The sequence below is a fragment of the Peromyscus leucopus genome, chromosome 5 (genome assembly GCF_004664715.2).
Source record: "Peromyscus leucopus breed LL Stock chromosome 5, UCI_PerLeu_2.1, whole genome shotgun sequence".
NCBI classification, from domain to species: Eukaryota; Metazoa; Chordata; class Mammalia; order Rodentia; family Cricetidae; genus Peromyscus; species Peromyscus leucopus.
In genome coordinates, this window is record NC_051067.1 from 9,873,277 (window position 1) to 9,944,689 (window position 71,413).

General features: G+C 48.7%; 1 protein-coding gene across 3 annotated transcripts; it reads right to left on the reverse strand.

Annotated features, from left to right (window-relative positions):
- Positions 1 to 8,223: 8,223 nt before the first annotated feature.
- On the reverse strand, positions 8,224 to 59,490 carry Hrh2 (histamine receptor H2). Of its 3 annotated transcripts, XR_005091552.1 has the most exons (4): positions 59,391 to 59,490; positions 34,537 to 36,054; positions 20,740 to 20,884; positions 10,498 to 10,579 (listed from the first exon to the last, which is right to left on the reverse strand). XR_005091552.1 is itself a non-coding variant. In XM_028863782.2 (3 exons), exons 2-3 carry the CDS (start codon positions 35,607 to 35,609, stop codon positions 10,387 to 10,389), a joined length of 1,266 nt encoding a protein of 421 aa, XP_028719615.1. In that variant the 5' UTR covers positions 35,610 to 36,054; positions 59,391 to 59,490; the 3' UTR covers positions 8,224 to 10,386. The 3 variants fall into 3 exon arrangements, 2 of the variants coding, with proteins under 2 accessions (XP_028719615.1, XP_028719614.1); XM_028863782.2 differs by lacking the exon at positions 20,740 to 20,884 and having other exon boundaries at positions 8,224 to 10,579; XM_028863781.2 differs by lacking the exon at positions 20,740 to 20,884 and having other exon boundaries at positions 8,224 to 10,579; positions 59,396 to 59,489.
- Between the last annotated feature and the right edge of the window lie 11,923 nt (positions 59,491 to 71,413).

Here is a 71,413-nt window from a genome sequence, read left to right on the forward strand (position 1 = left end):
CAGCGTCATGTTTCGGAAGTGGCAGGCTTTAAGAATGGAGGGAATCTGTTTCACTCTCCTTCTCATACATAATGTGAATCTAAAGATTCATCCTACATGCTTGCCATGACCCACCTGGGACTGGCGTACTTTATGTTACAGGAGACTCGATTTCTTCACATTGGTAACTTCTGTCGGTTGTTTCTCATGTTGGCAGGGAGTCCTTGCAGAATGTAGCCAAAGGAAGAGTTCGTATCACATTGTGATGAGCACTCCTGTTCCTTGAGTGTCCTGGGTGCAGCAGCAGATGTCTTCACTCTTCAGCTGCTTAGATGGCGTCCTGTACTCACGTCCTGGCCTGAGCTCTGGGGACGGTTGTGGAGAGGGCTAGTCCTAAATGCAGGATTGTGGTATTTGTAAGACTTGGGACTGGGGAGGCAGGAATGTCCCACTCAGTGTGGGGTGTGTCTCCTGTGCCTGGTTCTTAGCACATGTGGGAACCTGGAGGATGGCATGGGGCCATCAGGAAAGGGTGTGAATGCCTATCTAAGGAGCCTGCCTTGAGTTCACAGGTATTTAGACAGAAAAACACTTAGTGAGCTTAAGAGAGAAAATGTTTATTTAGGCTCATGGTTCTCGTCCACAATAACCATGGTTCTGTTGTTTTGGGCATGAGGTGGGACAGAGCATCTGAATGGGAAGGGTGTAGTGGCAGAGATGTTCACTGTACGGTATATTCATCCCCTGATGGAGTTAGCATTCTCATGATCAAGTAACTTCTCAAAGCCCCCATCAGCTGGTGGCCAAACAAGCCCTTTAGGGGACATTGTTAGATTCAAACCCTAACAAATACCATGTAAGCCCTTCTGTTGGGTTATTTTTCTAAGCAGGCACAGTCTTATTTGAATTCTGAGGATTCTTTGACAGACTGTAACTATCCTTATCTTACACTGGAGGAACCTGATGTGCCAAATGGTTGAGGATCTGGAGTTCAAGGCCAGCCAGGCACTTACGGCATGGACTTTGAGATGTTTTGGGAGACACAGTGAGGAGAAAATGGGGATTGGGAGCTAGTTAGTTAGGAGTCTATGGACACCTTGGTGAGGTGGTCTGAATGGGATGCCCCCCCTCCAGAATCAGACATTTGAATATTTGGACCCAGTTGGTGGTACTGTTTGGGTAAGTTTAAGAGGTGTGGCTTTGTTGGAGGAAGTATGCAACTGGGGTAGGGTTTGAAGTTTCAAAGTCTTGTGTCATTTCCAGTTGGTTCTCTTTGATTTACGTTTGCAGTTCCAGATGTGAGCTCTCAGCTCTTGGCTTCCAGCCTTAGTCACTGGTCTGGACCTGCGGCCATGTGGTCTCCATCTTATGGACCCACCCTCTGAGATTGAGGGCCCGAACAAATGCTTCTTCTGTAAGTTGCCTTGGTCATGGTGTTTTATCACAGGAGTAGAAAAGTGGCTAAGACACATGACCAAGTCTAACCTAAGGCCCTGGCCATAGAGATTGGAGGGTCGGGAGGCTCTGTGGCTTGCACTTGAACTCCAGAGAAAGCATTCTCAGGATGGAAGCATTCACATTCTCTGTGTGCTCACATTTTCTCCAGGGCACCGAGAGCGTACCAGGCAGCAGGCACACACACAGTGCAGAGGAGAAGCATGGGGGCCTCCTCTTTGAACACCCACCCCCATTTCCTCCCAGAGGTGCTACCAGTAGTGGATAGCAGGACAGTAGTGAATCAAGCCAAGAGTCAGGAAAAATCTGGCCAGATGTGGCTTGGGGAAGAGCTTAGTGTTGTTGTATAGTTTTATTTCCAAATTGCCAATTTCTGAGATCTCTCTTTCTCTCTCACTTGCCATCTGTCTCTCTCAGTCAGCCTTCATATACCCTCCTCCACTCATTCTCTCTTCCCTTGTTCCTCTACCCAATTGTACAGCATTTACTCTATGGCTGATATCATGATGGTAGCTTTACAAATATTAACTCTTTCAGCGCTGTTAATAAAAACCCAAATTTGTATATCTTCCTGAAAAAAAAAATCTAGATCCACCATTCCACACAGCTGTCTTGTTCCACTGTTCAGCAGTTTCTGCAGTATCTCCGGCAGCAGTGACAGTATTGCTAATGTATTCGTAGGGGCAGGGCAGGGGCACAGATGGCTAACAGGGATATTGATCATAAATTGTTGATGTCATCCCTTTTCTCAGCCTTATGCCAGTGAACGTGGGTGGTCCCCTTAGGTGTCTGAGTCTGCCAGGGGTGTGTCTGATATGTTCTTGTGAAGGAGCGATGCAGAAGGATGGGAAGTGATGAGCTATTTTGGTTTGACTGTTCATCACTCCATCTCAGTTCCACGTGAAGAATGGATTTGTTTGCTCAGTCTGTGGACTGCCCTTGGACTTGCTTTTGTTATTAATATATTTGCTCAGAACCTTGAGATGTGCATCTGCTTCTGGGGTTGTTTTTTGCATCCCACCATTTTCATGACAATATACTTGGATGGACCCGTAGGTCCTAGAAGAGACTGAGAGACACATGGAGGGAAGTTAGACTATACCTTCTCAGTTGGTCAAGGCTTCAGACTCAGGGGCTAATTCGGTGTTTACTGTCATAGCTGCAAATTTGAGGATGCTTGTTACACAGCATTGCTGGGCCACCGCTAGCTGCTATAACCTGTCATGGCTGTGTGTCTCTAGTAGGGCCAGCTTCCTTTAAAGAGGTCTGGGAGGAAGGCAGGACTTAGAGGTCATGAGAAGCCCAGGGAAAGTCCAAGGAGGCCTGTGAGTATTTCTTTTCTCTAAATTTTCTCTACTGTTCAGGTAATTGACTTGTTCTACTTTCTAAGGAATAAGGAAGCCAGAGGGCTTTCCCTTAAACACAGGTGCTCTGGGCAGCTGGGGCAGCTCAGGGCCTCTCTGCTGGTGCTGGTACAACTAAGAATGAAACACACTTCTTTGGAGGCACCGTGACAACATGTGACTGCCTACCCACAATCCACGTGTACGCACAGACACTCCAGAGTTTGAAAACAACTGAGGCCTGCTGCACTGAGTCCATCTAACTCAGAAATACCCTCTTCACCTGACCAGCCAGTGTGCTGCAGAGTGCTGCCTGCCCACCCTGGTGATCCGGTGGCTGCAGAGTGCTGGCTGCCCACCCTGGTGATCCGGTGGCTGCAGAGTGCTGGCTGCCCACCCTGGTGATCCAGTGGCTGAGTAGGAACTGCAGCCCGCTGCTTCCACCCAGTATCACCAGAAGGGATCCCATTGCATCTGTCTAACCTGGGGAAAGATGGCAGTTCCGTCTACGCCATATGCGTCACCCTCACATCAACACAAAGAAATCCTGTGTGGAGCCATTGTAAGCCAGGGGCTATCTGTGTCTTCTGGTGAATGTGCATTGCAGCTTCAACAAGGAAACACTGACAGATTATCAGCATCCCATTGCTTAAACATAAAAAGCATTACCAGTGACTCAATGTCGGTGACTAGGGAGACAGACTCATAAATAGGGGACAAGCTCCTGTGGCTAAAAATAATGAGGGAGACCTTTGTGACACTGTTATGATTGAAACTTGAAGATGTAGTGTTGAATTCATGTCCTTACAGATGCTGCAACTTTAGTGCTAAAAAAGAAAAAAATCAAATTTAATTAAACTCTGTGCAGCCGTCTGAGACTGTCGCTTCATCAAAAAATATCAGGGAAAAAGGTGAGGGTGGGGTGTGCCAAATGAACTCCATTTTTCTTTATCATACTATAATGTTTTAGTTTGCATGTCCTTTTTATTTTTTAATGTTTGTAATTGAAATAGAATAACTTTACTTCCCCCTCCCTTTCTTCCTTCCAACCCCAAGTCTCCCCCAACTCTCCAGTTAACAGCCTCTTTTACTTTGATTACTATTACCTAATATATAAATATATGTATGTGTGTATATGCACGTAAAGACATAAATACAACCTGCTGAGTCTGTTTTTGTTGGTGGTGTGTATATAGTTTTAACCAATAAGGGGGTTCATCCTTGGAAGAGGCTAATTCTTTTTTTTTTCCCAGAAGCTTCCTATAGTTCTTTGTTTAGGAGTAGGACACTATGAAAGTTTGCTATGGTGAGATTCTGAGATGTTTCCCTTCCCATGTTGATATGTCCATTGATATTGCCATTTCCCCCATCTTGTTTATATAGCCATTTCTGTTTTCAAAAGACTATCTCTGTAATTACTTATGACTGAAAAATAAATTCAAATAATAAATCAGAAAAGACACAGACTGTTGACAAGCAGGCCTGAGCTGTGACCTCAGCTGTGCTGTTCACTGGGGTTGTTCACTCGGTCATGTTTCCCTCTTCTGGCCCCATTTTGTGGGCGCTAACTGACTGCTGTCTCCTGGAGATTGCCACTGGAAGAACAAGCCTGGGTGTGGGAAAGGGCTTGAGGATGTCAGTTGAAAATGATGGATAGGTTCATCCGGAAGCCACAGAACCCGAAAGGCAACATGAGAGCTTTAGCAAAGCCCCAGGGAGTGAGGCCCTGGTGTGCCAGACCAGCTTCTGAGGACAGCGGCATGGCTGGATGTGAGAAGCCCACTGTGTCCCCTGACCTTGAACAGGGAGACTGGGGACATGGCATTGACATCTGCAATGGCCTCTAAAATTGAATTACAAGTCCCTTAGGGCTGGCAATGGGGTGAAGGGAGCTCTTTCCAGCCACCCAGCAAGCGACCAGTGAGGGCTGATGAATTCTTACTGGAACCCTTAAAATGCTGGTAGGAGATGTGTGTCTATGGCGGTCATTTCCTGCTTGAATAACGTATGCAAACCGCCCAAGCACATTAAGTTCCCATTCTTTATGTGCTGGTTAGCCATCTCCAATACTGGTCCTGAGGACCACAGCCAGCTAGGTGAGTGAAAATGGACTTCTGTGTACTCTGAAAGGTTTGAATTGCCTACCAGCTCAGTTGAGGTAGGATTCTAAACTGATTCCCTGGGTCTGGGCTCCTCAGCAGTTCCCTAACATCCAACATGTACTTGAAATCCAGACTGGACTTTGATAGTACCTGGTTCTGTTGGGCCAGGAGCATTACCCTTAAAAAAAGTCTCAGTGGCTGGGTCCGCATCCTCCCACCTGGTGTATGTATAGCCCCTGCCTCCTGGTCTTGATGTGCCTGCTAGTCTCTGTTCCTGCATGCCTTATTCCTTCCCTGATTCCTCCGTCTCCCTGGAGGGTGGGGAGCACACGCTCAAATGCATCCTCATCTTTGTGTCCCAGAACATAGCTGGAGGTCAAAAGAGAGTGGGCATCGTAAAGTTGGAGGATGATTACAGTCAGGGGAGGGTGAGTCAGGGAGAGCTGGAGTTGAGGGTCAGCTTGGGCTACAAAGTGAGGTCTGGACCAGTCCGGGCTATATAGCGATACCTCATTTCAATTTAAAACAAAAACATGTTACTCTTCTTCTTGATGGACTGTGGGATCCCCCTGTTCCCTGCCTCTGCTCCAAGGCCCCTGATCTGGTTTCCCAACTGAAATATCAACGCTCCATTCCTAAGACAGGCCTTAACTATTTCGGCCCTTTCTTGCTTAATACTTTTCAAAGGCCTCTCTCTCCTTAGGTATAGGGTGAGGAGGAGCCTGAGGCAGCCAGGCAGAGGCTCAGCCCCAGCTGCCCATGAGGGCAGCTCAAGAGCCGATCCCCACATTGCTTCAGCCAGCCCGGGGGACTTGCTGCCTTCCTGTCCCCCACCTTGGCTCACTTACCAGACTTTGCTTGTAATCCAGTTCCTGCTGGTGGAATCCAAGCCCAAGCCTACAGACCATGACCCCGGAACAGGGGCTCCAGGCTCCGGCCGTGGCTGTCTGTCTATCCTGTGCCCCGGTATTTACCACACTCATGGCTTTAATTGAGCAACTCCCTCAAGAACTGACCAACGCCAGCTACAGACTCACCTTCCTGCATTGACCTTTCCAAGCCTTTAGCACGGCTTTGACCTTCTCTCCTGACATACCAAAGGCTGTTTCTGTAAGCGTTGAGTTACCAGCTTTTCTCTGGTTCTTTAGAAAGTTCATCAAGGTGTGTCTTCGTGGTTTCTTCTGGGTGGCCCAAAGTTCAGAATTCTACAACCTCCAGCTTCCTGCCTCCTATCGCAGGGCCCCTTCCCCAGCTGATGCTCAATTACCCAATCGTGTCCTCTACTCCAACCCCTCCCCTCCCTCCCTCCCTCCCCTCCCTCCCTCCTCCCTCCCTCCCTCCCTCCCTCTCTCCCTTCCTCCCTCCCTCCCTCTCTTCCTTCTTCCCTTTCTTCTCTGTGGCCTTCTATTGGGTCCTCTGGTATTGAGCTTTTTACAACATTTGTAAATTTTCTCTTGCCCTTATCCCTTGCCTGCCCTTACACTCACTGTGGGCCTGTCCCCTTGATTCACACACACACATTTCCACTCTGAAGATGTCTTCTCCTGCATAATGAATCTCAGCCTCTGACAAGTTTGAAAATCTCCTTCACAAACACACTTGCCAAGCGCCTGCTGCACACTTGGACCACCAGGTGAGCAGGAAATGCTGGCCCTCCACAAGTCAGCAACAAATGGAGATGTCAGATCATGGAGTGACTGGATGGCGTCTTCCCAGGCTTTTACCAGAATCTTAGCATGTAGCCTTAAAGCAGTTTGGCTTTCCATGGCTTCTGACATGTAGAGGAAGTTCAGCTATTTGGAGAAATGTCTTTGTTTTTGTTTTGTTTTTACTCATTGTGTGTGTGTGTGAGTGTACAGGTATGTGTGTGTGTGTGCATGTGTGTGAGTGTGCATGTGTGCATGCATGCTCATGCAACCAGAGCAGGCTATCAGGTATCTTCCTTTATTGTTTTTGACTTATTATCTTAAGTTAGGGTTTTTCTTTTCTTTCTTTCTTTTTTTGAAATGGTTTATTTATTTTATGTTGATTGGCATTTTGCCAGCTTGTATGTCTGTGTGAGGGTGTCAGATTCCTTGGAATTTGGAGTTACAGACAGTTATGGACTGCTATGTGGGTGCTGGGAATTGAACCTGGGTCCTCTGGAAGAGCAGTCAGTGCTCTTAACTGCTGAGTCATCTCTCCAGACCTGGGTCAGGATTTTTCACTGAACCTGAAGCTCGTTTTTGGCTTAGGTGGTCAGTGAGCCTTCAGGATCTTTCTATCTCTTCCTCGTAATGCCAGAATTATAGGCATATACAGCCGTGCCTATCCCTTTAAGATTGGTGCCGAAGACTTGAACTCAGACCCTCATATGTGGAGGGTAAGTGTTCTCCCATCTCCTTGGCCCCAACTCAACTTTTAAAGGCAATTTCCAATTTATCTTTTCCCTCAGTATTTTATCATGACTTTCCCCCTTCTAAATCAAGATACCACATGATAAAGTTTGGGAGTATTTCCTTGTCAGGGAGAGAGGGAGGGTGCAGTGGGTATTCAGTCCATCCATGCCCTAGGGGCTGGTACCCGAAGGCCATAGGTGGAACAAATAGAGGGGGGAGAAGGGAGAGGGAAAGAGGGTGGAGGGAGGGAGATATCAAGGCAGCTTTGCTTTGACAGCTTTATTGGAACATGGTAACACAGAGCATGGATTTGAAGTCCCACTGCAGCTGTTCCTCTCTAGGTATCACGCACCCCATTTCTGCTTCCCCGAGAGGCTGCAGAAAGCTCCCATCTGCAGGAACCCTGTGAAGTGGCAGGCTGTCCCTGGGCATTGTGGTCTTGAGCCCTGATTGTCTCTGTGATTGGGCAGGTCCGTTTGCACCCGAGGTCTCACACCTCCAGTTACTCAGGCTGTGACTTAAGAGACTCACCTGCCATAGACTCCTGAGGAGACATCGAGATGGGTCTCTTGGACTTTCAGAGGGAATTTGACAGAGACTCAGTGGTCATCTCTGGGGGTCATTGGGCCAAATGATGGCTTGAAGTTTATTGTCAGGCTAGCTCTTAAAAGAGTAGTGTGGACCATTCTTTCCACATTCATCTGACAACCTTTTCATTAAGCTTCTGAGTATGAACACTCTTCCAGGTGCCCAGCAGGAAAATATCAACAGAAGGAACTCATATGTAGGGAGTAAGATGGTATCTAAGAAGCCACAGCCAGCCGGGCGGTGGTGGCGCACGCCTTTAATCCCAGCACTCGGGAGGCAGAGCCAGGCGGATCTCTGTGAGTTCGAGGCCAGCCTGGGCTACCAAGTGAGTTCCAGGAAAGGCGCAAAGCTATGCAGAGAAACCCTGTCTCGAAAAACCAAAAAAAAAAAAAAAAAAAAAAGAAGTCACAGCCAACTGCTGCATTATAACCTCTACAGCCTCTAAAGAAAGTGCCACAGTGTGTGGCAAGGAAGAATCCCTCAAGGAAACGATATTCTAGATGAGTTTCTCATGATGTTGACGTGTCCAGAAGGCAAAAGAGCATTTCGGGTCATGGAACTAGCACTCTGTGTGCCTTGGTTGCTAGAAATAGTAGATCTAAATAAAACTGTAAAGCAAATAGGGGAGGAATTGAGAGAGGTGGAGGATGGTGCAGGGGGAGCTGGAGGGACATGGAAGCTGACCAAGCCGGGCCAGTGGGCCATCCTCAAGAAGGCTCTATCCTGTAGGTGACACAGTAGGGCATGCATTTTCACAGCCCGTCAAGGCTGTTGTGTGGAGAGCTGACTGGGGGAAGGGTAGGGTGGTGGCAGAGAGTGCAGGAAAGAGATCTAAGCAGCTTGTCCCGCTGTCTTGTTGGAGACTTCAGCAGCTGGGGCAGGTGAACCAGGGAAGATGAAGATTACCAGTTGAATGGTGGATATGTGTTGGGGCGAAGACTCTAGAGTGTCCACCATGAGAAGCAAGGCGAAAGGAGGGGCCGAGGCTGACCTTAGCTTTTGAAGCTCAGGATGTGTTCTTTGCCTGAGAAGTGGGACTTTAGAGAAGCAGGTGAGGGAGACGTTGGAGAGTGTGGTTGTGGACGTGTTAAAGGTAAGGTACCTTTGAAGTATCCAGGTGGAGGTGAAGCATGGCCTGATGCCTTACCTACAGCTGTAAATCAGTAAATCCTTATGTCTTGTGTCTAAATGTAGATGAGGTCCCAAAGGGAGGGCCAGAGTGATAAGTCTCAGCACTGAGCCCTAGAGAGCAGCCATATCTGATGGTTGTGTGGAGGATAATGAGTCACAAAGAGGGATTAAAAAGTTAAGGGTGGATTTGATGAGGTATAGGAGAGGGTCTTGGAAACCAAGGAAGCATGGGTATCAGGAGAGGTTGAGGTTAAGGAAGGGCAACACCACTGAGAAGAGCTCTCACCCTCTCCACCTCCTTGAGTCTCTTCAGTAGTTCTCTAACTACAGAAAGGGAGCTTGTCTATTTGCACAGAGGAGTAAAGAGCAGCCCGGAATGCCCAGGTCATGTAGCCAGCAGAAGGCAGCGCTGGGTTGACCCACACATTTGCACCCTTTGCATTTCCCCAACTTTCACCTGTCCTTCCCTGGGACCCATAGACACACTTGTCCTCCAAGTCCACTGCACACCACTTCTTGTTTATAACAAGCACCATCAGTGGCTGTATCTCAGCATGGAGGGCTTCCCGGAGGGCTATGATTTTCTAGAGGAGGGTTAGCTGAGTTGAGAAACTATCTTGACTTTTCTTCTGAGTGACAGTGTAGTATAGTTTTAAGAACATGAACATAAACCTGGATTTTCATCCATCCATCCATCCATCCATCCATCCATCCATCCATCCATCCATCCATCCACCCATCATCCATCCATCCATCCATCCATCCATCCATCCATTTTTTCACACATCCACCCACTCACCAAGTACTTTCTGAGTACCTCTATCCCAGGCACATTTTCTAGCTGAGTGGCCTTAGGTATACTTCACACTTCTCTGACTCTCAGTTTCTATCTCTGTAACATTTGGACAGTAATGCTTATCCTAAGCACATAATGTATAAATTATGAGAGCCCATGTAGGCAAAGTACTTAGCACCCAGTTAGGTGTTTGTGGAGGGCAATTTCTTTCCTCTTCCTTCCCCCCTATTCCCTTCTCTTCTTTTCTGCTCATAATGAGATCCCATAAGGGAGTGAGACCAGTGCTTTATAGTAACATCCTTTGCCCTGCTCAGCAGATGTACATGTTTTCTACAGAAGCACACCCATACATGCATGTGTGTACATCTATGTCCGCTGCCTCTGCTCACGACTCCCAGGGCCAGCACCAATGTGAGCTTTGAAACCAAGGAATTCAGCATAAATAAGCCAAAGCACCTGTCTGGAGTTTGCTCACAGGGAAGCTGGTTGTGTATTCTGTGAGTCCCCAGGCTCAGGCTGAACTTTGTCCTCAGTGGTCTGGGGGCTTGGTCCACAGGGGCTCCAGAAAGGAGATCCAGGTAATATGGGCAGGATCTTGGTGTTCTGGGCAGGATCTAGACAGCCTCACAGGGCAATGCCCTCATTCTTTCCTGTGATGGTGTCCTTTCTGTCTTCTCCGACAGTGGCTCTCCTGACTGCTCCTCCGAGGGGCCTTCTGGGTGTTGCTGGAGAAAATGAAGCCCCCATAGGCTCTTACAGCAGCTTAGAAGGTTATTGGAGCATGTGGTGTAGGACAGCGCTGGTTTCCTGCAGAGACACAAGCATAGGTTAGAGCTGGGGTGGTGTCAGCTTGACATACACATGGGAAGGGAACCCTCAGCTGAGGGAATGCCTCCATCAGATTGGCCTGTGAGCATGTCGGTGGGGGTTTTCCTTGATTGCTGTTTGCTGTAAGAGGATGCAGCCCACTGTGGGTGGTACCATCCCTAGGCAGGAGGGCATGGGCTTTGTTAGGAAGCTAGCCGAGCAAGCCAGAGTGAGCAAGCCATTTAGCAGCTTTCTTCTTTTGGTTTCTGCTTCAAGCTCCTGTTTTAGTTCCTGCCTTGGCTTTCCACCATGATGGACTGTCACCTGTAAGCTAAAATGAACCATTTTCTCCCCAAGTTGCTCTTGGTTATAGATATCTGCCCCCCAGCAACAGAAAGCAGGCTAGTAGAGCAGGTAGTCAATGAGACAAGCCCATGGGGCCAAGGATGAGCCTCTCTGCTGCACTTTCACTAAGCCTGGACCTGGAATAAGAGGTGTGGGATGGCAGGGATTCTCTTCCCTGCCTAGAGCAGTTCATGGGCAGCAGCAAGGAGGATCATTCAGGAGCCTTGCCTTCAAATCCCAGCTCTGCTTCTGCATGCTGCATTGGCATGGTCAGTTCTGATCCTCTGAACCTCTTATGGAGCTACTCATAGCTACATTCTCCAACTCTGGTAAGAACTCATTGTTATACAACACACCTGAACAAATGCCTTATGCAGGAGGGGCCCAGGTAATGTGTGCTATGTTTGTATCTTTTTAAAAGTCTTGCAGCACTGGGAATGGAGCCCAGAGACGTTTCATGTCTGTCTGGCATGAGCTGGGGAAGTCTGGGAAAACACCAAAGTTTTGCTGCCATCCAGTGGGGGTAATCAGGCTCACTGCTCCTCCTTCCAACAGAGGGAAGGGAAGAACGCTGTACTTCCTGCGTGCTTCTGCCTGTCACAGGGTGGCTGGGGCTGTGGATGCCTGACTTTGGAAGGCCCTGTGAACAAAGACACAGCTGGTCCCCAGCCTCCTCCTAAGCTTGGCACTCTGGCCGAGCTCCTGCTGGGAACCCCCAGGTGGCCCTGTCTCTCTCTCCTAGCACACTGCACCTCTAACTGGACAGCAAGGTCATGCCTGTGGCATTTTGGAGGTTATTGTTACCACGTGAGCAATGTACATATTTGGCCAAGCTAGCAAGGAGGTATCTGCCCTTGGAAGAACATTCCAGGGGTTCTGAGAAAGCACTTCTTGCTGAAATTACTAGAGAAGCAACCTCAAGCCGAGGGTAACTAGCTTTTGTCCTCTATGGAGCCTTGTAATTAATTACCCAAGAAATGCTGCTTGGAAAACATTACATGTTCACAGTAAAATGCCAAACATAGAGAACAAAAAGGACACAAATAAACAACTCAAATAAACCCCTCCTCCAGCAAGTCTTTCTGTTACACAGTTCAGTTATTAGATATTTTTGAATGAAATACATCAATCATCCAAACAGATTCTATTTAAAGTGCCTATACATGATTTAAAGAATGTTTAAATTAAGAACTCTAACTCACCAGCACCTGATTCACTTCAGCAAATATTTCTATTTTTCTCTGTCTACATTTTTTATGTAGATGTATTATTATGTTTTATGATTGTTTTTCTCTGCAGCTGACATTTTTGCTCTTGCCTCGTTACCCTGAGACAGGTCTCTCACTGAACTTGAAGTACAACCTTTTGGGTAGGCTGGCTGGCTGACTCGCAAGCTCTGGAGACCCACTTGTCTCCTCCCCTCCAGGCTGGGGTTATAAGCACATGTGACCATGCCTGGCTTTTTAATAAGGGTTCTGAGAATTTGAACTGAGGTACAGCAAGAGTTCTTACCCACTGAGCAAATCTCTTAGCCCCTGTTTTCCTTAATTTTAATAGCCACATTTATCTATTTCCCCTTCTGGGTTTGTTTATGAAATCCTTGACATCTCAAGGTCATCAAAATATCCCATATCTGGAACTGACTTTTGTGTGTCACATGACATCCAATATTATTTTCCCATGTTCCTTCCTGACCCCTCCCATTCCCATTTTTTAAGCAAATGATTTTCCTACCTATCTGTGTGTGAGTTTCTCCACCTGGTCCTTGTTTCCCTTCTGGTGGACATGTTATTATCTGGTGGACATATTATTCCAATGTTATTATCGTTCTTAATTTAAGCAAAATCTGTGAAAACATCCATCTCCATTCTTTAGCCATTGACTTGTTTGTTTTGATAAGTTTTGCCAGAATTCTCCAAAGAACTACTTTTGGGTTTGCTCTTCTTCTTTTGATTAAGGCTTTGTCTTTTGCTTTACCCATGTTTACTCTGTTGTTATTTGCTTTATTGTGTTGATCTTCTTAACTTTCTAAATTTCTAAATTTCTAATTGGACATTTAGTTCCTAAACTCAAACTCATGTTTTAGGCTCTAAGTGTTTACATCTGCATTTCTCTTTGAGGGCTGCCTTCAGGAACACTGTATGCTTTATTATCTTTTCACTGTTGGCCAGCTTAAAGGTTTTTTTCTCTTCATCCCACAATCTACTAAGGAATGTGCTTGCAGGCTGGTAAAGGTTTCTTTTGCTGTTATTTAATTTTGTCATAGTTAGAGGAATGCTCTATGAGCTGTAGCCCTGGCTAGCCTGGATCTTGCTATATAGCGCTGGCTGGCCTTGAACTCATAGAGATCCACCTGCCTCTGCCTCTGGGACTAAGGGTGTGTGCCACCACACCCAGCTCTAGTCATATGTTTGAGAGGAATGTGTTCTGTCTTTGTTGGGAAGAAGTGCTTATCAGTTTATTACACTTTCTATTGTGTTTACAAAATATTACACGCTGATTTTTAAATGTGGATAATACATTATACATTTTATATTCTATTATAATTATTTGTTAATTTCTCACAACATTACATGTTTTTAAAGAGAGGCCCTTTGGTACATCTAAGTTTAAAATTATCTTTCTGGGAGATTAACTCTCATCAAAATATGATGGTCATATTTATCTTTAATAATATCTTCCACTCAGTTTATTTATATGATATTAATAAAGCTAGCTAGATTTCTTTTTGTTAGTATTAGTATATGGTATCTGATATATATGTTCTTCCTTATACTATCAATATTTTTGTTTCATATATGTTAAATCTGTTTATTATAAAAATATTTGTTTTAAAAAGTCAAATTTGACCATCTTCTTATCTTTTTTTTTTTTTTTTTTTTTTGGTTTTTCAAGACAGGGTTTCTCTGTGTAGCTTTGGAGCCTGTCCTGGAACTCACTTTGTAGACCAGGCTGGCCTTGAACTCACAGAGATTTGCCTGGCTCTGTCTCTCGAGTGCTGGGATTAAAGGTGTGTGCCACCACCGCGCTGCTCAGCTTCCTTCCTTCTTTTAAAAAGTACTTATTATTATTACTGTAGTGTGTGTGATGTGTGGGGTGTACAAATGCCGTGGCAGTCAGAGGACGACTTCCTGGAGTCAGTTCTCTCCCTCCACCTTTATATGGTGTCTTAGTTAGGTTCTCTGTTGCTGTGAAGAGACACCATGACCATGGCAACTCTTATAAAGGAAAACATTTAATTGGGTGGCTTACAGTTTCAGAGGTTCAGTCCATTATCATCATGGTTGGGAGTATGGCAGTGTGCAGGCAGACATGGTGCTGGCTACATCCTGATCAGAAGGCAACAAGAAATGGACTGTCTCACCGGGTGTAGCTTGAGCATAGCCCACCCCCACAGGGACACACTTCCTCCAACAAGGCCACACCTTCTAAGAGTGCCACTCCCTTTGGGGGCCATTTTCCTTCAAACCCCCACATGTGGCTTCTGGGGATTGTACAGCAGGCTCAGTTGAGCCATTTCACACACACTTCTGTTGAGACAGTGTCTTACCACATAGCCCAGGCAGGCCTTGGATCCACTCCTGGGTCTCAAGCTCCCCAGTGCTGGGACTGTAGGTGTGTGAGGCCATGCCTGGCTCTTCATGTTTTTTTTAATGGTTAATTTACCCTATTGGCCAGCGAGAAACATTTTCTGTTTCTCTCATCTTGCTTCACATTTTACATTTGTTCTGCCCTGTTTGTATGTCCCCCATCTTTTCTTGCTTTGTTTTAAATTGCCCTTTTTCTTCATTCTCTTACCATGTGTCACGTGGATTTCTACCTTCTATTTTAAAATAAGGCTTTCCAAGCATTTTGACAAACATGTGTAACTGTGAGAAGTCCAGCAGCCTAGGCCATCATCCACACCAAGCCATGCTGGGATTCCCACACTGTGCAGACTAGATCCTCTGTTCGCAGACACTAGCGGGCTTTGCATTCTCAACCCCTCTCACAGCCCCATGGCCCATTTCTGCTTTGAGCCCCAACACTTGGAGCAAAAGGATGTTAATGGGCTCCAAGAGAGAACAGAGAGGGGCCGGTGTCATCGTGACACCTGCCTTCCACCTTCTCGTTGTCTCCTCCGGGAAACTTTAGCTCTTTCTGGAGGTCGCGCCCCCCCCCCCCGCCCCCGCCCATGTGGAAGAGGTGGAGCTGACCTCTTCCCTTTGCTTTGGCTTCTTCCCTTTTCATGGCAATTGGTTTCAAGGCAGCAGAACCAAGACCCAGTTCAGTCAGTGAAACATAATCCTGAAATTTTCTCTGCAGCAGTCAGGTGGGGAGCCACTTCTCTGTTGGGTCCGAGAAGACAGTAAGACAGGAGCTTGGGGGTGTTGCAGGTCACGTGGGGAGAGGGTGAGCATGAAGCCTGTTGACAGCGGGAAGCTGAGCTGAGAACTGATGAAAGACCAGTTCCTGATGACCTTCAACATTGGTTCTAGCCATGCTCAAGCTACCCTTGACCTCGCAGTTCTGTGAGTCAGTTACCACCCAAAATCCACCGCTTTTCACTGAATTTCTGCTACTAGTGCTTACCAGTGTCCAGACTAAGAATATTCCCAAATAAATGTTATTTGAATCAGCGTCTTTCAACTGAGGGCGTTAGAATATATTCAGTACCTGTGGTCAGAACCCAAAGGCGTTAGAATATATTCGGCACCAGTGGTCAGAACCCAGCATCAAGGCTCCTTCGTGAGATGCCTCCCTCACTTCTTCTGCAGGCCCCAGGTTTCCCTCTGTGATAATACTAATAGCAACATCCCAGGACACCAGCGTAGGCCTCTTCCATCGCCCTCTGCTGCCTGCAGGGCAGATGGCCGGGCAGAGCCACTGACCGGCTCCTCCTGTGCCTGTAACTCGGCATGTTTTCCCTAACACTTGACAGGCCTTCTTTCCTTTCCACTTCCGTGGTGATGGGGCTGGAAGCAGGGCCGCTGAGCACTGTTCCTGGCCCATCATTTCCTCTTTGATGACAGTTTCTACTCCTGTTTCAAGGCTGTCCAGCTGTCACCTCCTTGCTGTCTCTGAGTTCTGGTGTTATTGACTCCCTCATGTTTCTGCATTTGTTTCCCTGAGCTAGCCGCTGGATTGCTTCTCTGTCTCCCAGACTAAGCTAAGAATGGCATAATAGCATGTGCTGGATTTTCCTTTCTTTTACATTTGAAAAATGACATGTATTTATTTGTGTGTGTGTATGTGTGTGTGTGTGTGTGTGTGTGTGTGTGTGTGTTGCATGTGCCATACTGCCTATGTGGAAGTCAGGGGACATCTGTATCAGTTGGTTTGCTCCTTCTACGATATGGGACCCAGGGATCAAACTCAGATTGTCAGCTTGGCAGCAAGCACCTTATTTCTCCAAGCCATCTCCCCTGGCCTGTTCTTTCATCTTCTATTCCTTGTCTGTCGTCAGAGTGGGTGCTCATGTGTGTGAACCGACAAATGAATGTTTCAGTCAATCTCACATAGACAGTGACTCACCTGTCTTCTGACTTGCTCAGTTTAGACAGGTAGGTGTTGGAACGCCCCATCTGGTTGACTCTGGAGTCCTCACCTGCTCGCTGCCTACGTCACCTCTCACAGCTTGTCTGCAAGAGCCTCGTGAGCAGGAACCCCAGCAGAGAGTGGCAGGTGAGGCGTATGTATGCACGAGTGTGCGTGTGTGCGTGTGTGTGCATGTGTGTGTGTGTGCGCACGTGCGTGCACACAGGTGGGTATATGTGTTTGTGGGGTGTGGAGGGGTGCTGCTGCTGCTGCCATTTCAGCAGATATCTGAGCAATAGCTCTGTCCTTGGGTAAAGATGGAAGAACCGGAAATAGGGTTCCTGTGTTCTGTTTGATCAGCACTTGAGTTTGATCCCTGGGACTCACATGGTAGAAGGAGAGAACTAATTCCCACAGGTTGTCCTCTGACTTCCACATGTGTGCCATGGTACACACACACACACACACACACACACACACACACACACACAGATACACAGACACAAACACATAGACAGACACACAGAAACACACACACAGAGACACACACACACACACACACAGACACAGACACAGACACAAACACATAGACAGACACACAGAAACACACACACAGAGACACACAGACACACAGACACGCAGACACACAGACACACACAGACACACACACACACACACACACACACACACACAGTTAATGTGATTTTAAAAACCCACAGAAAATGATTGACAAGAAGCAGTACTGTCTGAGTCTGTCGCTGGCTGCTGCACCCTCTTCTACATCACTACCACAGTGGCAGGTACCACAAGGCAAGGGGCGAGTTTTCACAGACCATGAAACTGAGGCTCCGGGTAGGTGGAGATGCCCCAAGTATTCTCAGCAGAGGTCAGTTTGAACCCATGCCGTCTGACTCCAAACATACCTCTTCCCTATGAGGACATGTTGCTCCCTGGGAGGCAGACTGCATGCATGAGATAGAATGGTACCCAGAGACAGCCCCAGAGACAAGAAGATGGTTTGGGCTGGGTAACCAACCTCCAGTACATGAGCGACAGCACACACAGATTGACAGCTGAGGTATAGAGCGAGAACAATGTGCAGACCTTGGAGTGAGCAGAAAGCAAGAGGGCATGAGCTTAGAGGAGTGCATTCCTGTGTGGTTGGGTATGCACACACACGTGCATGTCCAGAGTCTGGGAGTGTGTGCCTGGGAGTGAGAAGCAGGTCTGTCATAGCCATTTCTTTCTCTGAGGTGTGAGGAGAGAGTGACATTGGTTTTTGCCTGGTACAATAGATGGGAATGCAGCAGCACCCCCAAAGGTTTGGGGGTATGGGGCTGAGGGAACGGCATGAGCTGGGGCTTGTGCTTTGAGGACTGGAGAGGGGGAAAATCTGCTGGAGAAAAAGCAGGAAGATGCAGAGGAGACAAAGAACCAGGAGGATGCAGAGGATACAATGGCATCCTTTGCCACAGTGGGATGGTCCTGACTGAGGTATGATCTACAGGCACTGGGAGCTGCTAAGGCACTGGAGCAGAGGGGTTAGTTAATTGTTTAACATTCCTGGGGTGCTCACTGGCATAGTTCCCTGTGGCCTAGTCTGGCCCTTCCCCAGGACTCTGTGTGGGGGCTGTGAGTGTGTCAGAGGAGGGGGGGGACTTGTCTCTCTGTTGTCTGCATCTTGACTGTCCCCCAAATGTTCATGGCTTGATGGCCAGCCAGGTATACTAGTGGGGTGGGGTGGGGTGGGGAGTGAGCCTTTGAAAGGAGGGGCTTAGTGGAGGGAAGTTTGGCCATTGGTAGCAAGCTCTTGAAGGGGAAATTTAGCCCAGCTGCCTCCTCTCTCTCTCTTTCTCTCTGCCTCCCAGCCATGATGAGGTGAACTGTTTGCTCTCCAACCTTCTCTGATAGACTGGCGGCCTCAGCCAGCTTACCTCACATTGAGACACGTGAGTGAACCCAAGAAGAACCTCTCTTGTGAAGTTGCTATCTCAGCTATTCTATGTCAGTGAGAGAAGGCTGACTAATATTCCCCCTGTCAAGAAACAGTTTCCCACCACTGGAAGGGTGCAGGGAAGAGGGTCTAGGCAGCTTTCACAACTGTCCTCTCTAAAGGTGAAGTGTATGATCCCACACTCATTGAGTCTGTGCTGGGTGTTTGGGCCGGGGCTCTCTCAGCGGCCTGTTGGGTGAGTACCTGCTTGGGTATCTAGAGATGGAGGTCTAGCCGAGGACGTGGAGCTGTTGAGTACAGAGATGGAGGCACATCACACCACTAGATCCAAACTTTGGGTACTGGGCAGACGGGAACCACTTACTGAGCAGTTACACACACCAGGCCTTGCTCTGGGCATTTTGTGTACTCAGTCATTTCTCACACTAATGCTGGAGATGGATTACTGTGGTTTCCTTACAGAGGCACCACAAAGGTCCAGACAAGTCGGGACACTTGCCTAAGGTGACACAGGCAGCAGGTGGTGCTGGGTGTGCTATAGCACGAGACAGTGCTTGAAGGACGACGAAGGTATGGAGAGCCCCACTTCCACGTCAGCCCTTCCCCGTCTCTTTGTCGCCCTGGTGTTGGACTGCTGAGCAAAAGCCTGTGAGAATCTCCAAGACCTCCCTTCACTTTTCAACTCCCAGGTGGGGAAGAGGACGTGTTGGTCACATTATCTGGAAGATGAGGGCCTGGAACCCAAGGACTCAAAGCAAATAAAGGATGCAGCCCCGGGAGCCCAGCTGCACCTCACTGCATGCCATGCTCTCCTCGGGATGCATGAAGCAGAGCTGGGGCCAGGATCTACACGGTTCCATTCTCTGGAATGTGGGTCTCACTCAGGCCTCCCTAGTCCTAGCCTTTTGTTCACCTTGTCTAGTTGTTCAAACAATCCTCTCCTGAAATTGGATCTTAAAAAGTTAGTGTGTGTGTGTGTGTGTGTGTGTGTGTGTGTGTGCTTGTGTGTGCGTGTGTGTGTATGAGAGAGCATGCACATGTGTATGCCGTGGTGCACATGTGGAAACCAGAGGACACTTGCAAGAGTCAGCTCTCTGTACCATGTGGATCCGGGGGATTAAATCAGGTCATCTGCCTTGGTGGGACATGGCTTTACTCACGGAGCCATGCCACTGGCCCCAGGATTGCTTATCTAAGATAAAGGAGATCTGGAACTGCCCCCCACCCCCGCTTATGAAAAAGACCCCGGAGTATCTGATGCAGCTCTGGAAGTTCACGTGCTTGGATCATCTTACCCCGAGGAGGCAGGAAAGCGGCAAGCTGCTGTGGGATGGTCTGTATGTCAAATGTGTTGCTCTGATTGGTCAATAAATAAAACACTGATTGGCCAGTAGCCAGGCAGGAAGTATAGGCGGGACAAGGAGAGAGGAGAATTCACGAGCCACGTGGCAGCTTATAGATGAATAGAAATGGGTTAATTTAAGATATAAGAACTAGATAACAAGAAGTCTGCCATGGCCATACAGTTTGTAAGCAATTTAAGTCTCTGTGTGTTTACTTGGTTGGGTCTGAGCAGCTGTGGGACTGGTGGGTGAGAGAGATTTGTCCTGACTGTGGGCCAGGCAGGACCAGGAAAACTCCAGCTACAGCATGCCTGCTCCATCAACGGGGAACTAAAGCTTGGTGAAGTCCCTCGTGTTACTCAGCTCTGGGGCTGTGAAGCCTGGGCCCAGCTTTGTTCTGGGCCTTAATTTGCTCTCCAGTGTCTCAATGGCGTCAGCCTTGAAGTTAGGACAGAGGTTTTCCTTTACATGGCTCTTCCTCAGTTCCCTCAGAGAATTCTTTCTCCTTCCCCTGTTCCCACGGCCATCTTTATAGGCCAGTGGTCTTTCTTCTTGTTTGGTCTTTACGCTCTGCTCTGGTCAGCTGGCCACACAGTAATAGGACATTTCCAGGATCCTATTGCAGATGTGGCCTTGAGGAAGTGATACCCTCAGATGTGGCTAGTGTCAGGGAGGCCCATATAGCCTGTCCTGAAGACAAAGAAAGTGGAACAAACTGCCTAAAATATCCCTTCCCTCTAGCCCAGAACTCTGTTTCTAGAAACTCAGTTTCTAGGAAAAGTCTGAAAGGAAACTGGGTGTTCTCTGTTTGAGGATATTCGTCATGGAGTTGCTCACAACATCAAACAGACACCAGAGCCTGTGAATAGGACTGATTCTTGACATGCCCAGAAGAGCTTAGCAGCTGGCCAGCTGTTACCCAGGCTCAACATTCCACTTGTACCTGCTTAGAGGTGTCACAGGACTGATCTAGAAGGGCCCAGACAGCCTGGGGAACTTACCCCAGAGGCTGGAGGTGGGGTGAGTCCTGTAGTGACTGCCTTCATCGTCCAGAGTCACTGGGGTCACAGATGGACGTGACAGAGCTGTCTGACACTGGACACTTAAGGTTTTCCTTCATCTGTGAAATCGTGGTCTGTCTGCTCCCTGTGCAGAAGGAGAGGAAGACTCTTATCCCAGGGGGTACCTAGGCATGTGCTGACACCCAGCGGGAAGTGCTGACACCGTCAGTCCACTTTTCAGATGGAGGCAGTTGTAGAGAAAGTAAGTGATGCCCAGGTCAGCTGGCCGCCCCCTGAGAGTCAGCTTCAAAGATAGGGATTGGGAGTGAGCTTGCCAAAGTGAGAATCAGAGCAAGCATCAGCAGCCATGAGAGAGGGGGGGAAGGGGGAGAGAGTGAAGGAGAGAGAAAGAGAGAGAGAGAGAGAGAGAGAGAGAGAGAGAGAGAGAGAGAGAGAGAGAGAGAGAGAGAGAGAGAGAGAGAGCTGCTTAGAGGCTAGTCTTCACAGGGCAGTGCAAAAAGACTCATCTTCCCACTGTGATTTGGGGACCACACCTGGACATGGAGAAGAAGGCTGTGCAGGGTTGCCACTTCCGGAGTCCATGGCACTAAGAATGAGGATTCTCTGACTTTCAGCTGTAGATTCTATTTGGACAAAGATGAACATTCCCTCCAAGAGGAGAAGGGTGGCTCAGAAGGTCATAAAACTTGCTAGGAACTTTTCCCCTGAGCTTATACAACAGTGAACAATCACTTTGGAAAAGGAGACCCTTGGGTTGCAGCCACTTGCAAGTTATACCAAAAGCTGCAGTGGATTAGAGTCTCAGTGCTCTCACTCAAGCTGGGGTATGCTTTTCAGGGATACAGCTGTCTGAATTGCACATGCTCCTGTGACCCCAAGAAATTCATCAGCCTGCCTGGCAGGACCTGGGTGGACTTGTCTCTGGCCTGTTTTTGCCCTTCATCTGGGACAAACTGGAACTAATATAGTCAGGGACTTCCCTGCCACCCATCTGGAATGCCAGCCAGTGGGTGATGATGGTGAGTGGGTGGTCTTCCAACACAGGACTGCATCTTATGTGGGCTGTAATGCGGTTTGCCCTGTGCCCTGCGGCTTTGGCATGGGTCACATCAGGACAAGAAGACCTACTGGTGGTTATGTGGCAATATTTGCTACTCCAGTGCTCATTACAGGCCCCCATTCACTCCTTTTCTCTAGGCAGGGAGGACACGCCCACCCCCACCCCCACCACCAGTGAGGGGGTTCTCAGATGTAGACACCCTGCAATGTTATCCTGTCCTGGCTCCCAACGCTCTGCTATAAACAGCTTCTGTGTTACATAAATACCAGTGTCACCCCAAGGCCAAGGCCCCTGGGGCTCCCTGCTGTTTCTGCCGGGGGTGGGGGGGGGCAGAACCTGCTCTTTTAAAGGTGAGGAAATTGAGTCTCAGAGAAGGATGTGACCTTCTCAGGGTCACAGTCACAGACCCTCCTACAGAAGAGGCAGAGGCACCGGAAGCCAGGCAGCCTCTTCCAGAGATCTTGCTGCAGAGCCGCCTTGTGCCCAGCCGATGCCCTCACCTGGCCCTGCGCTGGCACTTGTAGCTAATCATGACAAGAACAAATTTTGCTGCACTCCCTCTACACGCTAAGTGATTCATTAGTATGAAAACCGGATTCTTCATTGTCGCTGCCTGAGATTCTTGACACATCACAGTTGGGGTTGTGGGCATAATTTCACTCCCTTGTGAAGCATTTTTATGTAGTTATTGTTGGAAGAGTCCCCTGTGACTAATCCAAGTTCCCAGCTTTCAGATGAAGGCTCAGGAGCCCACTTGAGTAACTCATCAGTGGCCTGAGACAAATCCACCGAAGCCCCAAACTTTTCAGCTTCTCTTATGTGCAGAAAGGTCACAGGGGAATCAAATCTACTGCCTGCAGGTGCTAGCACAGTGTGCCAGGCACTGTGTGTGAACTGGTGACAACTCTCATCCCAACTGCTTTAGGAAGGTGATTTTAATTCCCATTTTTCAGATGGGCAAACTGGGGCTCAGAGAGGGCAAAGCATATGCCTAAAGTCACAGAGTGTGTAGCTGGGGGTTAGTATTCACGTCTTACCCCTATACCAGCATTGGTAAATTATAGTCCATGGGTCCAATCTTACCTACTGCTTGTTCTAATAAAAAAGGCTATAAAAATGTAAAGTAGCACTTCATGACCCATGAAAATGTTATGCAACTGACATTTTAGTGTTCATAAACAACACTTTACTGGGACGCTGCCTCCTTCATGCATTTATTTGTTGTTCATGGCTGCCTTTGAGCTATGACGGCAGACCGAGCACAGCCGTGTGTTATTTAGCAATTGACACAATCTGAGAAACTCATTGTTAGGATATAGACTACTGTGCAGGCGTCATATGGCGTATGTACATACTCTGAGCTGTCCTGGTCTTGCATAGCCTCATCTGTATGACATACATAGCCTGTCATTCCTGGATTAAGAAGCTGTGCAGGGCAACACTGTGCTGAGTGGGGAGGAAATTCCAGCATAGTGCTAAGTATTTGTGCATCCTAACATAGACACAGTGCTCCAAAGGCACAGGCAATAGGATCTTCTCCTTCTCTGTTATAATTTTAGATATGGAGCCTGACACTCTGAAGAAAAGCTTTTCCCATCTGCTTCCTCCTGGGATGTCTTCTGTGGGGCTGGGAAGGCATGCAACTTCTAGACAGGACACACTGGCTGGTTTAGCCCAGATCATCAGGTCCCAGGGCGTGGGGCACTTCCTCTGTGCCCCCAAGCTTCATGCTGCCCTGGAGCTGGGTCCCACAGGGAAAGGGCCTTTGGGTTTTTTTTCCTTGCCTGCTCAGCTGAGTAAAATCTTTTGTCTTAAATGTGAAAAGGTAACAATGCAGTGGCCCTTTTGCCTCCTCTCGGTCCCTAGAAAGGTAGCACATGCTGACCTGCCTTGGAGAGAAACCAGAGGAGCGGCCTAGTCTCAGGAAGAAGGTGAAGCGGGTTCGACCTCCATCTGGCTTCAAATGCACCATGCCCAGATGCACTGTTTCCGGTGGGTGACCCTTCTGGGGCCATGGTTGATCCTCTGGACTTTTGAGGCTGTGACAGGGGTCCCCACTCCTCTTTCTGTTCTCCTTCCCTGACTTCCTCTGAGGTTAGGAGGGGCTTCCACACTCTCTCCAGAGAAGGAAGATGAAGCCATGGCTGTCTGCTCACAGAGCAGCTCTGCAGCACCTAGGTATCTGAGGCCGCCTGGGGCACGAGAAGAAGAGGGTAGGGTCTGGGTCAGCTAGGTCCCAGACACGGCCTTATACTGGGTCTTCATGGAGGACTGTCTGTGTCCAAAGGCCCATGAGCCTCTCTGAGCCCACCACACTCCAACCTTTCCTGGTGAAAGGGAACAGGGCTTAGAAGGAAGGAAGGGAGGGAGGGAGGGAGGAAGGAAGGAAGGAAGAAGGAAAACAAAGATAAAAAGAATGGATAGAGGAAGACCAGACACAGGAAAAATGGACTTTTGAAGGCATCATGGTAAATGAAAGAAGCAAGGCACAAAATGTCCAGGATCAGGAAATCTACAGAGACAGGGGACTTCCCTTGTGTTAGAGGATTCAGAAATGAGCTGCGGGAATTGGGAGGTGATAACTGAAGGGAACAGGGTTCCCTTGTGGGGAAGATAAGTACTCCAAAATTGGCTAGGACAGTGGCCACCCTCTTCCGTGAAGAGAGTCTAGAAGGAACCAGTGGTGTGTGCACTTTCGGTGGGTGGGTTGATAGTATCTGAACTGACGTGGAGAAAACGGGAAAGAAGATAAAATACAGACAGAAAAGAGGAAGGGATGGATGACAAGGCAAAGAAACACCTTTGTTCTCAAGTCTGCCGCATGCCGGGATGCTAAGGGCCTGCCTCTTTACTCTCAAAGGCAGTGCTGTCGTTACTTTATAGACGGGAAAGTGGACCCCGACTGTCAAGTGTCACCAACCAGCACGTCAGAGGCACCATAGCTCATGCGGAGTCTACCCAACCTCCAGACAGCTGACATCAGGGCAGAGATGTCCTATACAAGGCAGCCACTGTCTTTTAATATGTGGAGAAGAGTAGTTAAGAAATGATGAAACTGAGAGGTGAGCAACTGTTCTCCCAGCTAAACTGCCCCAATCTCTAGCCCATGCCCCCCTCCCAGCAGCGGACCAGCAGGTAAGAGACCTGCAGGCAGGTCGCTCCACCACCACCGCCACCCACTGGACTTGGTAACCTACAAGACCCACTCTGCCCTGCAACATCAGCAGCCCTAGAGGCACAAGTACTACCTGCATCAATCGACAGGAAATAAATAGAAACAAAGAGAACAATACAAAGAATCAATGAAACAAAGAGTTGGTTCTTTGAGAAAATCAATGAGATAGACAAACCCTTATCCAAACTAACCAAAAGGCAGAGAGAGAATATACAAATTAACAACATCAGAAATGAAAAAGGGGACATAACAACAGACACTAAGGAAATCCAGAGAATCATTAGGTCATACTTCAAAAACTTGTACTCTAGAAAATTGGAAAATCTAAAAGAAATGGATATTTTTCTGGATAGGTAACATGTACTAAAGTTAAATCAAGACCAATGACCCCTAAGGAAATAGAAGCAGTCACTAAAAGTCTCTCAACCAAACCAAACCAAACCAAACCAAACCAAACCAAACCAAACCAAACCAAACCAAAATGCTGTGGGATGTTCTGTATGGCAAATGTGTTGCTCTGATTGGTCAATAAATAAAACACTGATTGGCCAGTGGTTAGGCAGGAAGTATAGGTGGGACTAACAGAGAGGAGAAAAGAAAGAACAGGAAGGCAGAAGGAGTCACTGCCAGCCACCACCATGACAAGCTGCATGTGAAGATACCAGTAAGCCATGAGCCATGTGGCAAGGTATAGATTTATAGAAATGGGTTAATTTAAGATATAAGAACAGTTAGCAAGAAGCCTGCCAGGGCCATACAGTTTGTAAGCAATATAAGTCTCTGTGTTTACTTAGTTGGGTCTGAGCGGCTGTGGGACTGGTGGGTGAGAGAGTTTTGTCCTGACTGTGGGCAAGGCAGGAAAACTCTAGCTACACCAAAAAAAAAAAAAAAAAAAAAAAAAAAAAAAAAAAAAAAAAACCCAAAAAACAGGGTCAGATGGTTTCAGTGCAGAATTCTACCAGAATTTCAAAGAAGAGCCAATACCAATACTCCTCAAATTGTTCTACACAATAGAAACAGAAGGAACATTGCCAAACTCTTTTTATGAGCCTACAGTTACCCTGATACCCAGACCACACAAAGATGCAACAAAGAAAGAGAATTACAGACCAATCTCCCTCATGAACATTGATGCAAAAATACTCAATAAAATTCTGGAAAACTGAATCCAAGAACACAGAAAAAAAAACATCCACCATGATCAACTAGGCTTCATCCCAGAGATGCAGAAATGGTTCAACACACAAAAATCTGTCAATGTAATCCACCATATAAACAAACTGAAAATAAAAACAACCCACATGATCATCTCATTAGATGCTGAAAAAGCCTTTGACAAAATCAAACACTCCTTCATGATAAAGGTCTTGGAGAGCTCAGGGGTACAAGGAACATACCTAAACATAATAAAAGCAATATACAGTAAGCCAATAGCCAACATCAAATTAAATGTGGAGAAACTCAGTGATTCCACTAAAGTCAGGAACAAGACAAGGCTATCCACTCTCTCCATATCTATTCAATATAGTACTTGAAGTTCTAGATAAAATAGTAAGACAACAAAAGGAGGTCAAGGAGATACAAATTAGAAAGGAAGAAGTCAAACTTTTGCTATTTGCAGATGATATGATAGTATACATAAGTGACACCAAAAATTCTACCAGGGAACTCCTACAGATGATAAACACCTCCAATAATGTGGTGAGATACAAGATTAACTAAAAAAAATCAGTAGCCCTCCTATATACAAATAAATGGGATGAGAAAGACATCAGAGAAACAACAAACTTTACAATAGCCACAAATAATATAAAATATCTTGGGGTAACTCTAACCAAACAAGTGAAAGACCTGTATGGCAAAGACTTTAAGTCTTTGAAGAAAGAAATTAAAGAAGATATCAGAAAATGGAAAGATCTCCCATGTTCTTGGATAGGTAGGATTAACATAGTAAAAATGGCAATCTTAATAAAAGCAATCAACAGAGTCAATGCAATCCCTACCAAAATCCTAACATAATTTTTCAGAGACCTCAAAAAAATAATACTCAACTTCATATGGAAAAACAAAAAACCCAGGATAGCAAAAACAATCCTGTACAGTAAAAGAACTTATGGAGGTATCATCATCCTTGACTTCAAGCTCTACTATAAAGCTATAATAATAAAAACAGTTTGGTATTGACATAAAAACCGACATGTGGACCAATGGAATCAAGTTGAAGACCCTGACATAAAGCCACATACCTATGGACACCTCATTTTTGACAAAGAAGCCAAAAATATACAATGGAAAAAAGAAAAAATATACAATCTTCAACAAATGGTGCTGGCATAACGGAGGGCAGCACATAGAAGATTACAAATAGATCCATATCTATCATCCTGCACAAAACTCAAGTCCAAGTGGATCAAAAACCTCAACATAAATCCAGTTACACTGAACCTGATAGAAGAGAAAGTGAGAAGTAGCCTAGAAAGCATTGGCACAGGAGACAACTTCCTGAATATAACACCAGTAGCACAGACACTGAGATTGACAATTAATAAATGGGGACCTCCTGAAACTGAAAAGTTTCTGTAAAGCACAGGACATGGTCAATAAGTCAAAATGGCAGCCTACAGAATGGGAAAAGGTCTTTACCAACCCCACATCTGACAGAGGGCTGATTTCTAAAATATATAACAAACTCAAGGAGCTACACATCAAAATACAAAATAATCCAATTAAAAAATGAGGTACAAATTTAAAGAGAGAATTCTAACAGAAGAATCTCAAATGGCCAAGATACACTTAAAGAATTGTTCAACATTCTTAGCTATCAGGGAAGTGCAAATCAAAACGACTCTGAGATACCATCTTATACCTGTCAGAATGGCCAAGATAAAAAACACTAATGACAGCCTATGTTGGAGAGGATGTGGAATAAGGGGAACACTCCTTCACTGTTGGTGGGAGTGCAATTTGTACAGCCACTTTGGAAATCAGTATGGTGGTTTCTTAGAAAATTAGGAATCAATCTACTTCAAGACCCGGTGATACCACTCCTGAGCATATACCCAAAGGATGCTCAATCATACCACAAGGACACTTGCTCAGTTCTGTTCATAGCGGCATTATTCATAATAGCCAGAACCTGGAAACAACATAGATGCCCCTCAACCAAAGAATGGATAAAGAAAATGTGGTACATTTACACAATGGAGTATAACTCACCAGTAAAAAACAATGACATCATGAAATTTTCAGTTAAATGGATGGAACTAGAAAAAAAAAAATCATCCTGAGTGAGGTAACTCAGACTCAGAAAGTAAAACATGTTATGTATTCACTCATAAGTGGATAGTAGATATAAAGCAAAGGATAACCAGGCTACAATCCACAGCCCCAGAGAAGCTAGGTAACAAAGAGGACCCTAAGAGGGACACATGTATCCTGGGAAGGGGAAATAGATGAGATCTCCTGGGTAAACTAGGGGCGGGTTGGGGGCAGGTAGAGGGAAGGGGATGAGGGATGGGAACATGAGGGATCAGGATGGTTGAATTGGGGGAGGGATGGAGAGGGAGAGCAATGAAAGAGATGTCTTGATATAGGGGGCCATTATGGGGTTAGGGACAAACCTGGTGCCAGAGAAATTCCCAGAAATCCACAAGGATGACCCCAGCTAAGACTCCTAGCAATAGTGGAGAGGATGCCTGAATTGGCCTTCTCCTGTAATCAGATTGATGACTACCCTAATTGTCATCACAGAACCTTCATCTAGCAACTGATGGAAACAGATGCAGAGATCCACAGCCAAGCACTGGGCCAAGTTCCAGGAGTCCAGCTGAAGAGAGGGAGGAGGGATTATATGAGCAAGAGGGGTAGTCAAGATCATGATGGGGAAACTCACAAAGATAGCTAACCTGAGATAATGTGAGTTCGCAGTCTCCAGGGAGCCTGCATGGGACTGACCTAGGCCCTCTGCATGTGGGTGACAGTTGTGTAGCTTGGTCTATTTGTGGGGCCCCTAGCAGAGGGACCAGGGCCTATCTGTAGGGACAAGGGGCTGGCCAAAGAAACCCACCCTGACCCTGGAGCCCAGAACTAGGGAAAGATGGCTCAGATCAGGGCAGAAAGAAAGAAACACAGTTTGGTTCAGTCAGATCAAAGCTATCTCTGCCCCTAACCAACCAATCACAGAGCAGGATAGTAGAACCCTGGGCCAGGGGTTGATTCCACCCCCAAGACTTCCTGTGTAAACCACCCTGACTAGTCAGTTAAAAAAAAAAAAAGGCTGTTTTCTCCAACCTGGTAGAGGCAGCTACTCTCCTGTATTCCTCCTTCCCAAATAAATCTCTTCCTCAAAAGAGGTTTTTGGGTGTGAAGAAGATCTTCATTCACTGGTGTAGAGAAGATCCTTGCTGAGACGTCCCCCAGTGGACAAAACAAGAGAGAGAGAGAGCTGAAAGAGCAGGGCAAGGAGGAGCTGAACGGAAGATCTTTGCTAAGACGTCCCTCAGTGGACAGAGAGAATTATAAATAACAATTTTCTCTGGAGCTGGAGGAGATTGCTGTATTTCTGTAGGGGTTTCCCCTTTTGCAGAGTGAAGCAAAAGAAGCAACATCTTAGGCCAGAGAAGCAAAGCTCTGCTAGGAAGCTCCCTTAAGTGGGGGCTGAGCAAAGCTCAGCTGTAGAGGCTCTCCAGGAGGGGAGCAGGATTGCTATATCTTGCATGGGGAGACCATCCCCCATCACACCAGGTATACCCTGACTTTCCCGAAGAGTCAGGATACCCTTCCCTGCTGAAGCAGTTCCAGGCCTGACTCTCCCAAGAAGTCAGAAAAATTTCCCTTCCAGAGTTGAGCTGCTTCTTTGCAGTTCCAGCTGTCAGGGCTGTGTTAAACAGCTCTAGGTGTCCAGGATACCTTCAGGGCAGAGCTGTTGTTCTGAGCAGCTCGGGGTGTCCGGGATACCTCACCCTCCTTCTGGATTATCAGTAGCTGTGCTAAACAGCTCCAGGTGTCTGGGACATCTTCAGGGCAAAGCTGTTGTTCTGAGCAGCTGGAGGTGTCCGGATACCTTGCCCTTCAGGGTTGAACTGTCTCCAGTTCAGCCATCAGAGCTGTCCTAAGCAGCTCAAGGTGTTGCCTGACTCCCCAGGTAGTCAGGACACCTTTCCCCAGAGTTGCAAAACTCACCTTTTGCAACCAATTTACCTGCATTTTTGGTGCCTAAATCCAGGACACCAAACTGACAGTTACAAAATGTGCAGTGTACCTACACTATCCCTAGTGCATGAGTTAGCTTTTTGGAACCCATTCCCTATGGTGGGATGCCTTGCTTAGTCTTGATACATGGAGGAAGAGCTTGATTGTGCTTCAACTTGATATGACATTCTTTGTTGACTCTCATGGGACGCCTTAACCTTTCTAATTGGAGAAGGAGGAGGAATAGATGGGGGCAGGGGGTAAAAGGGAGGTGTGGGGGAGGGAACAGGAGGATAGGAGGGAGGGGAAATTGTGGTTGGTATATATGATAAATGAAAAGATTTAATTAAAAAAATGAAATCAGTGTACCAGAAATCTAGCCCATGTCAGAGAATCAGATGATGAAAATAAACACATTGAACCTTGAACTGGTTCAACACTCTTGAACCAGTCAAGTTTAGGGCCATGCACAAAACTTCCCTTCTTAGTAATGGCTCCTCTGGGGAAGTGTGTCTGTCAGACATGAAGCTCTGGCATGTCCATGGACTTTGCGGCCTCGTCTCCAGAGAATGAACTTACAGGAAGCAAAGCATGTCCTCTGCCCCCTGCTCCCACCCCTGTCCCCCTACATAGTAAGGTCATTGTGTGGTGAAGGGTCTGTGGATGGCTATCCTGCCTAGAGACACTTTTTCAGCCATTGCCATGTGCCTTCACTCTTCCAGGCCCACCTATGGTAACTGGTGGAGGTGGGTGGGGCCGTAAAGGCTTCCCATCTGAGGCTTTGTGACTCAGAGACAGCCCTGTATGCTTCTGTGAGATCCGCCCTGGCATCAAGGCTTGGAGAAGGGCCTGCTGTGGCTTGATGTAAAGAAAAGGGAACAAGCTCTCTCTGAGCTTTTCTGGGCTCCCAAACTTCCCTCTTTGAGGCTTGGTTTCCTGATGTCTACAGTGGAGTGACGTTAATTATTTCTCAGGGTTTGCATAGACCCAGGACAAGAATTTATCTGGACATTTGCCATCAAGCCAGGCACAGGGCTGGCTGTCAGGGATCCAGTAGTGAATGACATGGGCAGGGCCTGGCCTCTGGGAGCTTAGGGTGTAGGGGAGCAAATGTGACACCAGTTCAGGCTGGGACAGCGTCTTGTAGTCTGGGAGTGCCAACTGTGTGCACGAGGGAAGATGAGTGTGACTGTAGATGCCAAGTAGTACAGAGCTTTGGTGGCTGGGTTTAGCTTTCATTCCAAAAGCAACAGAAGGGTTGGACCATAATCAAGTCACTTTTAGAAAGGTCTTGTGTGGCCCTAGAGGGAAGGAAGGTAGACTCAGGGACTGGAGGCCTTGGCAAGACGAGGGTTGGAAGGAGAAGGAGAAGGAGAAGGAGAAGGTACCTGGCTGGAACTCCAGCCCTTGAGGCGCCTGGTCGTTGTCAAGCCAGGGACAGAAACACAGGGCTCCCCTGGAATGAGGAAGTGCGCACTCAGATAGGCCGGGTGCCCATGAATCTTATCTCCCCAGAGATTGTGGGAGCAAGTGAGTCAGAGAATAAGACCCAAAGGATCTAGCCTCTCTACCTGCTCTGCACTGAGATGGGTCAAAGCCTTCGATGCCTCGGCTTCCCCTTCTGGTATCTACAGGACTGTATCTGAGGCATTTGTCCAAAGCAGAGCCAAATTCAAGTCCAGGTGTTTGTTGGTGGTCAGAGCACAGGCTTGGAGGACAGACAGGCGTGGATGGGAATCTACCACATCTGAAATAGTGGTGGCCGGATGCCAGCCGGTTCGTCTCTAGGCAGCTGCTGGTGATTCAGGGCTGCCCTGTAAGAAGCACAGCTCATCTGAGCGGGGGTGGGGGTGGGGTGGGGAATGGTGCTCTTCTCACTGCTGTATTCTGACAGGCATCCACCTGGCTTTGGTAAGTTGGGCAGGTGAGGTGCTCCCACAATAGGGCTGAGGAAGGGGCAGGCAGAGCCTCAAGCTAGGAGCTGGCTGCCCGGGCACAGAGAAGGTAGAAACAGCCAGGTTGGCTGATCTCTCTCCTGGGGTCTCCACCCTCTCCACTCAGGAGAGTCTGGGTCAGTCCCCTTCAGGATTCTTGGCAGAATTAAAGGCTCTGGGTAAGTTCTGTTCTTGCCCTCAGATACAGAGCAGGAAGGACACACTGTCAGCAGGAAAGACATGCAGAAGGTCACAACTGCCCAGGCCACTCAGAGAAAACTAACCACTGACTCTTCTTAGTCTTCTGCAGTTCTAAAGTGGGTGGGTTCCTCTGACCCTCCGCCTGCTCCACCAAGCCCCTCTGCCCACTGTTCCCAGAGGCTGAAGACAGACCACAGCTGAGCCCTGGCCCTAATCTGCCTATGAGTGAGCCAGGCAAGCACCGCCTCTTAGCTGGCCTTGGCTTGCCCCAGCTGGTCTCCAGAGTGACTCTGGGGACAAAAGAAAATGTGGACCTCCAGACCCTGCCAGGTGCCCAGCCCCCAGAGAGTACGCAGAAGTGGAGCTGCTGGGAACTCCCCAGCTTGTGGTACCTGGGGGAATCTACTGGACTCCGAGCCTTGGTTGCCTATCTATGGAGTGGAGATTAGGAGCTAGAGAGCCACTTAGTGTACAAAAACCTAGTTTGATTCCCAGCATCCGAGTCAGATGGCTCACAACTGTCTATAACTAGTTTCAGGGGATTGGATGCTCTGTTTTGGCCTCTGCAGATGGCAAATGGAGGAAGCCTGGTGTAACCTAGCCATTTCTGCCAAGCATGTACTGAGTGAACGTTTAAGGACTGGGGTCAATAGGCGCTTATGAGCAGGGATGATTGACACAGTGATACATTAACCAAGCAGTGCCTACTTCCTTCTGTCTAGTCTATAACTGAATGTCTTTATTTTTCCTCAATTATGAACTAAATCAGCTTTGTGGCCTCCTGAGTGAAAGGTGGAATGATGTGACTGAGCAGAGCATTTTGCCTATCAGGCTGGGACAGGGAAGTCTCCAGGTGCAGGGATACCCTGGGCTGGCTTGGAGGATGGACTTGAGAGGGGGAGCCCAGAGGCTCAGATGGTAGGGTTGACAAGGTAGCAAGAGTTCAGGAGCAGGAGCAATGAGGTTTTCAATGGGGGGGGGAGGGACAGGTGTGACATCTACAGGAGGACTCTCCACACCTAGGAGAGAGTGGCATCTGTGAGGACAGAAGGGATAAAGGCCAGGACATCTAATAAGGCAGTTCTGCCCTCACAGCTGCCCTCTCAGAACTCAGAGCCTATCACAAGGGCTTGCAAATGAATGAATGAACAAATAATGAATGAATGGGTCCGTCCCACAGACCAGCACTGCAGAGGCAAAGGTATGGTCTGTGGGAAGAGAAAGAAAAGCCACATTGAGCAACTTGTGTGTTAGGTGTTTTTGAAGCCTCTGCTCATACTCAAAGCTCACTGGCTTTGCGTACAGAGAGCATCCTCAGTGCATCCCAGGACAGTGCCATGGGGCTCTGCACACAGACAGCTTGCTCAGTATGTCCCAGGACAGTGCTATGGCCTCCCTCAACACCCCGCAGTGACTTTGTCCTCAGTGAGTTCATTGAAATCTCATTTTGATTCTGTTTCTCTTCCCGGCTTGGACACCTCTCCAAGGGGGAATCTTGTCCCTGTCCTCACTGTTATTTGCACTCCGCATACCCAGTGTCCTGTAGGCTTTTTGTTTCTTAAGTAGCCTACAAGATTTTGCTGTTCTCTCTCCCCACACCCATGGGTTAATGCAGCTTCCTTCTTACACACCTACAGACTCACTCTCCTGGCCCACGTCGAAGGGGCTGTGGCAGCCTTCTGTCCAAGGCCGGGATCTGCTAACCACACCCTTCTTCCCAAAGCCTGCCCCAGCCCCTGTGTCTGCCTTTCCCGAGCTCCACACACAAGGCCCCCACTTTGGTTTCCACTGGGGCCCCACCGTCCGGCCTCCGCCATTTTCACCCCTACTAACTCGAACACTCCCCTAAAAAAGAGCCGATTTGCACGTGGCTTTTGAGTGCTCCTCTGAGGGTATAACTGACCACTCACCACTCCCGAGTGGCAGAGTTGGGCCTTATACTTAGGCCACCCGAGTGGAAAGGCAATTTAGTTAGAAAGAAGGGCACCTGCACTTTTGAGTGAGTAGCATTTTGTCCGGGTCCCAGCTCAGTGGCCCTGGATAAGATCTCTGTTACCTTTAATGTGGCCTTTTAAAAGTGAAGGTCAATGTCCTACCTAAGAGAGCCACTTGAAGATGAGAGATGATTTCTGTGAAATGCTCATGGAATGGTCTCAGCACCACCTACACAGAGGGTGGGATGTCTCCCGGCACCTCCAACCCACGCGAATGGTTACCTGTCTGGGGTTCCTTGGGCGTGTGTGATTTCTGTCCCACTCCATACTTGGAGCTTCAGGGGCTTCTCCTCCTGCCATCTGCCTTCTCGGCTTTGGCTCCTGGACAGCAGAGAATTGTTCAGCCTCAGGGAAGTGATGTGGGAGTTGTGGCTGCCCAGCTTGCAGCGGAAGAGCTGTTGGTAAGCCATGCGGAAGTCTCTGTTGAAGGCAGCGTACAGGATAGGGTTCAGGGCTGAATTGGCGTAGCCTAGCCACAGAACGATGCCTTCAACTACCTCGTTGATGGCATCATCCCCTCTCAGCCCACGATAAACAAACGTGGTGAAGTAGGGAAACCAGCAGATGATGAAAGCCCCCATGACCGCCGCCAGCGTCACCGTGGCTTTGTGCTCTCTGATGGTGGCTGCCTTCCAGGAGCTGATGTGATTGATCCTTTTGGCCTGCTCCCTGGCGATCTTAAAGATTCTGTAGTAGGTGACACACATGATGAGAAGAGGCAGGTAGAAGGTGACCAGCCCATCCACCAGCCCGTACACCTCATTGACCTGCACTTTGCACTTGAAGGTGTCGTTGCCCCCTCTGGTCTCGTTTCTGCTGTTCCACCCCAGGTGAATGGACAGGAAGGACAGGGTGATGGAAATGACCCAAATGAAGATCAAAGAAATGGCAACGCGAACTGGGGTGACCAGCACAGGGTACCTCAATGGGTCTGTGACAGCGCAGTAGCGGTCCAAGCTGATCATGAAGAGGTTGAGGATGGAGGCTGTGCACAGCATCACATCCAGGCTGGTGTAGATGTTGCAGAAGACCTGGCCAAAGCTCCACTTGAACGAGAGCTGGTAAATGGCAGAGAAGGGCAGCACCAGGAGGCCAAGAAGCAGGTCAGTAGCTGCCAAGGACACAATGAAGCAGTTGGTGAGACTGCGGAGCTGACGGTTCAAGCTGACAGCCAGGCAGACGACCACATTGCCAGCAATGGTGATGAGGATGAGGGTGGTGAGGATCAAACTGATGGTGACTTTCAGTACAGTAGAGTCTAAGCAACAGGAATGAACGGTGCCATTGGGCTCCATTCTGGGGCCCTGTAGCTTCTACACTCACCCTTGGCCTTGGCCACTTCTCTTCTACCACTGGGCTTCAGGTTCCCAACCAAGCCAAAGGAGGGCTGGGGAGGGTCTAGTGACTGGCCTAGTGCTGTTGTACGATAGATTGAGCTGTTCCTTGTGAAGTGCAGGACATAAATAAGAATAACATAAGACAGGGCCTTCAAGGCTCAAACCCCAGTCCTCAGCTGGTCTTCCAAGTCACATTCCTTCCAGGTCTGTAGTATGTATGTATCTGCCCTCTAGGTTCCTCATGGAGACTGAGGCACTGGTGGCTGTGTCTTGAGGTGGTTTTGGCTTTATGTGCCAAGGATCATACACATAGGCTGTCATGTCCTTCTCCATGGCTGGTGCCTGCCTCCATCCATGGCATAAGATTGAGGACTGTTAGCTGCCCTCTCAGGAGTCACAGGAGCTGAAAATGCAAAGATTGAGTGTTTAGCACTTCATAATTAGATCAACAGCATGACCTGTTCCAAGGTGAGTCTTCACAAGTGCCTTCCGGTGGTGACAGCCTACCTTTCCAGTTGATGAGAAACAAGGTCAGTCCTTGTTTCATGGCTGGTCCCTTTTACACAAGTCCCTCCTGGTTTTTCTGAGAGCAGCCAGCATGCTCTCCTGAGGACGGAGACTGTGGAAATCTAAATGACAGCGGAACCCTCTTAGAAGCAAGCAGATCGCTGAGAGACATAAATTCTGCCTCTTCCGTGCTCTTGCCTGGAGCTGCTCTGCAATCTGAATACAGATGCACCCTCTGATTATGATGACTGTGCTGGAGCAGGGATCAGGGTTCCCAGCACCTCTGCTGCTCCAGCTGCCTCAACCTCTCAGCCCCGTGAGCTGAGCCTCTGGGTATTATTTCTGGAGGAGTTTTTTATTACATGAAGAGCCCAAACAGCATGGGTCTCACCACCACACTTAATTAACTTTGGGGGGGGGGTAGCAATAAGGACAGACTTTTTTTTGAGACTCCCTATTTCTGATAATAATTTTCTCTGCATTTCCTTGACAGCTGGCTGTAGGCATTTTGGCATTGGGCTGGTATTCAAGTTAATGTTTGGGAGAGTCTTCAAATCCAAGTGAATCAGCTCTCAATATAATTAGAAATCACCTTCCCTCCCTCCCTCTTTCCCTTCCTCCTTCCCCCCTCTCCCTTCCTTTCTCCCTCCTTCCCTCTCTCCCTCCCTCCCTCTCCTCCTGTTTTCTTCAACAGTCACTTCTCTGGGGACTTTGGGTGTGCTGGAATGTTCCAGGTGCCAGGGATGCACAGGTGACCAGCTACGATTCCTCCTTTGTGAGTTTTCCCAGGATCCACTTCTCTGTCTTCCTGGTCAGTGTGAGGCTTCCTAGAGTTTTCCGTGAGCATTTTAAAGGCAGGGGAGTGTGTGGTGTTAATTCCATCCCACCTATGTCCTGTGAGTGGAATGACCCACTGGAAAGGACCATATCTTCTACTTGTGGGCCAACTCCCAGTGAGTCCTTTGCCCATAGAATCCTCATTGTCACCTGCTGCTGATGTAAAAGACACTCTCCCAAACCTTCAAACTGCCAAAGTGCTTGTAACTGCAGTAAGCCAGCATCCCAGTGCATCCAGGAGGCATCAACTCTCTGAACTGCCATACAGCCTAGCCCGCACACCCAGGAAGTAAATGCTGTGACATTTGGTTTGAGGGAACCCTTCCACAGTTCTCCTGTCCCTCTGTGTGCATAGAGGCAGGACACAGCTACACACACACACACACACACACACACACACACACACACACACGGCAACGTAACTACAGATGCATGGACAATGGCATCTGTGTTGGCAGTCTTGTGAGTGACAGAAATATGGGGACAACATGAGCTGCCACAATGAAGAGGTTGATAGGTCAGTGAGCTACCGGCAGCCTGCACTGTGTAACAGGCCTGACCTGTGAGATTTGCTCATAGCAGATAAAACATCATCGAATCCTAAGACCAGCCCTAGCAATGAGAGAGACTGTCTTCATTTACCTTTGAGGAGTGTGTGGACAAAGAACCAAGCGATGTCACTCTTTGGGTAATTGGCAGGGCCTTGATTCAAACTCAGTGCTACAGTTTGGATAAGTGGCCTCCAAAGGCCCAAATGTCAAAGGCTTGGCCACCAGCCTGTGGTGTTATTAGAGGTGGTAGAAGTTTTAGAACGTGGGAAGTCAGGTCATTAGGATAAGCTAATGAAGGCTTGATGGGGTTATTGGGGCTTTGATCCCTTCCTGTCTCCATTTTTGCTTCCTGGCTGCCGTGAGGTGGGCAGATCTCTCTGACATGTACTCCCTGCCATGATGTGCAATGTTGCCACAAGCCCAACACCATGGGGTCAAGAGACCAGGGATTTAAACCTCTGGAGTTATGAGCCCCAATAAACCTTATTTCCTTGTTTACCTTGAGTATGTTGTCAGAGTGTGGGAAGCTGACTAATAGACACAGTTCAAGCTCCTTGGGCTTCCCCTTAATGCTCATTCTTTGATTAGATTTTAACTTGCCTTGCCAATTGGATCTCACCATCCATCCATCCATTCATCCATCCATCCATTCATCCATCCATCCATCTATCTGTCCGTCCGTCTGTCCGTCCACCTGTCCATCCATCCTCATATAAAGGGAGAAGTATGTGCAGAGTGGAGTGTTTACATGTTGTTTCCTACCTTAATGTTCATCTTTGGGGCTCACTGGGCTCTTAACTGTGTCTGAATGGACAGGTGAGAATGTGTTTATTTTATATTATTTCCAGGCAGTTGTGTAAAGTTAAAAAATAATATGCATGACATCTTGCTTGTCTTTGATACAGATTTAAGAAGTTTGACTCTATCTGTACATGTGAGAAAGATTTGCTATTCACTCGGCCATTTCCTTTACCATCTCACAGGTTGCCCACAAATATTTCAGTTGTGTTTTTACATATTTCCTTTAACAGCTTCTCCTAATTTTTTTAACACATTTGAAAAAGGGGCTTCCTGAATTAACCCTTGCAGAGCCCGCTCCCACCACACATGCACAGGTGTCCTCAGCCACTGCCACCTTGTTAACAAACTCATTGTGTGCCTCTCATCCCAGGTGGCCCCCATAAGCAGCACTCAGAAGCACCATAGACTGGGGCCTCAGTGCATCTCTTGGGTAGCTGTCACACCCACTCAGCCCTGCTGGGCTCCATGTGAGGAGGTCTGCTCTGGTCGGCTCCCGTGACCAGCCTTGGTTGTGTCTGATCCATCTCCTGCCTTCAATGTCACCTCCTGCCTGCTGAATGTCTGTGTGCCTCCCAGCATTCTGAGGAACACAGCCATGGCAGGATCCACTTTTTCCTGTTTCTGAAAAGTGCCAGGGCCGTTCTGGCCCCACGCCTCTGCATGTGCTGTTCCCACTGCCTGGCATGCCCTCCGGGCCCTTTCTTGTCCAATATGTTCTTAGTCTTCTTCCAAGCCCTGGCCTCCTGTCACCTCCTGGTCCTTGGAGGTAGTTTTTCCATTCTCCAAACACCTCATGTCACTTATATGCCTCTAACTAATGCCCTCTGTTCAGTGTTCTGAGCTTTCAGGACCTTGTGAGAACTTTCTTCCTGGGCTGGTCTGGGGTAATTCACTGTCTGAACTGTCTCCTTAGGAATTGAATTGAGGTGATGTCTGGAACATCATTTCATTACATCTGGAGACTGGGAGGGTGGGGGGCAACTCTAGGTTGGTCTGATGCCCCAACTTCCGCCTCACTGCTTCAAACCCAGGAAAAATGCCAGCGGGGACAATGACGAGGAAAGCTGATGGGCTGGGGACAGGCGGGACCTGTCCCATGGGATGAAGCTGGCTCAGCGCTTTGTCTTCAGGGGTAAGTGAGGTTTCCCTTCTGTGAAACATGTGCTTTCACCACCATGACCATGTGGGGAGCCAGGCTTGGTGCACAGGCAGCCAGAGACTGGGGTGTGTGTGTGGGGGGGGCATCAGTTAAACCTCAGTGTGCATGTTTGCAGCACCAACCTACAGTAGGGAAGGAACACGGGGTTCACTGGGCATCCTTCCTGTGATGTAAGTGGTCTGACTCTCGTTCTAGAAAAGCACTCTGGGAAACAGAGGCATGCAGAGTGACAAAGGTGTCCCAGAGTGACAGTACTTCCTTCTTCACTTGGTGGCTGTGAAAATGATAAGCATAAAGGAACTGAAGCCCTCTGAGTCCCACACACCAAATGGCAAAATGATAAGCATAAAGGAACTGAAGCCCTCTGAGTCCCACACACTAAATGGCATTTTGATTAGGGCCCGGCAGCCACACATGCTGCATACATTTCCTGTGCTGTGGTCTTGGGACAGGGCAACAAGCACAGCAGACACGGAGCCCAGGACATGGGCTGGGGACGGAATGGAGAAGCTGTGGTACACTTGCTTATTTAACTGCAGTTGTACCAAATTCTCCTTCAGGGGAAGTGGAGAGAGCCATGGAAGATGGGAATTAGGTAACAGGGAGCAAGCAGATCTCACATGGAGAGCAGACCCCCCAAAGATCTTGAGGTGGGAGATGGCGTTCTTTAACCCAGGATGTATGAGAAACTTCTAGCAGGGGACAGGGTCAGTGAGCAGAGGATGCTACAATTGGGAAGACAGGAGCAGGACTCCTGGGCCTTGATTTCCTGCTGCCCGTTAGGGACCCTGATGGGTCTGGATGAACAGGCACTGAGGAATGTCCCTAGCTATCAGCATAGGTGGTCAGACACTGATGTCACTGGGTCACCAGAGGGCAGCCCATTTACTTCAGTGTTCCATGTGCCTGGGGTGGAGAGGGTTAGGAGCACCCCAAAACTCACTCCTCAGAAGCAGCCCGGAGTGGACTCAACAGGCAGGTGGCTACTGAAACACCATGGCTTTCATTTTATCTGGAAGAACAGAGCCTCCCAGGCCTCAGAGCAGCCACCTCATAGGGCGACTGGCAAGGTGACTTGGGGCTTAGAGGGTCATGGCTGAAATGATGCCACCTTCTCAGGGGTGCTCTCTGCCCTCTTGGGGCTTAGCTTCATATGCAAAAGACTGAGACAAGGGCCAGGGACACATATGGAAATGACATGGCAGGTCCCAGTTCTCCAGGGATTCGGCACAGGCAGAGGTGGGCAGTAAGCTGAGAGAGGGAAGGAGACTCAGAGGAACTGGCCCCAGAGTGGGGGGCAGCTCCGAGTGTGTTTGTGTATATGTGAAAGTGTGTGAAGGTATGAGTAAGTATGTAGATAAATGTGTGATTTTCAAGCAAGCACGTAGAAGACACAATTTGAGAAAGGCAGCATCTTCTTGGGTCTAGAAACACCCATCATCATCACCATCATAATTATTAATTATTTACTCATCTATTTTGAGACAGGACTCTCCCTCCTTTGTCCAGGCTATCTCTGAACTGATGGTGCAGGCTATCCTCTGGCTAGAGCGGCTTGGTGGCTGGGATCACCAGTGAGAGGCACATTGAAGTCCTCCTCCCACTGCTGGCCCAGCGGTTGTGCTTCTGCAGGTTGGTTCTGGGGTTTCCCCAACACCGCACGCGCGTGCTAACAGAGTCTAGAAAGAACATAAAAGTGCACACAAGAAGCCGGGTGCGGTGGTGGCGCACGCCTTTGATCCCAGCACTCAGGAGGCAGAGGCAGGTGGAGCTCTGTGGGTTCGAGGTCAGCCTGGTCTACAGAGTGAGTTCCAGGAAAGCCAGGGCTGTTACACAGAGAAACCCTGTCTCAAACTCTCTCTCTCTCTCTCTCTCTCTCTCTCTCTCTCTCTCTCTCTCTCTCTCTCTCTCACACACACACACACACACACACACACACGAGAGAGAGAGAGACAGAGAGACAGAGAGACAGAGAGACAGAGAGACAGAGAGACAGAGAGACTGACTGACTGACTGTGGAGGAGCCACCAATCAATAAGACTAGCTTAGATCCACTGGGCCAATGCAGGGAGCCTCCAGGTCACAGAGAAGGGTACCCATGCCTCCATGGAGGGGATGGGTAGCCACATTAGGGATGGGAGATTCCCTTTCATCACCCTCTTTTGTGGACCTTCCCGGGCTTCTCATCCTGCATGTTGTCTACTCAAAACCCAGTAGACACATGATTTGTCATGATGGAAAGGGAAGGGGCGGGGTGGGGCATGCCAGGTAGAAGGGACAGCATGTCAGAACGGAAGTAGGTGACCAGGTCGCATTAAGGAAGGGAGGCAGAGTTGGAAAGGGCTCTAGGTTAGGGAGAGGGCTACTTTGTAAGAAGTCCACTGCCTCCGAGCTCCTAAGCCCCGAGGCCACCATCTTTCCCTCCATGAGGTTCACAGCCTCATGAGGTCATGAGTGTGATTGTGTCATGCTCCCCAAAGGTTCCTCTTTCGTTCGAGTAGAAACAACACTGCCTGCCTTGCTTTCGAGATTCAGCTCCTGCCAGTCTTCCCAGCTGATCGTCAGGAGAAAAATGCAGCTGAGGATGGAGCGCTCAGAGGCTTAGACTTCTAACGGCAACATGGTGCCTCTGACAGTTCACTGAATAAGTTCAAGGTCATCCAGGGAGCGGATAACACACAGAATGCCAGGTCTCTCTGAGCAGTCAGTGAGGCTTGTCCCCTGGGAACTATTTTAGACCACAGTGTTTACCTCATGCCTGGCCCGGGGCTACGCACTGTTATATTTAATCTTTGCACAATTTTGTCAGGTGGAGAGATTTTTATTCTCCTCACCTTACAAAGGCAGAAATCAGAGCTCAGGAGTTGTGGCACTTGCCCAGAGTCTCAAAACCAGGAAGAGGAAAAGTCAGGATTTGAGCCCAGATCTGTCTGCCTCCACAGCCCCTATTCTTAGCTACTCTGCATTTAGCTTTTCAGCAGACAAAGGCCGCTTGGCCCAACTGCCTCTGTTTGCATCTCAGGCTTCCTCCTTCCTGAAAATCATGGCCACAGGAGTCTTTCATGTCTTTGGTGGTGAGATCGGTAGCGGCTTCCTCATACGTAGTGGGTGAGACATTTGGTCATAGCCTTCGTTCGCTGCAGGAAGACATCTGGAGGGGGCTGTTGCTTAGTGGGAAGGCCTCGCCTTACGGGAGCTTTCTCTCCCCTTCTGTTTCTTCTGGCCACAAGAGCCTAAAACCAGAGCTGGCTTTTGCTTGTCCTCACACCACCTCGCTCCAAACATTGTAGCCCCCTTCCCAAACCGGCTGAAAAGTGAGCGTATCTGAATGTCACCTGGAATCTGGGGCAAAGGCCTGTAGTTCTGCTCTTGGCCCAGGTAGGTGAGAGCCTTGCTGCCTCTCAGCCAGGTTCCCATCAGCCCAGAGCAGGGTGCTGGGGTCACAGAGGCCTCTCTAGTATGATGGATGGATCATAGAGAGAGAAGGTGATTTGGATTCGAAGTCTAGATGGTGACCATTCCCATGTGCCAGTCGGCCACCACAGGCCAGACACATACAGGTGATAACACATCTACCGCTGGGATGAATGTTCGTGCCAAAAGTCACTTGTCTAAAGGCACACAGCAGAGGCGACTGGCAGAGCTTTGAGCAAGGTTTAGGTCAGAGTCTGAGCCTCCATGGCCTCCCAAGTGCATCTGTGGGCACGTCTCCTTTTCAGTGACATCTGCTTGGCATCTGACAGTAGTGCATGGAGGTGGCCAAGCCATACCTGGGGACGAGGTCCCTTAGTTTTTGTTTGTCTGAGAAAGCTACTATTTCTGCTTGGCTTTTTTTTTTCCCACTTGGGCTGAAATTTGTGTAAGTCAGTTTCAGAGCCCAGCCCAGCAGCTTTCAGGACCTTTATCATATTGTACAACTTTCCCCTTGACTGGCTTCCTGATAGGAGACCCTAGCCTTGGGGGTCCCCTCCTGGGCCGGTGGTGACCACTGGTCTAGTTTCTGTCGATAGTCTTGTCTGCTCTGTGTATGGCCAAGTGGGTCCCTGAGTGTTTGTCCTACTCTGCTCTTGCCCAGCCTTCAAACACCTCACTGTTCAGAGAACTGCTCGGGGAAATGCTTTGATGTTACCCTTAGTTCCCCACCCTTCCTTCATCACCAGCACCCGACCACCGCCCTTGTGTCCTGCCTCCGACATCCATAACCTTCTCCTCTTCTCTCTCTGCCGTTACCGCTGCCACCAACTCCAAATGACTCTGCAGGTGCAGATGCCTTACCTCAGCACAGCACCAGTTCTGAAGAGGGGCCACCCGACCCTCCACCCCTGTCACGACCACCCCACCTAGCCTTGTGCACAGCACATTTTTCATTCCTTAATTCCAACTTGACCTTGAACTCACTGTGTAGGGGAGAATGACCTTGAATTCTTGATTCTCCTGCCTCAGCCTCCGGCCTGTACCTGCCTGGCTTATTCCCCTACTTGTTGCCGCTCCCCATTGGAGTGTGAGCTCTGGCTAGTGTAAGATCTAAGAGCCCCTTTATCTTGCTTCCTGACAGGCAATAGGAGATCAAGGACTGTTAGCTGGAGTGGCCAAATATAATCTGAATGACCACCATCACACAGTAATGCTCCATTATCGGGCACTTGGAAGTGCTAGGCATCATTCTAGCTCCTTTTACACACGCCGTCTCGTTTAATCTCCTCGGAAGCTCCGTAGCTACGGCTCATATCTATTTTATAAACTAGGCATTGCAGCATCTTGGTCAAAGTATACCATGAGCATAGGTTGGCATGCAGGTGTGGGCAAGGCCCAATGAAAGAATGTATCAACGGGGCTAGACGGAGCCCAGGCACACTTCTGCCTTGGTTCTCAAGGAAGTAAAGCTGGGGACTCCCTGCTTTGGCAGAGAAGCCCAAATCCCTGCCACCCTGGGGACAAAAGCTTCAGGGAAGGGACTGGGATGAGGAGGGTAACCTAGTACAAATTTGGATTCCCAGGCTAAGTCCTGGTGTGACTCTGATTTTCTGGGTTGTATCCAACAAGTTTCATACCCTCAGTTTTTTTTTGGCAGAAAAATGAGTAGACAGGCATAGCACAACTTGAGTTTCTTCATACTCTATATGCAAGAGAAGGAAGGAAGGAAGGAAAGAAGGAAGGAAGGTAGGAAGGAATTATGTGTCTTCCAAATAACAAACTAAGAGAGATCTGGGTAGAATCCAAACACAGCCATCCCCTAGCATCCAGGAAGGCCCTTTTACAACACCTGTAAGAGCCAGCATTCTTGGTCTCCTTACACACTTCCACTGACGGGAGCTTTTTTACAAAACTTTTTCCAGTAAGTCATTTAGTGACATGGTCAGGACCTTACACACTTCCTGTTGAAAACCATATTCCCGGGGAGGGGGAGGAGGCACTGCACTTCGTGCATATCCCACAGAAAGGACCGCGTGGATGTGCCCGGATGGCTACATCCCACACAAAGGACCACGTGGATGTGCCCGGATGGCTACATCCCACACAAAGGACCGCGTGGATGTGTCCGGATGGCTACATCCCACACAAAGGACCGCGTGGATGTGTCCGGATGGCTACATCCCACAGAAAGGACCACATGGATGTGTCCGGATGGCTACATCCCACAGAAAGGACCATGTGGATGTGCCCGGATGGCTACATCCCACAGAAAGGACCATGTGGATGTGTCCGGATGGCTACATCCCACAGAAAGGACCATGTGGATGTGTCCGGATGGCTACATCCCACAGAAAGGACCGCGTGGATGTGTCCGGATGGCTACATCCCACACAAAGGACCGCGTGGATGTGCCCGGATGGCTACATCCCACACAAAGGACCACGTGGATGTGCCCGGATGGCTACATCCCACACAAAGGACTGCGTGGATGTGCCTGGATGGCTACATCCCACACAAAGGACCACGTGGATGTGCCCGGGTGGCTACATCCCACACAAAGGACCACGTGGATGTGTCCGGATGGCTACATCCCACAGAAAGGACCGCGTGGATGTGCCCGGATGGCTACATCCCACACAAAGGACCACGTGGATGTGCCTGGATGGCTACATCCCACAGAAAGGACCACGTGGATGTGCCTGGATGGCTACATCCCACAGAAAGGACCACGTGGATGTGTCCGGATGGCTACATCCCACAGAAAGGACCACGTGGATGTGTCCGGATGGCTACATCCCACACAAAGGACCGCGTGGATGTGCCTGGATAGCTACATCCCACAGAAAGGACCGCGTGGATGTGCCTGGATGGTTGATGTCTGGTCATAAGCCGTCACTTGCAGTTTGTGGTTTCCTCTCCTGTGTTTTTGATCTGGAACTTCGTGTGCATGAATGTGAGTTTGCGAATGTTTTTTGTAGGTCTGTGAAAGGCTCCAAGCCCTCCTTTATAGGCAGCTCTACAGAGCTCTGTCTGTCAGGTCTACATCTCTCTTCCAAACAGCCCACGGATGCATCACTCTCAGCCCCGCCGTCACCTCCATCATCTCAGCCATCACCACCACCCTAACCATTACCACTGTCGCCTCTACCACCGTGGACCCAGGGACCACATCTCTCCTGCTCTGTTCTCTGCCCCAAGCTCATACCTTGAAAGTTTTGCCTTTCCAGCAGTGTACAGATTAGTGGTGTAGTCAGCTGGGTCATTTTAGAGGTATCAGAAGCAAACAGCTAACCCTTGCCAAGAACATTAACCCTGCTGGTTATCTTAGCCTCCCCCAGCCTCTCCACACCCATTACCTCAACCTATAGGAGAACCATGGACTGTGGACAGGGATATCAGTGTCCCCCCACTTTGCAGTGTGACACAGAGAAACCGAGTACCTTGATGGAGGCCATACAGCTGGTTATAGCTATCAAGAGCCCGCCCTCTTGGAATTCAGCTCCTTAGGTTTTACCCATCTCCTCTCCATTTCCCAAGCCTCACTCACCCCATCATTATCCTTGCAAAATTTACAAAATATCACGTCTATATTTTTTAATCTGCCATTTCCCCTTGAATGGATTGAATTTTGCAAAAGAAATTTTCTGATCATTATCTACATGGATAGGCTCACTCTCCCACACGTAGGTCACCCTAACAATAAATGCAAAGCACAGCCTCAGATGTTGTTGAAGCCTCAGAGGCCAGTCCAGAGGGTAACTGGTCTACCTTTGAAAGGCGGTGGAGGGTGGGGATGGTAGCACGTGACAGGTGTTCTCTCCATGTTCCAAGGAAGGTTTACAGGACATCTGGGCATTTGTTGTACATATGTCACTGATGACCCCAATCTATCTTGGGTGAGCCCCCAGGGCTGCCGGCTCTGCACCAGAGGAATAATCTCGCCCTCCCCAGAGAGCCAACACTATGCAGTGGGAAGGCCTGAACTGTGTCAGATATTGACTTAGCAATGTCTCCATTGTGTTGCTGGGGAAATTGTTGACCTCTCTGAGGCTGCGTTTCCATCTGTAAGTAGTATATCACAACACACTGCTGAGAGGAAGAATATGGAAGTCAGGGCTGTGTAAGGAACACTGAGGCTCCCCTACAGATGGCATGCCTCATGGTTACTGTCTGGTTCTCTCTTACAGAAGCTTATTTGAAGTCCCACCTTGTCTGAGAGTGAAGGCAGCCAAGGTCACCAGATGGAGAGAGGCAGAGCGCGACTAAAACAAATCCATCTAAAGCAGCCTGTGGACTGGGAACCAGGCCAGGGCAGGCTGGATGGGCCCATGCTTGGATTGGGTGGTGGAGAATGACTGTGAAGGGGAGAGATCAGAGAGGAAGGGGGGCCCGTGCTGGGAGGGGTCACTTTGGTACTCAGTTCGTTAAGTGACAGCCCCCTAAGGGTGGCATTAACAGTGAGGGAGAGGGGTAAGGTCAAGTGGGAGGGGGAGACCATTGCAGAGCAAGAAATCCATCCCGGTGGCAAGGTATAGTCAAACTCTGAATGCATAATACATGGGGAAAGTTTCCGAGACACCAGGCCAAGGGAGATTTGTAAGATTCCACTCTACTGGGGAGATCAAACCCACACAGGGCTCATAAGCCTGATAAGCCCTTGGTGGTTCTTCTGAAAATGATTCCATGTTCTCAGAGGCCGCCGGTCACACCAACTTTCAGTCACAGATGAGATCAGAAACATTGTGACAGGCCTGTGCCTGGACAAGGTTTGGCAAAGCAAGCCTGGACAAGACTTTTGTAGCCCTCATGTGGCAGGTCTTTGGCCAGTGGCACACTGGGAACTGACCTCCTTTGTGAACAGTGTAGACTCTCAAAGAGTCCCTGTGGTTTCAGGCAAGTCATGGGGTGAGGGAGAAGAAGGGATGCCAGAGGTAAGGGCAAGGCTCATGGAATCTGTGCATCATCTAATTCTAGATGGAGGACAGGAAATAGCCCAGTATCACTGAGTGTGCAGGAATCCATATGGACAGACAGACTACCTTTCCTTGATTACCTTCAAAGACAGTGCTATTGCCCCAGCCCCTTCAGTGACATGATTTCCCTCAGTTTACTAATGTTTGTGTGTAAAAAGTAAGTGAGTGGCTACACAGATTTTAGTCTACTCAAGAGTATTATTGCACTTAAACAATATTATAATTTTTTAAACGCCCACTCTTATAATCAGGAGATGTATTGGAAAATCTAGATTTCTAGTTAGAGTTAGTTTCTGACTTGCTGTGGCTTGGCTTTGTATTTTTTTTTTTTTTTTTTTTTTTACAATTTTTTGCAAGGACCAAAACCACACACTTTTAGAACAGACCTCAAGAAATCTCATGAAGTGGGCCTCACTTGTTAAGATAGGCTTTGTGCTGGATGATGTCTGCCCAGCTGGAAGATGAGGGAAGCATCCTGAGCATGTCCACGGGAGGCTGGGCCCTTCTGTGATATTCCCTGGGTTAGAAGTGCTAACTGCATTTCCAGTTGTCAGAGAGGAAGGATGGCTGGTGCCTCTGGAAAACATTCCAGGGCCACATCTCTACTGGCCAGCTTTGGGTCTGTCCTCACGCTGTGGTCACTTGGAGCAGATCTACCAGGCAGGGATGTCAGCTGCCTGGTCTCTGAGAGGCTGGAGTTTGCCATTTTGAGGTAACAGCTCCCTTAGTTTGTGAAAACGAGGCTGCTTAGAAAGTCTCCACCCAATTAGATAATCATGACATCTTCAAGGCTCTGCGGCTCCGGCCAAGAGCAGAAGAGACCGATTGCCCGGTGGAGTGCCAATGCTTTTTGGAAATGTTAAGAGGGTTCTGTTAGGGATGCTTGGGTCTTGTTTGAACACAGTCGTGGCCCTGAAGCAGGGGAGTCAGTCAGTCTGGAAAACTTGGAGGTAGGTTGGTTATTCTAACAAGAAATTAAGTTCCTTCTATAATTCTATTGGCTGTAGCAATGGAAAGGTAACATGTGCTCATGGAATAGAAATAAAGCCTGAATTCATTAGTAGGAAACCATTCTGATAAAGTGGTGCCAGGGATAGAACCTAGGCCCTCAGGAATACTTGACAAGAACTCTTCTTTGAACTTCTCTACACTGGCCCCTGATTTGTTTTATTTTAAAATACTCACATGAGCAAACGAGGCTCGTGACTTGGATGCCACGTGGATGGCAGACGTTGATGGAGCGAACACTGCGGCATCTGAGAAGGGGTGACAGGCTCTCTGTGCCTCCCTGCATGTGTGTCTCTCAAGTGTGTGCAATGAGAAGGCAGACGTGGTGAAGCCTCCCTGGAGAAGGCTATACAGACAGTCCAGGGGCCAGTCCAGCCTCAGTTTCCCTCACTGGAGAAAGCTCGTCTCCTCTGCTTCCCCATTCCCCTATAGACAGCTCTGCCCATGGCCTTCTTGTCTCCTTCCTAACCCATCCCGGACACGCTGCATATGTACTCCACTTCAGTAGCCTCACAGCTTTAACGGGCTGGACCACACCTTCTTCCCACTCTATCTCATTCTCAGTGAGCCTCAGGCCCCAGGTGCAGATGATATCTTTCTGGCAGTTGCTGGGGGCTCCAGTCACAGAGCTAGGAGTGCCCAGGAAGTCAGGTGTCTAGGACAGAATCATGCTCTCTGGGCCTCTTGGGCGGGATCTGGGTAGACCAGGTGTGGGCAATTTGGGGGCAGTGGCTTTGTTTCCGCTTCCATTTCCCCTCCTGAAAAGTGATGAGATCATCCTGACCTCAGAAGGTGTTAGGAGGTTTCTTGGTTAAGGGTTAAGAGCAAGACTTCCCTGCACCTGCACCTTCTCTCTGGCCTCTCAGCTCTCCCTGCCTCACACCTGTCACCCAGAAGAATAGAAGTTGTCCCTGTGCGACATCATCTGTCCTAGTCAGTGTTCCATTGCTGTGAGGAGGCATCATCACTACGTCAACTCTTATAAGAAAGGACTTAACTGGGGCTTGCTTACAGTTTCAGAGGTTTACTTCATTATCATCATGGTGGGGAGCATGGTGGGAACATGGTGGGGAGCATGGTGGGAATATGGTGGGGAGCACTGTGGGAACATGGTGGGGAGCATGGTGGGAACATGGTGGGGAGCATGGTGGGAACATGGTGGGGAACACGGTGGGAACATGGTGGGGAGCACGGTGGGAACATGGTGGGAACATGGTTGGAACACGGTGGGAACATGGTGGGGAGCACGGTGGGAACATGGTGGGGAGCATGGTGGGAACATGGTGGGAACACGGTGGGAACATGGTGGGGAGCACGGTGGGAACATGGTGGGGAGCACGATGGGAACATGGTGGGGAGCATGGTGGGAACATGGTGGAGAGCATGGTGGGAACATGGTGGGAACATGGTGGAGAGCACGGTGGGAACATGGTGGGGAGCATGGTGGGGAGCATGGTGGGAACATGGTGGGAACATGGTGGAGAGCACGGTGGGAACATGGTGGGAACATGGTGGGGAGCATGGTGGGAACATGGTGGAGAGCACGGTGGGAACATGGTGGGAACATGGTGGGGAGCATGGTGGGAACATGGTGGGGAGCATGGTGGGAACATGGTGGGGAACACGGTGGGAACATGGTGGGGAGCACGGTGGGAACATGGTGGGAACATGGTTGGAACACGGTGGGAACATGGTGGGGAGCACGGTGGGAACATGGTGGGGAGCATGGTGGGAACATGGTGGGAACACGGTGGGAACATGGTGGGGAGCACGGTGGGAACATGGTGGGGAGCACGGTGGGAACATGGTGGGAACATGGTTGGAACACGGTGGGAACATGGTGGGGAGCACGGTGGGAACATGGTGGGGAGCATGGTGGGAACATGGTGGGAACACGGTGGGAACATGGTGGGGAGCACGGTGGGAACATGGTGGGGAGCACGGTGGGAACATGGTGGGGAGCATGGTGGGAACATGGTTGGGAGCACAGCCCAGACCATGGCAGTATGTAGACAGACATGGTGCTGGAGAAGTAGCTGAACATTCTACATTTGGATCTGCAGGCAGCAGGAAGAGAGAAATACTGGGCCTGGCTTGGGCTTTAGAAACCTCAAAACCTGCCTCCAGTGACACACTTCCTCCAACAAGGCCACACCTACTCTAGCATGACCACACCTCCTAATCCTTATCAAAAAGTGCCATTCTCTGATGACTAAGCATTCAAATAGATGAGCCTATGGGGGCCATTCTTTTTTTTTTTTTTTTGAGACAGGGTTTCTCTGTGTAGCTTTGCGCCTTTCCTGGATCTCACTCTGTAGACCAGGCTGGCCTTGAACTCACAGAGATCCGCCTGCCTCTGCCTCCCGAGTGCTGGGATTAAAGGCGTGTGCCACCACCGCCCGGCTGGGGGCCATTCTTATTCAAACCACCACATCATCTGACTTGTGAGGGGTCGGGGGCAACTGTATCTCAAGCCCCATTATCTCTGAGCTCACACCAGTGCGCCAATGCTGTGGGTTGCTGACATGCAAGCCCAACTGCTGGCCCAGATGAGTGCCTGCCTTTCTCTAACTTCCTGCCTGCATGTTTTGTTGTTGCTTCTCCTCTGGGACCTCATCTTGTCTTCTCACTTAGCAGCTCTTATCCCTCCCACTCCTGGTCTCCCCAGTTCCCGCCCCAGAGGGCCAGAAAGCATGCTTCTGGCTTTGATGCCTGACTTTCTGGACACGCCCACGCAGTCCTAGAATGTTCTGTGCACTTGACAATGGTTCGAATGTTGAAAGTGACTTTTGATGCTCAGAACTTGAAGAGCAGTTGAGTCAATCATGCTGCATCAGAAATGCTATACCTACTACTGTCACATATTGGAAACTATAAATAATAAGGGGGAAATGCTTGTAGTTAGATTTTAAAAAAACTCATCAGGATTCAAATAATGGGTAATGATTCTATGAACTTCTATCCTATCAATGTGAAGCAGAGGAGAACACCACCAAATACTAATGCTTAGAAAAATAAGATTGTAATAACTTTTTTTTGGCGAGGGGTTATTGATTCCAATTATTACCTTCTTTCTCCATTGAGAGTTAATGCTAGCAACTAAAAACAAATGCGTGTAATATAGGATACCATATACATGTTCCCCTTTGGGATAAAAATATAAATTATATATAAAATGTAATGAAAATTAAAATAAAATACAGTGAATCCTTTTATCTGTAATGTTTTCTCCTCTGTGGTCATCCACAGCCTGAAAATATTAAAGAGAAATCCAAGCAGTAAACAGCTCTTAGTGTTTTGGTTGCTGTCATTTCAGGGATGGTACTGTGCACCTATAATCCCAGGATTGGAGGCCTTGGGCAGGAGAATTGCAAGTTTGAGGCCACGCTGGATTAGCGAGCTTGTCTCAAAACCAAACAACAGAAAAATGACATGATGTTCTGAGCTTTATGATGAAACCTCATCAGTCCTGCCCAGGAGCAATTCTAATCCTTTTGTAGAGTCCACAGAGGCTGTGTGTGGGCCGTGTACCTTAACATCCACTGTGTGTGCTGGAACAGGTAGCGCCATGTCCAGCGGGGTGGCCACTAAACAGCTGTGGGTCACTCTGGTCCCAGAACCACCTCATCACATTTTTCAAAAGAAGCTAGAATGCTGGATGTGAATTCAAATCTTTCGGCTTTAAAACAAGATGCCTTGATTTCCAGTGAATTCTCCTTTTAAAATGTTGGCTCACACGTCTCAACTGCAGGACACAGAGAAATCAAGCTGGAATTACTCTGGAAACTTCCTCCCCGCTGTGTGAGCCCTCAGTGTTGGAAGGGACTGTGCAGGCCACAGAGGGAGGGTTGTCATCAACATCCTTTCAGCTGTGGACCCTTCGTACAACAACATAACCAGTCAGGCGAGCTGAGTGTTCGCTGGTGCAGCTGAGGCAGGACTGTTACGAGGGTAACTAACAGACTCTTGATTAGATTAGATGCCTACCCTGCTGGAGGCAATTCACTTCTGTTACTATAAACCCTGTGGCTGGGGAAGGCAGAGGCCCCAATGAAGAAGCAAGTGCTTTATCTTGCTAAATGGGCATGATGTGCCCATCCAAATGCCTCTGCACGGCCGTGTTCATGCCCATATGACAAGTACTGCTGTCAGCTTTGGTCAGAGAAGTTTCTTTTTGCAGTGACTGACAGTGACTGTAGGGACTCATAACATCAAAATACTGAGGCTAAACAACTGATAAATGTCCAACCGTCAAGGAGACGTTTATACCACCCCAACGCTCAGGGTACCTCTCGGAAGAAAGGGCCGAAAGGATGCAAGAACCCAAGGAAGGGGGAGGGAAGAGTGGGAGGGGTGTGGGGCACTGAGCCAGGCACGGCCATTGCCCTCTTGAACTCACAGCAGATGTGATACAAGATATCGATACAAGACAGATGCAAGACTGTGCCCATCGACAGTCTGTCAGGGAAGGGGCTCACAGGGCTCCACATCTCCAGAATCCACACACAGTTAATGTCACTCGGTAGGAAAGAACAGTTTCTTCAGTGGTATAGCCACTGCTAAGCTTCCCACGTAAACAAACCCTTACCCATACTCCTATAAATAACCCCAGGGAAAACCACTGGGACACGTGTGTGTGTGTGTGTGTGTGTGTGTGTTGTGTGTGTGTGTGTGTGTGTGTGTGCGTGTGTGCGTGTGTGCGCGCGCATGCGTGCCTGTGCACACACACCAAAACACGAAAGCAGAAGAAGGCCTAGTCAGAAAGAGGGAAGGGATTAGCGAGAGTGGGAAAGGGACCAGAGAGGGGGAGTGGGTGTGTGACTCTAATTGAAATACAGTGTGCACATGCATGGAAAAGTCATAATAAAACCCATTGTTATGCATAATTAATATCTGCTAGTAAAACATGAAACATTTGGCCCATTCAAACAAACAAACATCTTGTGGGCTGTGTGAAAGTCCCCTGGACATGTGATCTCTGCACGTCCTCCTGTGTCCTGCAGAGTCTGGAAGGCTCCCTGGCTGACACGTCTCTTTTCTAAATGCCCTTTCAGAGGTCATTATTGCTCGAGAGTTTTGCTTTGGATTGGCACCAGATTCATTGGCAGTAGTTTGGGGGAGACTGACGTTTTCCTCTACTAGAGTAGCAAGATAGCATATGTTTCTCTCTGGGCATGGGAGCTGAGGCGAGAGATGCCTGACTCCAGCCATGGGCTTTCTCTTGGGTAATGAGTATTTTTGCTTCTGGAAACAACCCATAGTAGCTCTGCAGCTGAGCCTCCTGCTCTTGGCTGTGATGAGGCCTCAGTTTCCCCCGCACCTTCCCACCACACTGTCTGTTCGTCAGGTTCCCAGAAGGCTTTCATCCTTTGTTCTCTGCATTCTCCTTCCTGTTTCTCTGCCGTCCAGATGCCTGGGTCTGAATTACCCTGTCTGGCTTCCTTCATGCTCCATCTCCAAAACTCTGGAATGTTGTGTTCAGATGCCATTCCCATCAGTCTAGGCCTCCTCCTCCTCCTCCTCCTCCTCCTCCTCCTCCTCCTCCTCCTCCGCAGAGACCGGGAGCCTGGCCTGTTCCCGCTGCTGCTGCTGTTGCTCTCCATTTCCATTCCTTCCTTTCCTTTACCCATCCCCCCATGGTGATTTCACCTCCTGAGTAGCTTCTGAATCCATTCCCTTCTCTGGCTGTGGTGTCTGGCCCTCATCGCTGCTCAAGGTAAAGGTCGAGGGCCAGGGCATCCTCAGTGGGTACCAGGCCTGTGCCCTCCTCCAGTCCACCTTCCTCTTTGCGGCCTAGAGGAACGGCATTTTGGGAAATGCTAACCTGATTACTTCTGTGGGAACCTAGACTCCCATGTGGCTCCCACAGCCTACTCAGCAGTGAAGGGTCTAAGCCCTGTGGATTTCTGTCTGACCCTTCCCACTCCACCTGCTGTGGACATCAAATGAAGCCTAGCTGTTCTAACTGCCCTGAGAATGCCCGGAAGCTTGCAGCCCAGTGCCCCTGGGCCTCCTCTGTTTCCACCTGGAATACCCAGCACTCTTTGCACTCCCATCACCTCAAGGCAGTTTTGGGAGTCTTTGGAGATGACTTCCTCTGAAGAGTGGGTGTTTGAGTCTCCAAGGGTGAGTGCCACACATGGCCGAAGGGCTGCAGTGTCCCCTGGCATCACCATTACCGTCTTCCCTGCTAAACAGGCATCCTTGGGCAGGTGCCACACTCACCGTCTCTGTCTTCTGTGAAGTGCGCAGGGTTGGACACATGGCAACCTTAGAGAGTTTCCTGAATGCCTCAGTGAAAGAATGGCTAGCGCTGATGCTCGAGGGGGTGGATGTTTGGAGGCCATTCTATCAGAAGTGGGCAGTTTTAGGGTTGCCAGTGACCATGGCATTCATTTTTTTTCTGGAGCCAGAAGTACATATGATCACTCCTGCTGCTTTTTTTTGAGCCTGGAAACCAGGCCAAAGGTCCCAAAATATGCTCCAGGAGAATGCTTCCATGAGTCTGGTAGCAATGTGCTATTCTGCTTGCTCCAATCCATGACCAACGTGGGCCTAGCTGGCCTTCTCTCCTTGTGGCCAGGCCCACACCCTCCTCACTACACTGTCAAGTAAGGGTTGAGCTGGAAAACACCTCTGAGATCAGTAGTGACAGGCCCCTGTGGTTTTTTTTTTTTTTTTTCTTCAGATTAGTCACTGTGAGACCCAGAGAGGAAAATCTACTTGCCCAGGATCACAGAGAGGGAGGAAATGAGTGTTCACACCTGAAGCAGTTCGTCAAGATTTTATCAGGTAGGAAAAATGATCAAAGGAAAGTCTGAGATGTGCTAGAGAGTCTGGGCTAGCCTGGAGGTTGAGGCGCCAGGGATGGCCTCTATGGGGCTAGCCCTGGAGCAACATGGGTAGAGGAACATGGACAAAGAGCAACACAGAAAGAAGAAACATGAACAGATTGGAGGGTGAGCTTATTTTGAGGCTGGCAGAGAGAGGGGAGACACAGGCAAGGTCACGGGCTGCCTGGTGGACAGACATCTGTGCAGTCTGCAGTGTGGTCTAAGAAAGAGTGATGTGAGAAAGTTTATCTGAATGTTTGGACCGAAACTGAACGACAGGCACAAACGGATTCAGGGAAACTCAAATCAACGCACACTTTTGCTCCCACATACACACCCCACAGAAAGTATGCATTTTTCCAAAAGGCCCATACCCAAGTGCTCACAGCAACACTATTCAAAACAGCCTTAAAGTGGAAGCAACCCAACTTCCCATCAACTGGTAAATAAAAGGTGGCACTCATACGATGGAGTATTAGCCAGCTCTAAAAAGGCATGAAGAACTGATGCACGTTCCAACAGGATGGACCATGAGAACATTTCACAAGGCAGAAGAAGTCAGTCACAAAAGGTCACATGTTGTGAGAGTATTTATCTGAGATGTCCAGAACAGAAAGGTCTATATATAGAGAGAAAGTAGATTAGTGGCTGGGTCTGGGTGGGGAGTGGGTGAAGAGTGGAGGGGATAGTGACTGCTGAGGTATACAGGTTTATTTTAGTGATGATGAAAGTGTTTTTAAAATTTGGTAACTGTGGACATACCAATACTAGTAATCTATATGATAGGTATGGGTAGGGTTCAGAGTACTTGCTTTCGAAACTCAGTGGGTATATTAAGTCTTTGACTTGTATTGTTTAAATAGGTAGATTTTATAGTATAAAATTTTAGAGTTAAAAAATAAAAAAGACCACCCTGGTTTTTGGAGGCATGGAGTGGAAGCATGGGAGCCAGGCAGACACTGGATGGGAGAGGCCAGCACTCAAGGGGCACTTAGTGTCTATCTGCAGACATCTTGCACATGCTGATCCTTGTTCAGGAGAGATGGCTTCCACCCCGGGGATTGTGAAGCCCAGCACCATCCACATTCGGGGCAGGGTCGTTCTTTGCTAAAGGACTGGGGGTGTACTGTGGATTCTTCAGCAGTGTCCCTGGTCTCCACAGCTAGATGCCAGAGCATCGCTCCTGACATAGTGATAGTCAGAGACTTGCAGTTGATGAAAAGGTCCCCTGGAGTGCACAACTGTCCTCAGTCAAGCACTACCCTCCTTGCTGGTGACTCTTGCAGAATCATTTGAGTATCTCACCCTGAGGTCCCCAGTTTCCCAAGTTCCCTAGCCTAGGCCCCCAGGATACTGTTCCCATTCTGTCTGTGCATTCCCTGTAGAGAAGGTGCCTTATGTTGGGTCTCTGGAATCCAACACAGGGCTTATTACTTGTGGTCACTCAGGGGCCATTTTATAACCTGTGTGGGCCAGGGCATCGCTTCTCACAGGGCCATGGGATGGTTACTTAGGTATTGGGAAGCACACAGAGTACTAAGTGCTGTTGGCATTAGTAATTACAGTTCCTTCTGTCACTGACAAGAAACATTCCTACTAGCTTTGTGCAGAGACTGGCGAGAAAAGGCAGGGTAGGTAGGTTCCATAGTCTCCATCTTCAGGGGTCCCTGGGGAGGTGCACACCCATAAGTATGAAGCACAGAAGAACCACGCACGCCAGTCTAAGGACTTTGGACCTATTTTTGAACAGGGAGGTGACATTCTCAGATCTGTATTATCTAACTCACAGTGAGACAGAGGGTATATGAGAACTGGGGATGGGGGAGGAGGGTCAGATAGAAGATAGGAAACAAAGAGATGGCGGCACCTCCATCTGGCAAACTCGGCTTTAGGGACACTGTCTGGAGAGGACCGGGGAGCCACAGAGGTCTGTGTGCTGATTACTGAAGTGGGTGCTCCTTGCACATAATCAGAAAAGCCCAAGGAACAACCAACCCCAATCCTGCCACCCCGGCAAACATTGTTAACTGTTTTTTGATTCCCCTTGCCCCCTTCCCCTAAGCTTTTGTCCAAATCTGGGGCCATGCCATACCTGTATCTGCAATGGCTCTTTTCATCCTTTCAAAACTCTCTGTTTTTAGTAAAAATATGTCAGCTCCTATTGTCAGACATTTAGACACTCTGATTTTTGATGATTATCTTGAGGATTGATAGAATCTTTGTTCTCATCCCCATCACTTCATGTGGATGTACTCTTGTTTTAAAACATTTCTGGCAAGGAACCTTTTTGGCCTGCCCAGACCCTTACCCCATTAGTAGAGATTTCCCCCCTCCCCCAAAGGATGAGCTAAATCCTTCAAATTGCAGCTTAATCCTGCTTCTACTTCCTTGGGGCGTTGGTGGACCACAGCTGGGTTTGCTTTCCCCATGGACATGACAGCTGGGAGGGGCTCTGGATCTTCTGGAGATAGTGTCTCTAAAAGGAGTGTTTGCCAGATTGAATCTGTCACCAGATTTTTGTCTGCTGTCTTGTCCCTCCAGTTCTGATGTATCCTTCATTTCATGTCAGCTGGATAATACAGATCTGAGTTAACTCAGTTAGTGCAAATTAGTCCAGGACAGAGGGACTGTGCCTGCTTCAGAGCCCAGGGGAGCCATCTGGGCTGACACTAAAGGGGAGGAGGTTGACTGGAACAGGGTGATACAGCGTGGAAAGGAGCCAGCTGCACAGGCCAGTCAGCCTGGTTTCAGCTTCCTGTGGGACTCTGAGAAGTGACCTTTCTTCCTTCCTGACCCCTAAAGGCAATGCTTGGTGGGGGACTCTCACTCACAGTCACCTCCAGTAAGTGTGTGTGGCGCTACTCTTCCCACTACACACGGAACAAGCAGGGAACCATAGCTGATCAGGCGGGCACATGCTGGATGCCAGGCCCTGTGCCATGCATTTCATGGTCATAGTTTACGGTCAGGGTCAGCATAGTATCAGTAGCATCACCCTGAAGGCAGAACAAGTGTTGTTCAGGAGGCCAAGGCCAGAGTCGAGGTCACTTCCCCTACCAGACAACAGCTACCAGATGTCCTGGATGGAGGAGTCCCGCCCAGTCTAGAGCAGGGGAGGCGCCTCGGTACCCTTTATAGGGCAGCACCCAGGAGGATGTAGGTAAGGCGGCCTGTTCTTGGGAAACTAAAGAGCCTCCTTCCCGTTGGCTCCAGACTCTCCACTGGTGCTCGGTGATCCGAAAGTCTCTCCAAGCTCCCACACATACATCAGGGGCGCAACCGCCCAGACCGAGGGACAAAACAAGCCCTTAAGTGCTAGCAGACTTTCAAATCCACCCTAGAGGGTAGGGGGCGTGTGAGGCTGCCCCGGCACCCTTTGCTCAGAAGGATAGGACGGCAAACGGAGCTCTTAATGCCCCTTTGTGGTGGATATGACCCTTGAGGGTTACCGGGAGAAAACTGAGGTAGAGGCGCCAGCTCAAGGTCAGGTGCTGTTTGCAGCGCAGCCTGAAGTGGAACTGGGCACGGGGTCACAATGCACCCCGAGAATTCTAGAGAAGGCAGCCAAAGCAGCCGCACCACAGCCTGGTCATCGCACCACCCTCCCGCGTCCCCATCCCGAGGAGACGTCTCCCGGGAGGCGGCAGAAACCTTACCTTACCTGGTGCTGCTGCTGTGCGCTGCCAGCACCGGGTGGCTCAGGTCCGCGCGCCTGCACTGGCTAGGGCAGGATGGAGCTGGTGGCATGCGCCTAACACCCACTTCCTCGTCCCCGCCCCCAGCTCGCTCCTCCTTATTCTGAAAGCCGCTCCTTCCCTCAGCATTTTCTCCCACATTCATCCCCCTCCTCTCCCCTCTTTTTCCTCCTTTCTCCCTCCTCTCTCCTTCTTTTCCTCTCTCTCCCTCTCTCCCTCTCCCCCTCTCTCTCCCTCCTTCCCTTTCTCTCTCTCTCTCTGCCCCCTTTCCGTCTCTGGACACTTTCTCCCTTGTCTCTGTCCTTTTCACAGGGTCACCTATCAGTCCCCCCTCCCCCCCACCACACACACACAATGGCTTCCTCCTGCCCATAACCCTGGGCAGCTCCCTGGTCTGGGACCCAGCCCATCTCTGTGCACCCTGATGGTGTGAGAGGGAATGGCCAGCTATGGCCCACTCTGGCTTGAGAACTCTAAGGCAGAAATCAGACTAATCCTTCACCTGAGTTCCCAGGACCTGACCACTCCAAGCTTGCAAAGTGTGAGAGAAGAAGCAATTTCGGGAGAAAATCCTGGAGGATCCTGGGACCTGGAAAGGCAGAGGTCTGAGAACTGAAATGGGTAGAGCTCAGTCAGCCCAGGGTTCTGGTGGAATGAGGAGGGAGGAAGTGGAGCTTTGGGGGTGGGCAAATAAAGCTTGTCCAGACCGGAAGTCCCATCTCCCAGATGTGGAGCCAGTGCAGCCCAAGGTGGACATCTGGCAGTGGAATGCGTCTGAAATCCGTGCAGACCTGAACCTCTTACTTCCCTTGGTAAAACTTTTGCAGAAAACTCCCTTACACCGCAGATCTCCAAACATCCAGGGGCAGCTCAGCTGACCCCTGCCCTCCTCTGCTAGGCTGCTGCCCCGGGGCCTAGTACAGCCATGCTGCCGGCCTGCGTCCTTCTCCTGAGGTCCCGTGGTAAGCATTGGGCAAGTGTCTCGTTTGTAAGCCCACTTCCTTTTCTGTGACCCTAAGGGGTCCTCCTCACCTCAGAGAGGCCTGGGCAGCAAAGGAGAAAGCCTTGGCCAGGGCAGTGGAAGGGAAGTAGGGTAAGTTTTGCAGATCTTCTGCTCACTAGGGGTATATTTCCAAGTCCTCTTGTGCCAAACCATCTGTCTCCAAAGTGGTGTTCTGGATGCTTCTCTTGTTGGCTTGTCCAGTTCATCTGTAAAAAGTGCAAGTTGGATCACGTGTCTCTACTGCTGGGCTTCCAACCTGCCCACACTTCCCTCTGTAGTCACGTTCAAATCCAGGCTTCTCCCGTTCCCAGTGATCTTCAGACTCGCCTCTCCATGATGAGTGAGGCCACTGTCCACACACATTTAGAGCCCCTCTCAGCAAGACCGTGATGGCCTGTAACTTGTATGGGCACTAATGTGTTGGTGGAAATGGCTTTGGCTAGAACCCGCCCCGTCTCTTTTCTGTCTTCTGTAGGATGCCATTAGAGGAGTGTTCTAAAGAGACTGTTTCCTTATCTGAGTGCCCAGAGAACAAGCACTATTAACAAGAACTCAGCCTGTGGAAAGCCCTTATAATTTCTGAGGTCATCTGACTTCTTTTTTTTTTAAGTTGATAGTTTTTATGTTTATATGTATGCATGTTCTGCCTGGATGTATGTCTTTATATCATGTGTGTACCCAATGTCCATGGAGACCAGAAGAGGGTATTAGATAGCCTGGAACCCGAGTTACAGATGGTTGTGAGCCACTGTGTGGGCGGTAGGACTCAAACTCAGGTCTTCAGGAAGAACAGCCGGTGCTCTTAACCGCTGAGTCAGTTCTTTAGACCCAGGACATCTGATCTTGTTGGATGGACATAGTGCCTTCAGTACTTACAGAGTCACAGGCAGTCAGGCTGGCTCTGGCACCTGGTGGCTAGGAAGGATGGACGTTTCAAAACCGACAGTTTGGGCCAGACTCCTGTGTAATGGGGGGTGGAGCATCTACCCTGCTCTAGGAACCTGGATCAAGGAGCTTTGCAGCTTGAGTTCTTCCTCCACACCCCTGTGGTGCTCCAGCCATGGCACCGTGCAGATGTGTGAGACAGTGAGGGAGAGCTGTGCTTCAGTCACGACACCGTGCAGATGTGTGAGACAGAGTGAGGGAGAGCGGTGCTCCAGCCACGGCACCGTGCAGATGTGTGAGACAGAGTGAGGGAGAGCGGTGCTCCAGCCACGGCACCGTGCAGATGTGTGCCAGACAGTGAGGGAGAGCGGTGCTCCAGCCACGGCACCGTGCAGATGTGTGAGACAGAGTGAGGGAGAGCTGTGCTCCAGCCACGTCACCGTGCAGATGTGTGAGACAGAGTGAGGGAGAGCTGTGCTTCAGTCACGACACCGTGCAGATGTGTGAGACAGAGTGAGGGAGAGCGGTGCTCCAGCCACGGCACCGTGCAGATGTGTGAGACAGAGTGAGGGAGAGCGGTGCTCCAGCCATGGCACCGTGCAGATGTGTGAGACAGAGTGAGGGAGAGCGGTGCTCCAGCCACGGCACCGTGCAGATGTGTGAGACAGTGAGGGAGAGAGATGCTCCAGCCACGGCACCGTGCAGATGTGTGAGCAGACAGTGAGGGAGAGAGGTGCTCCAGCCACGGCACCGTGCAGATGTGTGCCAGACAGTGAGGGAGAGCGGTGCTCCAGCCACGGCACCGTGCAGATGTGTGAGACAGAGTGAGGGAGAGCTGTGCTCCAGCCACGGCACCGTGCAGATGTGTGAGACAGAGTAGGGAAGAGCGGTGCTCAGCTGGCCTAGAACTGTCAGGTGAATGCAGAGCAAGCTCACGCAAGAGTGTCATAAGAACTACACCAACCCACAGAACGAACAGTTCCTTGTTTTGGGCAAGTGTGCAGCGCTGTGCTTTGTCACACAGCAAGGAATGACCGGCAGCCGGAGGGGACCAGTTCCTGTCTCTGAGGCCCTTGGTGAGCCTGTAAAAGCGGTACCATAGTCTGCTGCAAAGACTTGGGTGAGGTCCAGATTAAGAGAAGAAAGGGAAGAGAAAAATCAGGTGTGGTGTACAAACCTGTGATCCCAGCACTTGGGAGGCCGGGAGAGCAGGAGTCCAAGGTTGTCCTTGGCTCCAGAGAGAGTTCAAGGCCAGCCTGAATGACATGAAACCCGGTATCAAAAATAAATAAATAAGTAAATGGAGTATTCAATTCATTTATTTACTCAACACATGTCTACTAATGCCTGCTGGGCACTAATTCTGTGCCAGGATACAGCATTGCATGAGATAGACAAGGGTCTACTACACCACACAGACGGACATACCAGGTAGTTCCACTAAAGGGAATTTAAACAGGAAACAGGATTGAGAATATCTGGGACAACTGTGTTTACCATGCCTGGCGTGTTTAGCATTGGAAATTAGCTGAGCACAGCAAGAGAGGGTAGAACAGCGTCTACATGGGAAGAGCAGCAAGTACCTTGAGGTAGGAAGTGTGGCCTTGTTGAGGGGATGGGAAGAAGACTGGCATGGCTGTCCGTGTGCGGGACAGGGGTGCTGGTCAGAAATGGGGTTAATAAGTTGGGTGAGTAGAGTTATCCTGCATGGGAGCATGGTCACTGGAGGGTGGTGGGATGATGAAACTTCCTGCGCTGGGAAGCTGGTTACAATCTTCAACTAGCCACCCAACTGTGTCTTCTTCCAGTTCTGAAGCTCCTCAGCTCCATCCCGTATGGGGAGACCTTTGGAAGTGGCTGAACCTGTCAGTATAGGCCTCCTTGCTAACGAGAACCACATTTCCACTTTACAGGGGCTGTGGAGGCTCCGTCCCCAAGTCCCCCTTCATCTGAGTGTGTAAACACCGGAAGAAGCCTTTCATTCTAAGGAAACCCAAACCACTGTTGACAAAAATAGAAAGGGGAAAAAAGGTTTTTTCTTTGGAATACATAATCTCTGCTGAGTCTGACTGCTAGAAATTGAGAGAGAGAGAGAGAGAGAGAGAGAGAGAGAGAGAGAGAGAGAGAGAGAGAGAGAAACACAACAATTAAAATATTGAATAACACAGTATGGTTGATAACACTTAATGGAGTAGCCTGTGGAAAATTCCACTGAGAACCAGCAGGGTTTTGCCACTGGTTATTTTCTGTGGTGGCTTGGGGTTTGTGCAGGACTAAGAGTGTGGTTGGGAGTGGGCAGGATTTGCTGGTCCTTATGCCCTGAGAGTCTTGAGATGTGGTGAGATCTCAGCTCTGGGTGTCCTGGGGGAGTAGAGTCAGTTCCTAGGCCTGCAAGCTGCTGTGGGTTCCAGACTGGCCGTTTCCCAGCGTCTCTACATTTTCACAGTGCTCAGTTCCGGCTCACAAGACAGGAGGGAGCGCCGTGTGTAAAGGGTTTGCACACTGTGCTGGGTTCTTTGCACATATCATCTTGATTGATTCTCCTCGGAGCCCTGTAAGGTAAGAATTCTCATTCCCTCCAGGCGGCAGATGAGAAAATGGAAGCTACAAAGCGCTCCCCACTTCTCATTTCTGTAACTAGGGATGCATCCAGACATACCCCTACTATTAGGTCAGAGGCTGTCCTAGCCCACTGTCTCTCTTGGCGAATCAGACTGTTCTGTGAAAAGTCAGGGTAGAGAGTGGAGGGGAAGCCAGGAGGTGACTTTTTAGAGCAGGTCAGCTCATGGATTGGGTGGGAGGGCTGGTTATTCCAAGAAATAGCTCAAAGTGCTATGTTGTTTTCCTTCTAAGACTTGATCCCCATTGTGTGATGTGGGAGGTGGGGGGACCTTTAAGAGCTAAGACCTAGTGAGAGGTCCTTAGACTAGTTGGGAGTGGCCCTCTGAAGGGGTTCTGGGATCTGAGTCTCATCCTACTTCCTGTTGGTAATGGCGGCAATCTCTATCTCTGGCCCATGCCCCTGCCTAGTCTGCCTTGAGGTCTTTCCCAAAGCCAGGCACAGGGAGAACTGGCAACCAAGTCCCTTGTCTCTAACAGCCCTATGGTGGAGCAGAGAGCTCTGAGTTCAAACTCCAGCATGCAAGCACGTGTGTGTGTGTGTGTGTGTGTGTGTGTGTGTGTGTGTGTGTGTGAGAGAGAGAGAGAGAGAGAGAGAGAGAGAGAGAGAGAGAGAGAGAGAGAGAGAGAGAGTGCACATGCTACATATACGTACAGGGAGAGGGAAGGAGAGAGAGGGAGGGAGGAGGGAGAGAGGGAGAGGAAGGGAGGGAGGAGTTTGGCTAGAACACGGATGTAGAATGCAGGGACAGTGGGATTGCTAAGGGGGCTGAGAAGGTGCATTGATCTAAGACCAAAAAAGTGCTTGAAAATTATGCCAAGAGCTTGTGCTTTGTCCTGGTGGCCGAAGAGAAGACACCTCTGAGAGATGGCAAGTGGGGGAAGGAAGAGACTAAGGCATCTTCTGATCATAAGGAACAAAAATGCTCCAAACTGGTTCAAGAATGCAGGCTGAGCGTGAGAAGTGAGGGGACGAGAAGTTGCCTGAGCCTGGTACCACAGGAACCACAGAGTCATGATCTCTGGGCAACTTCTGAACCTCATTTCTGCATCTCCCAGCTGCCATCTTTCCCTCCTTCAGAAGACACGTTCCTCTGGTTCCTGGTCCTCCATGACGTTAATTCTAGTCTCTTAACTATTCAAACCCGAGGACAAAACTATCTGAGGAAAGTGGCTTTGAAGCCCAAGACCAAGGGCAGGAAGTGGCACTGCCGACAGCTGCCAGGGAGGCACCTGCAATATGTCGTAGCCACTCGAAGCAAGGGCTGCCATGGGGAGGGCGTGACCAGCCCAGGTTCAGAATACGGAATTGGCAGAATGTGCAGATTGGCCGCAGACCAAGGTATTTGTGTGAACATTCCTTTGGATGTATCTGCGAGGGTTTAGGGGTGAGATCTGAATTAAATCATTTGAGGAAAGCAGGTTGCCTTCCACATTGTGGGTGTGTCTAGCTAATCAGTTGAAACCCCGAGTGAGTTGAGAAGGGCTGATCTCTAAGGAAGGAGGAAATCTACTAACCAAAGATGGCGTCAAACTGCAGCGTAAGCCTTCCTGGGGCCTCAGCCCAGGGCCCTGGGTTAGAGTTGTCAGTCTGCAGACTTCTGTGCACTGATTTCCCCAAATCAACCTCTGCGGGCTGAAGAGATGGCTCAGTGGTTAGGAGCACTGGCTGATTTTCCAGAGGACTTGAGTTTGATTCCCAGCACCCCACATCAGGTTGCTCACAACTATCTGTAATTCCAGTCCAGTCCCAGGGATCTGATGCCTTCTTCTGGTCACTGTGGGTACCCCTGAACACATGACATACACCTACACAGACAAACACAAACACATAAATAAATGTTAAATGATAATGATGATGATGATATCAGAAATCTCTGTCTCTACCTACTATACACACATATACACATACAAATACAGATACACACACAGAGACATACAATGCAGACACACACACACACATATAGACATACATAGTGAGACACACACATGCACATACATACACAAATAAAAAATGATATTGATGAGAAATCTGTCTCTACCTACTATACACACATAGACACACATATTTGCACAGATACACAGACACACACAGATTCATACACATAGACACACACAGAGACACACTTACAGAGACACTCCCACACACCTACATCCCCTCTTGGCTCCATTTCTCTGGAGAACACAGACTCACAGCAGAAGGGAGCTACTCCCCATCTCCTAAGCCGAGCATGGCTGAGAACGTTTAGTGTAGGGCAGAGGAGGGGCGACTCCCACTGTCTGCCCAGGCCTGCAGACTCCGGAGCTCAGAATGCGGCAAAGCACGTGTGGCAATTATCCTGGGCTGAGCCTCTGGGAGCCTGACTGGGTTATTAATTAAGTCCAGTGAGGCAAAGACTCTGGGATGAGGTCAGGAGAAGGGTCCAAGGCCCAGCCACAGGACACTTGGAGCTTTTGTCTGGTCCAGGTCGGTGCAGAGAGCAAAGGCGTCTACCACACTGACTTCCAACCCTCCTTACTTTGTCCTCCATTCATTTTAATTCCTGAAAAATCTGGTAATAGCTTCCCCAGCCTACACTGCAGCTATCAATTGTCATGTGACCCACTCTAGTTAATGAGATAAAGGGTGGGGAACTCTTTCTCAGCATAGGAAAGTCAAACAGAAGGAATACCTTCTTCTGTCACCTTGGCTGCCTGTCCCATCATCTTCTTCGAAACCACCACGGAGGCAGCAGGGTTTGGCTCAGAGGGAAAGACCCTAAGAACTGAGGAGAAATGGACACAGAACCCAGATGCTGTAGGGCTCAAAAACAAGCCCTGGTGTCCTACTGGATGGAGTCTTTTCTCCTGTGTGACACAATCTTCTGCCATCAGGCGGTTGTGTGGTTCTCTGCAGGATACCTTAGTCAGTGGTCATAGCAATAAAGCAAGCAGAATGTAGGGTGGGTCTATGTGACGGTAATGCTGCTGTTAACTTTCCTTCATCGCAGAAGTGGGGACAGACTGCCCCAGGACACAGCAGTCCTAATTCCCCTCAGCCTTAGCTGAGCAAGTCTAGTGTATAGAGGGGTGGAGAGCGGGACTCTTCAGTGGTTCAACACCAAGGTAAGCTAAGCTGGGATCTTCCTGGTGGGGTAGCTGCTTCTTAATCAGTCATGTTCCTGTAAGTAACTCAGTAAACTCACTGGTCACCAAGCTGGACCTGAACGTTGACTCTTCTTACTTATTTCTTTAATTGGTCTGCTTCCCAATCTGGGATTTTTTTTTTCTTTTTTTTTTTTTGTATTTTCCCAAGAAAAGTCAGCACCACTTGGGAGTAGCTACTTTGCAACATTTTGCATGTGGGCTAATAAAATGACTCCTGGTTAAGGCATTGTGAGTCTGCTTCTATTACTTACAAGTGAACTATGCCAACTCCAGAATACATGACTATGTGGAAAGTGTGGCTCCACCCTCAGTCCAATGCCTATTCTAAAGTATGGTGACTCAGTTCTCCTGTTAAGATTCTCTTCGGTTCCATCTTCTGCCTGATCTCCTACCAGGCTTAAATAGTGCCTTGCTTGAATGTCAAGGTCAGGGTTGCAGGCCAGATCACTGCCCTCCTCTGAGCTCCCCTAGCTGTGTACATTTGCTTTTAAAGCTCACGTCCCATGGTTTTGTCAGGGCAACTTGCCCACACGATGTATGTATGTTCCGAGCGGTCAAGAAGACAGGAGGAGGCAGGGAGTCAGTCTCTCTCAGTATACTTCCACTTGTGTGTCAGGGCCCAGGCCTAACACAAGGCTATGCCTAGCTTGAAGGAAGGCTCGCAAAGGGACAAGTCACCTTGCCAGCCTCTGTAAGGAGAACAGAGAGAAGAAAACCAGGGATGGAAATGTTCCTTTTGACACAAAGGTTGGAATATTTTATTGAGTTATTTGATTAAAAAGTTCTCTCTCTCTCTCTCTCTCTCTCTCTCTCTCTCTCTCTCTCTCTCTCTCTCTCTCTGTATACACATAGGGGGAGGTCAGAGGACAACTTTCAGAAATCATTTCTCTTCTTCTACCATGTGGGTCCCAGGGACTGGACTAGGTCATAGACTTAGTGACAAATGCCTTTATTTGCTGATCCTGAATTCTTAGATTAAAAAACATAGTTATTCACTTTCCCAGTGTGTGTCTGTGTGAGTGTGCACATATGTCAGTGTGAGCGTGTGCACATGATGTGCACACTGTACCTGTGCTCGGGGGACTGAAGAGGGGGTCAGTGCTCTCTCCTGTCACTCATACTCCTTTGAGGCAGGGTCTCTCCCTGAACCTGGGGCTCCCACCTTCTCAGACTGGAAGTCAGAGAGCCCGGCAAAGCACTTATCTCTGCTCTCCTCAGAGCTGGGCTCAGAGATGTGCATGGATGTCTGGCGTCTTACATGTGTGCTGGGATCTGAACTAGTCCACATGGCTGCCCAGGAAGCCTTTTTAACCACTGAGCTGTCTTCCCCACCCCAAACCTTTTGATGTTTCATTTTTTAAAGCTATAGTATTACTTTTTAAGTAGAGCACTTACTTTTTAAAGGCAATAAGCTTGTAAACAATTAAAACATAAGTACTACAAAATGAATCTCTTGAACTCTTCAGAGGTCTTATGAACTGTTGAACAAATTCCAGAATTTTATCTTATACATTAAGCATTTTAGTCATTTACTTATAAAAATGGAGTCATATTATATATTCTATATTCTGCTTTAAGGTAAGAATGACATTTTCTGGTATTTTATACAAATAGATGCAACTCTGCTTTTTAAGGTAATAGAATGGTGTTCTTTTTTATCAGTTGACTATTGCTGTGTAACAAATTGCCACAGTTAGTGGCCTTTTATTATCTCACAGTTTTTGTGGGTCAGGAATCTGCTCATGACTTAGTTGGGGGTCTCCATTTCTGGTTATCTATTCAGCTGTAGTGAAAGTGTCTGGCAGGATTGGATCCTCTTCTGAGAGCGTCACAGGGCCAGATCTTCCTGGCTTACTTACATAGCCATTGATAAAATTCAGTTACGTTTGGATTACTGTGCTGAGACGGGTGTAGCAGGAATCTTAAAAGTTCTTATTAATAAAAACAAACTTAGGGCCAGGTATTGGCGTGAATGCTGGAAGATCAGAGAAGCAGAACAAGCCACAGCCATCTCATTTTGGCAATTCCTCAGCTGGTCCTGTTCCCTCAGACTGGAAGCCTCTGGGTCCTCATCTAAATGGGTCTCAGCTGAACTGCTGCTAAAAGCCTAAAAGCTTAACCAGGCTTGTCCTTACACCTTAAATACCTTTCTGCTTCCTGCCATCACTTCCTAGGATTAAAGGCTCTTGTTACCATGCCTGGCTGTTTCCAGTGTGGCTTTGAACTCACAGAGATCCAGACAGATCTCTGCCTCTGGAATGCTAGGATTAAAGGTGTGTGTGCCACCATTTTCTGGCCTCTGTATCTAGTAGCTGTTCTGTTCTCTGACACTGGATAAGTTTATTAGGGTGCACAAGATTTTGGGGAACACAATATCACCCCAGACAGGCAGAGAAACTGGCCTCAGATCTTTTCCATGTAGCCTTTCTCAATATGGCAGCTTGCTTCACCAAAGCCAGCAAAGCAGAGAATCTGTTAGCAAGATAGAAGTTACAGTTGTTTGTCGTCAAATCACACAAGTGATGTTCACTTATGTTGAGACATCCTATTGGTTAGAAGCAAGTTATGGGTCCTGCCCACATTCAAAGTAATGGTTTGACAGGAAGTCTAAACACTAGGAACTAGGCACCATGGGGTGTTGTTGCTTTTTTTTTTTTTAACTCTTTATTCTTTTACTCTTTGATCTTTGGTCTTTGGGGGGCCAACCACCCAGCTTCCAAATAAATCACACATGAAGGCTTATTTTTTCTTATAAATGCCTGGCCTTAGCTTGGCTTGTTGCTAGCCAGCTTTTCTTAAATTATCCCATCTACCTTTTGCCTCTGGGCTTTTACCTTTCTCTATTTCTCTATTTCTTTTATTTCCTTCTTATTCCGTGTCTGGCTGAGTGTCTGACCTCTTCTTTTCTCTATCTTTGATCTCTCCTCCCAGATTTCTCCTTCCATTTATTCTCAATGCCTGCCAGCCCCGCCTATCCCTTTCTGCCTCAGTATTAGCCGTTCAGCTCTTTGTTAGACCATCAGGTGTTTTAGACAGGCAAAGCAACACAGCTTCACAGAGTTAAACAAATGCAACATGAAAGAATGCAACGCATCTTTGCATCATTAAACAAATGTTCCACAGCATAAACAAATGTAGCACATCTTAAAATAATATTCTGCAACAAAGGGACCACCGTCTGCCATAGTGTCTGTCACGGTGTCCCACTTGTTCATTCTTTTGCAGACGAACACCCAGGCTGTTGATCGTTTTCACATCAGTGTAAATGTCATCATCCTGGCAATGTACCTTCCAGAATGGGCTCAAGATTTTCTTGGGAAAATACCTGAAAGCTGAATTTCTTATTCTAAGGCAAACTGATTCACTACCAAGCATTATATCAAAGGTATAGCAGATGTATGAGCTCAACAGCACTGTGAATATGGACTCCCCACTACACACTAATACTGAGCGTTTAATCATCTGACCAATATTTTTTTCAGTGTGATAGGTGATAGCTGGTGTCTCTGTGTTTTAGTCTGCAACTGTGCTTCAGTAAGGTTGAATACATTGTTTTACATTATCAGCTGCTTATCTGTGTTAGGATGCAAACACAGGAGTCCATTTGGACCAGCCTAAGTATTAAAATAAAAACCATTGCTTTTCCAGAGAAGACGGAGCAACTCCCTGAACCAGTAGTTGCTTTTCCTTGTGTCTATCTCAGCATCTGGAAATCACCCCATTCATTGTCCACACTCCGGGGACCCAGGAAACCTCACTTCTTCCTATCAGCCCTTCTGCTCTGTTTCCTTTCCTTATTGACTGTCCTTACTCAGAGTAAGGATCCTCAGAACTTCCATGTGGACTCTAATATAGAACGTATCTATCACAAAAACAGGTGTGTATGAAGTCAAACATCATGATGCAATCTCTTCCCTCGGCCCCTTCTTTCAGATAACTGACAATTAAACTTTTGATATGGATCTTCTAAGGTTTTAAAAAATCTTTTCCTTACGTGTCGTGATGATGAGATGAAAGAAGACAGTGATGACAAGGAGGACGGCACTTCACTGACGGTAGTAACGGTGTCCATGATGGTGGCATCCACGTAACGAGCATGTGCCGAACTGCTAGTGTTTTAATAGTACAGCGCGTTTTCATACTCCTTAGAATCTTGGTTAGGAAAGGACTTTTTGTTTATCATGACTGAGCCTCTGAATATGCTGAGAAAAGTTGTTCTCAATCCGAATTATAAAACTTTTTATTGGAGATGGCTCAGTGGCTGGTAGCATTCACCACTCTTGAGGAAGACCGAGGTTCAGTCACCAGTTCCAGAAGATGTGATGCCCTC

Coding starts and splice junctions, on each gene's coding strand:
- Hrh2 (XM_028863782.2), bottom strand. CDS start 35,609: ATGGAGCCCAATGGCACCGTTCATTCCTGTTGCTTAGACTCTACTGTA. Junction 10,580..34,536: donor GCCCAAGGAACCCCAGACAG/GTAACCATTCGC, acceptor GTGTCTCTGCAG/GAAACCAGCGCTGTCCTACA.